This window comes from Mercenaria mercenaria, chromosome 17, assembly GCF_021730395.1.
Source record: "Mercenaria mercenaria strain notata chromosome 17, MADL_Memer_1, whole genome shotgun sequence".
Taxonomy (NCBI): Eukaryota; Metazoa; Mollusca; class Bivalvia; order Venerida; family Veneridae; genus Mercenaria; species Mercenaria mercenaria.
Window position 1 is genome coordinate 46893646 of NC_069377.1, and position 62758 is coordinate 46956403.

General features: G+C 33.6%; 2 protein-coding genes across 2 annotated transcripts in view; one reads left to right on the top strand and one right to left on the bottom strand.

Annotated features, from left to right (window-relative positions):
• Positions 1-9194: 9194 nt before the first annotated feature.
• On the bottom strand, positions 9195-46807 carry LOC123536640 (neuronal acetylcholine receptor subunit alpha-7-like). Its single transcript, XM_045319968.2, has 4 exons — positions 46669-46807; positions 43863-43996; positions 43041-43189; positions 9195-9733 (listed from the first exon to the last, which is right to left on the bottom strand). The coding sequence occupies exons 1-4, from the start codon at positions 46754-46756 to the stop codon at positions 9373-9375; spliced, it is 732 nt and encodes a 243-aa protein (XP_045175903.2). The 5' UTR covers positions 46757-46807; the 3' UTR covers positions 9195-9372.
• Positions 46808-58184: 11377 nt separating this feature from the next.
• LOC128545885 (neuronal acetylcholine receptor subunit alpha-10-like) overlaps positions 58185-62758 on the top strand; it is a 5865-nt gene continuing 1291 nt past the window's right edge. Inside the window, exons 1-3 of the mRNA XM_053528070.1 lie at positions 58185-58342; positions 60164-60317; positions 61685-61831. Of these exons, the coding sequence (XP_053384045.1) occupies positions 58282-58342; positions 60164-60317; positions 61685-61831 (362 nt within the window). The 5' untranslated portion in view covers positions 58185-58281. The remainder of the gene's footprint in view (positions 58343-60163; positions 60318-61684; positions 61832-62758) is intronic.

Below are 62758 nucleotides of genomic sequence, written 5' to 3' on the forward strand. Positions count from 1 at the left end.
GCTTTCGCAATATATTTTGCAGTTTTTCTTGTATGTTCCCTTAACAAATAACACAGTTTATACTCTGGTGTTTTCTGTATATACACACCGTCTGCTAATATGTTACCAAATATTTGCTGTCTAATTTGATCGTACTTCACACAGTCTATTAAAAAGTGCATTTCATGTTTCAACTTGATTATTCTCACAAAGTTTACATGTTCTTTCACTGACTTCCTCACCAGTGTAGCGTCCCGTTTCAATTCTCAGAGCTAAAATCCCACACCGAAACTGTGCCAACATCGAACGTTCGTTCTTTTCAAGGTTTAATAGTACATATTCTTCTGTTGAGAAACAAGACTTAAACATTAAATGAGCCATGCCATGGGAAAACCAACATAGTGGGTATGCGACCAGCATGGATCCAGACCAGCCTGCGCATTCGCGCAGTCTGGTCAGGATCCATGCTGTTCGCTAACAGTTTCTCCAATTCCAATAGGCTTTAAAAGCGAACAGCATGGAGCCTGACCAGACTGCGCGGATGCGCAGGCTGGTCTGGATCCATGCTGGTCGCAAAGCCAATATGTTGGTTTTCTCATGGCACGGCTCAAATACTTTTCACTTTTGCTTGTGTTGCTACCAATCACTGTGTGAAGTAATATCAAATTCTTATTACGTGGAGTCAATTTATTGCCTGAAATGCTCATCAATGTGAATATAAGTTACAGAAAGGGAGATATTACTTTCATTATTTAGGGAAAATAGCATTTTATTTCCTTAAGTACAGAAAAAATCAGGACGGGTTGTATGGCGGACAGAGAAACGAACGGGAGAATGTGTTTCCAATATATTTCCACCGTGCAACGGACGGGACAAATGTTTGGCGGTAATCGATAATTCAGTAGCACAAAGGTCGTACAATAAAACAATAGTATCTAGGGAGGTACTATATTGTATATAAAAACACAAGATGGAGGAAAAAGAAACTTATGGACAGTATCAAAATATGCACTGGAGGATAACCAAAAATATACCTTAAAATGTGATACTTTATATGACTATAAGCTAATTAAAATCTATGGATATTCCGCGTCAAGATATCGAGTTTATTTTTATATTTCGATCTTTTCATATCGTTCAGCACGACGCCATTTATATTGTATTATTTGTAGTGTTAGTTTTTCAGTTTGACCTTTTCGGCTTGGGTGGTTCCAATACTCCTGCTTTCATAGCTTTGGGTATTGTAAAATCACCCCTTGGATAGGCTGCCTACTTTTTAATTTTGTCTTTTGACAGTTTCTGTGATATGCAAGCTGCGTAACCTGCGTTGTTTTCTCGTTTAGAGCAAGCCTATTATTTTAACTGGGGCCCATACGAAGCTTGTCATTGAATTACACACTAGTCTATCATTGACAGTTCTATGTGCAACATATGAACACGTCTGCAGATGTCTCTTAATTCTTTCTGGTACTTGCAACATGTATAAATGTTGAGTTCTGCTCAACCCGGGACCAGAGGGCGTGGACGGCAGCATGCTTTTCCCCTACCGTCCATGAACCAAGCCTGCAGCATTTTCATTTATGTCGTGTTGGGCGACCAGTGTTTCCACCTTTTCCCTTGCCGTGTTTGTCACGAGATAAATGAGACTAAAGATGGAAACTTTTATGAAACATTGTCGACAAAGACAGCAAGACAGCACTTCATTAAACAGCTGTACCTCTATGGGATGTGGGCAAAGAGCGTAAAATGTACGAGCATATACCTGTTGACTTGTAATAACAATTGTTCAGCAAACGAAAAAAAGTAAGACATGCTTTATACAATAAGTCATTGCTTTATTTCATTGTCTTCAAAATTCTCCAATCCAACATTCAACTTTATAGTGTTCTTAAGTACATAAAACTAAAACTCTTTGTTGTGTTTACAGCTTGCTTCCATTACGCAACAACAATGTTATAAAATTTATCAGTCTTCAACATTTGTAGTTTAATGTAAATTTTATTTCATTTCCCCGCGAGAGAAAATTTTATGAATCTAGAAAGACTCAATCAGTGACCTCAAGTAACTTTAATAATAACTGTTCTTTTTCTGACATAATGCTCTTTATGATGTTGCATTCTACATGCATTTAAATTTACACGAATATAAATACTTAAAAGGAGTTGAAACATGGTCAAGGTCTAATAAAATTGGCTTTTTTATTTCATTCTCTTCAGTCAGAGTTTATGTTGGCAAATCGGGACAGCAGTAATTCCTATGGTTAGGCAATGCAATTGATTTTACCATAGAATTACATTCTAAGAAATGACCTTGACATACACTCCAACAATTGAGAGATGATCATGTTTGCATTACTAAACACGGTTCATGGAAAAAAAATTTGCTTATAGATCTAGACCCTTCTTCTTTCATAGAGGTTGTGGTCATCTTTTGGTTTGGGTCGTCAACTTTGCCAATATTGAAAGTTTCACATTCGCTTAAAGATTTCCCATAATTGTAATGGAAAAAGAGTTGTCATTTCTTCGATAACGAATAAATTGCAAATTTTATTCAGACAAATATAAGCAAAATACGTCATTTGACGTATTGTATGCAATGTGCTAAAACAATAGTTCTTGATCATACCCAGAAATCTAAACCAATTTGCTGGCTTATTGGCGAAATTGTCTCCCTTGAAAACAGGTTATCGGGTGTATCGCTTAGCCATTATCGGTCAATTTACGCCTATTGAAATATAGAAGGAGAAAAACTTTAACACATCAAATGACATCAAAAGCATCATCTGACAATATTTATTAAGTTATTGAAGTAATCTGCAATATTTGCATTTTCTTTCAATATAATTTTTAATAAAATAAAATATGACCTTCTTGCTTCCCGAAGCGTTTGAAATAAGTAACTAATTTTGATCCCGAGTCCCATTGATTTCTGTAGGAAATGACAGATTTTAAGCTTTACATGGTCTTTTAGAATGCTTTATTCTTATATTTATAATCATCTCACAACATTTATTAAGTAATTGAAGTAAACTAGAAAAGTTAATCTTTCTTTCAATGAGTTTATTTTTAAATTATTTTTATGTCTTCTTGCTTCCCTAAACGTTTGAATATCACTGATTTTACTAATTTGGAAAATTTTGCCCGTCACAGTATACGTGTACTGATGACATCGGATAAACTGAATTAGAGAATTTGTAATCTTGTGTGGTTTAGTGTTTTCAATTTCATTATTACCGTGGTAATTAATCTGTTAATGTCATTACTTTGCCAGATTAAATAAAAATAAAGTTATTTCAAATTATGTGTTTAAATAAAAATATTCCATTTTTTAATTCATTTAATACCATTTTCACAACTAGAATTATTTATTGCATTAAAACGTATTAACATAAAGTTGATTAACATATAGAACTACATGTTCATATTTAAACTTGAATATTGTACATGTAAATATAACAAGTCCTTTGGGTCGGGTGTAAATTTCATGTTTCTTGTTTCTAAGTATTATAATAGTCTTGTTAAAATTTCTTATCTTATCTTTTTGTAATGATTATATATGTATGATAAAGTCAAATAACGTGTTTGACAGTAAGTTAACCGAATGCTGACATATTTCTGTTTATTACCGTTACTAATTGAATTAGTGTCTGTTTGTCTGACATGCCCCGCGGCCTAAAGGGACAATTATCACGGCTCTTGCATAAACACTTTAAAGTTAAAATCTAAATTATGGATATGGAGTTATAAATTTTGATAATTTATCTTACAGTTCAAAATCCAAATTCACATTATTATAGTAAAATGCATTTATAGGCCACGGATCCATAATATTTAAAAAAAAAATTAAATTGAAAAGACACATTTTCAAGGAGACCCGAAATACACATATATTTCGCCCTCATAAAAATCTTTTAAAAATTAAAGGGACTATCCTCCAGATCGTTCGAGAACAAGAAAAAATACTTTTATAGATATCTGGAAATAAATGCTATATTTCTTAAGAATGCTTTAAAACTTAATTACTGACAAAGTTTAACTATATATTACGGAAATACATGAGAATTTGCTGTTTTTCTACTTTATATGATGAAAATCGAAAAGCGATTGTAACGCTTTACTCAAGGTAAACTGTCTCGATTATAAGAAAATCTATATTTTGAAGTCATAATTCACTTATTCCGCTATAGCGCTATTGGTTTCGACGGAATATTTTAGACACAAAAACACATCTTCTAGTATTAACAAACTTCAATTTGAGAGAATGATTATTTTTAGCCAAATCTGGAGGTCATTAAATACATATTTTAAAAATACGTTGAGTAATCGGAATTATATGCTTCCTGACAATTTTTAAACAAATTCCAGATTATCATTCAAAATCACCAATTTGAAGAAATAAGAATGTTATGTATATCAGGTAATAAACATGTACGTTGATCTAATTCCGTCTTTGTCAAATTTGGTTAAAAATGTTATTTTAAATTACATGTTTGAATAAAAATATTTAAATTTCAAAAATTATTTTTTAATTAATTAACTTTTAATTTATGATTCACATATATTTTGCCCTTAAAAGATATAACCAAAAGTTATAATACATATCTAAAATGGGAATATCCTGTCCGGCTCTCAATTTTGAAACAAAAACCCGATTATCATTAAAAATCATCAATTTGAGGAATACACTGCAAATTGCCTCGGGCAAGGTATAAACTCCGCTTGTGTAAAAAGTTTCACAATGTTGTCCCAATACCCCTAATTTACAAAACCAGTGTAAGGTCAAGATTATCAAGATAAGAGAGATTAACAAAAGTCGATACTCGCGTTAAGATGGTGTAAAGGGAAACAACCAAATTTAACCGATCTGGCTTAATAATCAAGGGACAATACTCTTCAAAACACGGTCTCATTTCTGGACATGGAACGGAATTTTTAATTGACACCATTTTAGATTTCAAAACCGTCTCCTGTTTTAAAATATAACCATAGAAATGTTTTTTTCTATCAGAATTTACTTCAGGTACGTTATATATCATATACATGCACTAGAGAATCAACCCTTAAGTGACTGTTTTTACAGAAAAAAATCAGATTTCATCAGGGTATTCTTCATTAATTTTGATCTTTGAAGTGGTTTCGTTGAATTTTTTTTATCAATGATCAACTACAGGCTCTGCTCAAATACGCATACTTTTCATGTCTAGTGATAAAGTTTGCATGCACGGTTTTGTGTAAATTGATACTGAGTCCTCTAACTAAAGTTTAAGCGGAGTTGTCCCCTATTTATACAAAAAAGGGCAAGAATCATTAGTTTCGTGTCAAAAGAATCTTTTTGAAAAAAAGTGATTTTGTGATTTTGTATTCAGATTGGGAACTTTGATGCAGTTAACTACACATACATGTGACATGATTAGTGCCTGTTTCAAGTTTGTACTTTAGTTACGGTGACTACAGTAGTGCACCAGAACTGCTTTAGAAATAGTTTCAGTTTCAGTTTATTGGCAATCAGCAATAGAGTTGCCTTTGGCCATTTACAAATAAAAAAAAACTTATGGCAAAGACAATCGTACACAAGAAAGTGAACATAGAGACAAAACAGAATAATTGTATTCGATCAGATGACAAGTAGATTTTCAAGAGTATTTATTCGTACACATAATGCTTCTTTAATAAATTTTGCAAGACCATACATACATTTTTTTACTACTGGATGACATTAATGCATTAAACTTTTGCACAGTAGGCCATGAGCATCGGCCCAGGTATTTGGATCTTATGCAATTGTAACGTGAACAACATAATATGAAATGATATTCTGACTCGATGACTTTTGATTGCATAATTTGCATAATCTGCTATTCCTTTCTACATTAACATATCTTCCTAATTCTATCTCAAAATTATGTGAACATAATCGTAAACTAGTCATTTGTTTTCTTAGGTTGTCATTTGATATGGCATCTAAATACTTTTCAAAACAAAATGCAGTTTTATATTTACAATATCTTTCTAATTTTGAAATGGCATTAACATTAACACTCCACTCTTGGACAAATTGATCCCTTATTCTTGTTTTTTAACGAATTGTAATAATTTACACTAGTATTAAAGAATAATCTGATATTCGAATATCTGAGGTGACCTATAATAGAATATATTTTACTAGCCCAGCAAGCTGTAGTCCCAGCAAGCTGTAGTAACATTATTACATAATTCATTATACATGCGGTAAATAGGTATTCCGTCATTTTTCATCATTTTAACCAGAACTTAACAGCTATTTCCTTACAAATAACTGAAAAAGATACACGTTCAAGTTCGCAATATACAGCATAGGTAGGGGTTTGCCTTTTAACACCCAGTATGTACTTACAAAAAACGAATGTGTAATTTATCTACCTCTTTGTAATTATAAGCACCCCATACCTCGCATCAATATGTTAAAATAGGAACACTCATAGAATCAAATAAAGATAACTTGGTTCTTATGTACCAGTGTATGTGAATTCCAAGATACAGTGAAACACCGCTCACTCGAGCATCGATGACTCGAGCACCCGGGCTCGCTCGAGCAATTCATGTGGTCCCGGCCGATTTCCTTCTATTTTCTATGTGAAATTACCATGGCTGGGTCGAGCATCGATAACTCGATCGCTCGAGCATGACACCTGGTCCCTGTGTATTAATTTACTCTTTGTTGCTTATGGCAAACTCGAGCAGAGGTGTCAAAAATTTTCACATCTTCGGCGGTCAGAATGTATCGGTTAATTTAAAACTTTCCCACGTCGTGAGAATTGCATGGTCTATTCCCCGACTATCTTAAATGTTTGTTTGTCGGTATATTTGATCTGATAATGAATTTAATTATTGATGAAAGGTGGAAGAAAAATTTTATTGATCAAAATTGTTATTAAATATTACTTTTTTCTGCGGGATCGAGAAGATAATTATGAGATCTTAATATTTTAATCAACAGTTGTTTGCATGCAAATACAGGAAATAAGATAGCCTTTTTATAAAATTGAGACGATAAAATGAGATCTTAATTTGGAGAAGAAAATTGCGAATTCGATTACAGTATTTCAAATAAAAAAAAAATGTCTTAGCTGTTTCTTACGATCTATCATAAATAACGTTTGTAATAAGTTTTTTTTAAATGTCACGAGTGTGTTATTATTACGCATCACCGTTTCCTCTGCAAATGGTCTCGATGACAATTCGTAAAACAAACTTCAACTTTCTTCGTATGTTGGTCAATGTTTGGGTCGCTCGAAACCATGGATAACTCGAGCATTTTGCTCATCCCCTTGCGACCTCGAGCGAGCGGTGTTTCACTGTATATAAAATTATCAACAATTTCAATTTTTTCATTATCTATATCAAAGTCAGGATAAACATTTTGTTTCCCTTTTTCATTTTACTAACATTGATTTTAAGCCCCATTTTACAGAATAATGATGTATGGCATCTATTTGTGACTGCAGACTATTTTGATCAGTAGTGAACAATACTATGACATCAGCAAATAAGATCATGTACATAGACAAAAGTTCAAACTCGTTTTCAGTTAATGCATCAAAATTCATATTTTCAGCAATATCATTTATAAAGACTATAAAGAGCAAGGGAGATAAGGGCTCATCCTGTTTCAAACCGATAGTTACATTGAAGAAATCAGAAATATTCATTCAATAGGTATGTCTATTTTTTCCCGTTTTTTTTCGCTGTTCAATAGGAATTTGTGCTGTATTATTTATAATGATAAAATGCATTATTATGTAGGTAAAAAAGTATGCGCAAAGGAAGACCGTGAAAGGACCGGTTTACAAAAATCATACAATCTCAGTTTTTCGTTCTGTCAAACGTCATCTTTCACATTTTGCACTTACATGAATAGCAAATAAGGAAATGTTACAACCAGCCATACAGCACATGGAAAAAGGGTCTGCGAAAATGTATACACGTGTACACCAAATGAGCACGTGTTTACTTATACACAAATGCAATAACCAGTAACAAAGGAAACAAACATACACGCACTGGACAATTTAAAGACTAGCTTACTTTCGTCACAACACTCTTTTACTCCTACAATGTTTCTCATTTACAAATCAGTGGAAAAAGACCTTTTACACACGAAACAGATACCACAGGAAGCCTACGTGCAGAAACGTGCTGAAATTTTAACTTAATTATATGGTTAATTATTAAGTTTGTTTTCTGCGTTGAGTAAAATGCGCTCTGTCATATCTTTGATACAGTTCGTTACTGTAATGTAATATGAAAGTTCATGTTTTTATTTCCTGTTTTACGGGAGATTTGAAAAAAAAGAGTAGTTGGGAGGGGAGTGGAAAAAAACAACAACACATTTTGAGCAGTACATCCACTGGATAATAAAGATATCTTTGTTTTTAGCACTTGCAGCCCCTAAATGAAACTAAATGCTAAATTGAGAGAAGATCTTATAATAATGCAACAGACCAAGTTTGTGGAGATCCAGGCAGCGGCTCATTAGAGGAATTCATTTAAATCTATTTCGATTGTAAGCTCTACCTCACTTGCCCCTAAAAGAGGCCAAGTGCCTCCATTTGAACAAGATATAATGACGCTACGGTTTGATGAATGTCCATCAAGCAGTTCATGAGAAGTTGTTCAAAGGTATTTTCATATTTAGCCCTTGCGGCCACTAAAATCGCATCCTGTTAACAGATAATTGAAGAGTAGTGGATAGGTAAAGAAAATTGATTTCAAGACACCAACAAAGCAAGTTAACACAAAACATTAATAATGTATATACAAAACTAAGCAAAATCTTCGAGGTGCCTCCATGGCCGAGTGGTTAAGGTCGCTAACTTCAAATCACTTGCCCCTCATCGATGGTTATAAGATACCAAAATAGCAAGTTAACACAAAACATTGTTTATAAACAAAACTAAGCAAAATCACCGAGAGGCCTCCATGGCCGAATGGTTAAGGGCGCTGACTTCGAATCACTTGCCCCTATAAGGTTCGAGCCTCACTCGGGGCGTTTTATTCTTCGTGCGAGGAAGCTATCCAACTGACTTATGGAAGGTCGGTGGTTCTACCCAGGTACCCGCCTGTGATGAAATAATGCACGGAGGGGCACCTGGGGACTTCCTCCACCATTAAAAAGCTGGAAAGTCGCCATATGACCTATAATTGTAAACCCAACAAAACAAACAAACGAACCACATCTTGCATTATGTACAAGTTTGGCAGGCACAACTATTTATTTATCATAATTGTGAAACAATGACAAGTCATGCAGCAGTTCGTTCATGAAACTGTTTAGACGCAGCAAACTTTACTTAACGTATATGCAGTCTCTTGATTTTGCTCTTATAAGCAAGTTTTTCTAAACGAAATTTCGCACCTAACGTAAACGCTTTATTGTTAGCGTATATTCAATTTCTGGATATACTTCTGTGTTGCAACACGAGAACGTCAATTCATTTCTTTCAGCTTTCGTGTCCACAATCTCCCAGAGACGGTTTGGAGTCATCTGCGAAAGGTTTTGGACAGTCTGAAAAGTGGAGTGTGTATCCAAAGTCTTGGAACTGTGGGCCCAAGACATGTACTTCAGGCTGCAGTTGACTTCGTTCTCCCTGTAAATGGATTCCATGTTGAAAGGACAGAGTGTCTTGGAGTGCCTTATCGGTACGAATGTGACGTTGCCATCATGGTAAACAATAACATTCAAGTCTCCTGCAGCGAAACCGGTAAACTGTTCAACACTGAAACGAAATATTAACACATATAGGGTTTGTTTTCATTCATCTGTAAGACAGTGTTTGGACGCATCGAACGCAACCAAGCTCAATAATTGCAGAATCGGTTTGTTAGTTAGAGGTAACAACTCAATGTGCAGCGTCCCCTACCCTCACCTAGCACCGGCTTAAGCTGATCGCTATTATACAATCATAATAACACTGGAACAATGAAAGTAATGGTCTTAACACTAGAAACTGTGTTTAGTTTCTTTAATTACATACCTGACCAAAACTACCTTCTTATATAAATATTGATTCAGTCATGCTCTACAAGTGCCTTTATTTCCAGATTTGCCAAACTACTTTCGCTTAAACATTTAGTTATTCTTATTAACCACTATATATGGCAAAATATTCACAGGTCGCTCGCCCGTTTATATAGGCGCATTTGTTAGATAAATTTACAGCCCCATATAATGGAAATACCTTTGACAAAAAAGAAAAACGGATTTAAACCAAACACTCAACCCACAGGCATGTTATTCGAATTACTATATATAATAAAATATGGAAATATACAATATCGGAATAAGTCAATAATATAGGTACAATATAACAAACACTGTCATGAATGGCATCTATTGAATGCATATTTATAATCACTTCTGCAGAAGGATTTGTCCCATAGAACTTCTGATAAATATTTATATAAATTCCACTTCAGTGTCTGGAAGCATTTGTGTAAAGTAATATTAAAATAATTTGATGAATGGGTCGGACATGAAATATTCCCTGTTAAACTTTGACGTCTAAGTATGACTTTGACTTTGGAGCTAGAGGAATTGGTCTTGCATGCGGGACATTATTTCATTATGGTGATAATTTCTTGAAGTGTAGCCTCGACTTTAAGAAAGGGGTCTTGGTCTTTTGTGCGTTACATTATTACATTATAGGGAATATTTATGAAAAGTTATATTGAAATCTCCTGATGAATTGTACAGCTATGGACCTCGATGCCAAACGGATCCTGTTAACCTTTGACCTCCAGTTGTAACATTGACCATTGTGGTGAGGGTATATGACTTGCGCGCGACTCATCGTCTCATTATAAGGAACATTTGTAGGGGCTATTTTTCATTGATGGATGACAATGTTATGAACCGGACACGCAGTCTATCTTAAGGACACGTTTTAGTATGACTGTAATACACGATAGGTATTGAAATTTTATTATCAATATATGTGCTTAGTAGTTAAATCCTCAATATATACAAATGTATGTGAATATAAGGGATCTGTTTTGAGTAATTTCAATATTTTCAATGGCTATAGTTAGAGTCAGTTGATTGAAAAAATAGGAATTCTTACAGTTACAGGATTTGGATAGAGAAAGCAACAGTAAGTTAACAGCCAGTTCTTTTATTGTTTTAACTTGTGATTTTTAAACTAGAGTAAAGGAGAGACTTTTTAAGAAAATCAAACTGGAAGGTAGAAATAACAGGAAACTTTTAATTAGGTCATGAATCATTTACCGCCTGTCAAATTTTGTCATTGGTTTTCACGATCTGCCAAAGTTAGTTTTATCTCTCAATTCTCCGTATGTGCAAATATCTTGGTAGTGCATTATAGTGTGTAACATAACAAATCAAAGCGCTGAAAGCACAGAAAGGTTGAAACCTTTCGATATGCTGTTAACAAATTATAATCTGAAGAAATACATGTTGTTCTGGTAAGAACTGTGTATGTAACCTTCACTTTTTCACAGGAGCTGGTATTAAAGGCATGAAGGTAGTTATTCGCCGGATATGCCACCGTGGTCTACTCGAATGTAGTCCATATTAATATATAGTGCAATTTTCCCGACTAGTAAAGGCTGTTTTCATGTCAAATATCAGCGTTATTGATGCTTAAGTGATTGTAAAGAAGAATGTCTGCTGATGTTTTTAAGCTACGTTATATGCTTCAAAAAGTTAGTCGAAGCTGTTTGGTAAAATGCAAGTAAAAGTATGTATCGGTGGGCCGATGGTCTAGTGGTAACACGCTTGACTGTCAATCCAGAGGTCCGGGGTTCGAATCACGGTCCAGGCACTGGAAATTTCTGAGATGCTCTTGAGTGTCTCCCACCTAACTAAGAGGCCTGTACTGGTTCTTCCCAGGAAAGACGGCTTCGCGTGTACCGGTGCTATACACAGGGCACGTTAAAGAACCAGACTGTCTATTCGCAAAGAGCTAGGCTAAGTTAGCCGGACAGGCCTGTATCTAAAAAATGATTTCTCTCTATCTGTTCTGGGGGCTTTATCTCACTCTGTCCCTTTGGTCAGATCGTTCTGTGTCTGTACTAGTATAGGATGAATTTCGCGCCCTGTGTGGCTGCGTTTGCTATATGTTAAGCGCCTTTGAAATCAAATCTTTTTCTACACAAAGAGCTAGGTTTAACATGTAATAAAGTAGTAAAAATACCCCCGATATCGATCTAGAATCTGAAAAATTGAGGGTAAGTCAAGGTCTGTGCGCCCTGAACAATGAGAAAATGGAGGGTAGGTCAACGCAGCCTGCAAACAAAGGCACTGGTGACGGACTCGCTTATGTACGACTTAATCAGTAGTAGACGATTTTTTCCAAACCATGTTTACTCAACAGTAACTACAAAATCATTGTGTGCATAAATGCGCTCCAGGTGTTCCCAAACTCCGCTTATCATTTAAGAAAGATAAAACAAACAAAAAGGTCATTGTGGTCCTAAAGCTCACCAGGGTATCAGACGCTATTCTCCAAGTAATCAGACAGTTCAACTCCAATATTATTTATATTTGCTATGTGTCAAGTTTTTTCTATAATTGTAAGTTGAAGCATATTTCCAAGAATTGCTAAATTGTTGTGATAAATTAGTAAATCAAAAGAATTATCAAGCGTAAATTAGAAGGATATGAAAATAATATTGTAGAATCAGACGACTACAGGCAATGCACATCGTACGGTACCAGAATGCACTTACTGCAGCCACAACACCCAGAAAAGTTCAACTCCAAGAATTCAACACCTCAAAAGTTCAACTCCAAGATCATTCTCCAAGTAATCAGATCTCCAAGATTATAAATTTGCTCAACTCCCAAGACTATCAATGTTTGCCAGAGCTAGGTTTCAAGTTTTTTTTTTGTACAGTTGCTAAATTGTGAGACTTAATAGGTAAATTAAACAAGGGTTATCAACTGTTCTAGCAGGGTTGGCATATAAGTGAGGACTGTTCAAGAAAGGTTCAGAATTCAAAAGCTATACATGTATACCATCTAGGTTGCACCTCTGCGTGTCGGTCTTTGGATTATAGTATGTTATAGCGTTTCGAAAACTAACGAACAAATCTACAGTTGGCAGCGGGCTACATCAACAACAAATAATATATATTCTTGACGTAATCAATACTACTTTCTATGTTCACCAGTCCATTGTACATATAATATTTGAGTAAATGGTTTTTTTGACAAATCGTTATGTATTAAATAAATAAAGCTACTTATTAAGAATAGTCATTGTGTTGACTTCCACAAAACAAAAACACAATTTTCAGATATATAGAAAATGTTTTGACAAAAAGGATCATGGGCCCCTTCTCTTATTCTTAACTATAAACTAGAATACATAATTTTAAAAGTATTTCCATGTAGCTAGGTTGAAAGTATCGAGTAGAATAGAAAAAAAATCTAATTTTTTTTCAAAATTCAACACGATATCATATAATACACCAACTGTCACAATTCTTGGAGCATGGGTTGTATAATTCTACACATTTCTGCGAAATCAACTTCTAGTTTAGCCGACCCTAGAAATACAATGTATTGATGTCACGGCTTAATCATGACATACATTACATACAAATACATTAAAAGTGTTGCAGTCCCACTTCTTTAATTCATGGGCTGTTGCCTTTAAACTCCGCTACCTTGTTAAAAAAGTTTCTACAAACGACCGGCCCTGCTAAAACAACAGTAGAAATCAGTGGGGTCTACCAAACTAGAAACTAGACCTATCTACCCCAAAATCCTGCTGTTTCGACTTCCGCACAGTTTGCAGATAAAAAAAGAACTGTACACATGGAAATCGTGTTATGAATGTTTTGACAATTAAGGAATACGGATCTTTACTCTGTTTTTTTTTCAGATGATATATATTGAACTTATACAGCTACAAGTCACTAAACAAAGCGCTGGCGGGGCACATGAATGGAATGTAGGGTTACATCGAGAGAAGACGCAAATGCCCTCTTGTGATGCTTTGATTCTATTTTTATCCCCCGACGAAAGTCGGAGGGATATAGTTTTGGCGTCGTCCGTCCGTCCGTCCGTCCGTCCGTCCTTCCGTCCGTCTTTCCGTCCGTCCGTCCGTCCGTCCGTCCTTCCGTCTTTCTGTCCGTCCGTCCGTCCGTCCGGAGCCATATCTAGGAAATGGTTGGGAATATTTATTTAAAACTTCATATACATGTTCACCACAATGAGTTCTTGCGGCCCGTCAAGTTTCAGTCAGATTGCCCAAGTAACACAAGAGTTATGGCCCTTAGAAGTTTCTAGTGTTAACTGTAATATAGGGTACTATAAATATGGCAATTTCTGCATCATAACTTTTGATATATTTGACCTAGAACTATGAAACTTAAACAGAATTTAGATCACCATAATGTGGTTGTGTACACACAATTTCATTTGGATTTATTTGTAAATTAAGAGTTATTGCCCTTTAATTGTATAAAAATCCACATATTTGTACATAACAAACTTACCATTAGGTACAATTTCATTATATTTCTTTCATTCTTTTCCATGAACATTTATTGTAAACATGTGAAGTTGTGTACCCACACCTGGTCACCCCCTTACCTTGATCACACATCTCCCCCCTTATCCCCCCCCCCCCCCCCCCCCCCCCCCCCACACACACACACACCCAAAAAAAAATTCATTCCTTATTTTAGATTTTTTTCAAACAAACTTCATATACATGTTCACCACTATGAGGTTATGGGGCCCATCAAGTTTCAGACAGATTGCCCAAGTAACACCAGAGTTATGGCCCTTAGAAGTTTCTAGTGTTAACTATATAGGGTACTATAGATCTATAGATATGCCAATTTCTGCATCATAACTTTTGACATATTTGACCTAGAACTATGAAACTTTAACAGAATTTAGAGCACTATAATGTGGTTGTGCACAGACAATTTTGTAAGGATTTCTTTTTGTAACTTCAGAGTTATTGCCCTTTAATTGTCTAAAAATCCACATATTTGTACATTACAAACTTACCATTTGGCAGAATTTTATTAAATTTCTTTCATTCTTTTCTGTGAACATTTATTATAAACATGTGAAGTTGCGCACCCACACCTGGTCACCCACTTGCCTTGGTCACACCCCCTCCCCCTCCCCCCTCCCCCTACCCCCAAAAAATTATTTTTTTTTCATTTCTTATTTTAGATTTTTTCAAACCTTCTAAGTTGTACCATTCCCCCACCTCACTTCCCCATCGAGTCATGCCCACCACTGATCATGCATTCTCTGCCCCCCCCCCCCACTCCAACTTCACCCTTTTACCTTTTTTTTTTAATTTTTAATTTTCAATCAATATTTATAATCAACATGTGAAATTTTGTTTCCTCTCCCATTCCCCTGCACCCCCACCCCCTAAAAAATAAATATATACATATATCTATATATAGATACATATATTTCCATTCCTTTTTTTTTTTTAAATGTTCAAACCTTCAACATGTTAAGTTGTGACTGCACAAACCTTGCCCTCAGCCATTTCAAGATATCTTACCTGTGTTCTCTTAAGGACATCTGATCTTTTAAGTTCAAATGTACATGTAAAACAGCAACACCTGGTGCCAAACCACTCAAAGACAATATTTCATTCCAGTTAAACTTCAAGCTCACATTTCAATTAACTGCATTTAATTTTAAAAGCTAAGCTTATTACAGTAAGCATATCCCATTCAAAATAAATTCTTAAGTCAGGATCAAAGTATCATACATTTATTATGTACTCTTTAATTAAACATTTGTTTTCTGTTAAATTGATTTTGACTAATGAAATTATTTGCTTCTTATTAACATCCTTAACTTTTTGCTGGATATATCTTTTTGCCATTCCTCACCACAAACCCTTTCGGCGGGGGATACCAATCCATCGAATTTGCTTGTTCTTAAATGAAATCAAACAGTTTCATTAATCGGGGACACATATGTAGGTCAACATCGAGAAACTTCACATCATGCAAACGCCCATATGTGATATTCTACATAACTAATCACTCGTTATGTACTGCTTTGACTCTATTTTGCTTAACGATCTATTTTAAAGACTGTAGTTTTCACTCTGTTTTATTAACGTTTCGGCTTTATGGCCTTTATCAAAATGACAAATTTCGAGTAAATTTCTACATCATGGCGTTCTTTCAATTCAACAACAATTGTAATACAAATCCGGAACTGGCGTAACGTTGTTAAACGTCATCGTCAAGTCCCGCTAAAATCGAGACACATTTATGATTTACAGGGAAAGCCAATATTTATCTTGTAGATAATAAAATAAGTCTATTTAATATTACATACTGAAACACATATGTAACATAAAAAACGATTGCATGCATAACTTCACATATGTAACGTAAATACTTATATTGCCACATTGAAGTAATGTAGCTATATTTACTTAAACATAGGAAATCTTAAACAAATATTTTGACTCAATTTTAAATCAATCGTGAAAAAATATTAAAAGATTAAATTAAATATAGGAAATAAATAATATGAATCCGTCATTATAAAAGCTGTACAAAAATAGGAAAAAGTTAAGAATAAAGGGAAGTAATTCAAAAATCTAATCTATTTTTAGACGAAATCAAACAGTTTCTTATATAGCAAACTCTTACGCAGTGATCTCCCTTGCCACTCGAATCACTGCGTATGAGTCGGGACAGGTAGGAAGAATCGCATGTATATACAAGTACAAAAAATGATTCAGATCATATGCTGTTTTATTACTGACGAGTGCAATATGTAATATTAAGGCTGAATTAGAGAAATCTTTATAATACGTTTCGAACTATTTTTATCGGCATATTTTCATGCGCTTCGGTCACATCCGGGGTTTTCTGAAATGTTTTAAAGGAATACACCTTCACTTTTCAAATTAGCCATGATCGATGGGTCAACAGACCTAAAAACATATTTTTCATGCGAAATGACGCATTCCTTAACCTTATTGTATTTACATATGTATGAAAATATCAACGGACTGTTGAACAATGTTCAGAGAACAGTTTATATCAATAAAAATATCTGTCGATTAGCCTGAAAAAACGGGTAAAAACCTTACGGCGGATCAGTGAAAACTGTCAGTATGATATTTTTGCAAGCTCTGAAATACGGTAATTATAGGTCTCAACCGCTTCGCGGTTTCAACCTAAAAATCATAGCAATTGTTATGCTAGAATTTGATTTGTTGAGCTCATTGATGTCACATAATAATTTCTATTGTTTAGTTAATTGTTTGTAATGAGGGCACCAAAAATATCGTTCTTATCACATAAGAATTTTTTACTTTCCCGCGTTTCGGAGTACAGCGGGAAAGTTTTGTCTTTGAGTTACGGTTTATTGAACCGCACTGACCAAGTATGTATAGATATTGACCAATGGGAATTTGTTTATTCCCAAACTGACCAATTAGAAATTAGCATAAGCTACAAGTAAGATGTGTTGTAGATATTTGTTAGTTCTAGCGTGCACTTATTTAGCACTGTATGATTTTCAAGTTTCTTAATATAAAAAGAAAGTTTATCTTTTTATAAGGATTTGAATAATTTTGGTTTTACATAAGAAACGTTGGTTCATAATTGAACTTTGAAAATAAGCACAAGTTATTATTAATATGTATTGTAGATATACTTCATTTAGCACATAAGTTAGTCAATATTTCTTGATAATAAGAAAGAAAGCTCTTTATAAGAAATTAAATTAATTTTTGTTTTTTTCACATAAAGAAATTTTGTGTTGCAATTAAATTAACGCTTTTTAATGTGTGAAGTCCACACACACCATTGAGGAAAGCACTGAATTGTTATTTTTAGACACAGATTTTCAGAGTCTCCTTCTTTGTTTTTTCCTGGACGTCTTGTTTTGATATGGAGAATTCCGATACGAAGTTTCAGTATATAATTGTAAGACAGAAGGTTTGATTATACAAGAATGGCATATGTAATGAAAGATAGGATAGTGTAATAACTGGATTTGCACAGTAACAAATTTTGTATTATAATACAAATCAGTATTTCATTTATAAGATACAATAAGAGAGTTATATATTATTAGTTGATAGTATTTGTTATGCAGTATGTCATTCATATCGTATCAGAATAAATGGTCCCGTAGCCAGAGTGCACAGCTACAAGGGCGAAATAGAGTTTGTGTTAAGTTTTATTTAGCTCTACGCTCTGACTTTTTCTCAATTTAAATGTGTTTCTAAGGAATTTTGCGGAATAAATTTATAGATACTTTGTAACGGAAACACAGGGTAAAACTTTAAACTACAAGATGTGATAAAAAAGCTGTAGTATATTTCATAAACTCTCGAAAACTTGATCATGTAAAACGTGCTCGCTATATGTATGGGCGCCGCGATGTTGTTTATTTGATTGAGTAAATTTGAAGTGAACAAATACAATCTTTGAGAAACGGTAGAAAGAGACTCCGATAGGAAAATGGCAGACAATAATAAGGAAAAAGAGTGTGGAAACGAGAATTCTAAAAAACGGGGTCGGAATGCAGTCAGCAGTGCAAGTGACCTTGACTCAAGTATGAGCACTCCTCCAAACAAAACGCGAAAAAAACCAGGGAAAAATACTGAGGAGGATTTGACCTCAATTCAAAAGCAGTTGTCAGACAAACGTTATGACAAAAAACGACGGAAATCTTCGAAATATGATTCGAGAAAACATCCAACAGATGAAAGATGACCTATTGAAATCTGTCGAAAAAAACCTGACATCCTAGAAAGTAAACTGTTCGAAAAAGAAAAGGAAAATGACGAGCTAAAAACAAAGGTAAAAAATTTACAAAAGAAAATGAAACAAAAGGATGATGAAAATCGTAAAATTAAAATTGAAATGCAAAATATTGACAATAACGCCATGAAGTATTTACACGAAATGGAGCAGTATAATAGATCAAACAACATAAGAATAAATGGCGTACCAGAAAATGGGAAAGAAACCGCAGAAAAAACGATAGAACAAGTAGTAGAAACTTTGAATGGAAAAATTCCAGATCTGAAAATAACCAACAAGGATATAGACATATAGCCCATCGGTTAGGTAAACCAGCAGTTCAGAAGAAAAGGCAAATTATTGTTAAATTTGTGTTGAGAATTGCCAAAAACAAAGTTATGCGAAATGTCCGAAATTTTAAAGGCACCAAGACGTTCCTGTCAGAGGATCTCACTCAATTAAATCAAAAAGTCCTAATCAGTCTCAGAAGTAAAAAAACCTGGTGAAATAAGATCAGCATGGTTTTGGAACGGGAAAATTCTGTATGAAGACAAAGAAGGTGACATCCACAGTATTAGATACAAAGATTACGAGTATTGGTTAAATCTCCCATTTTTAGAAGATGTCAATAAACTTGGTCCTCCAAAAGAAAGCAGTGCTAACTGTGATTAGTAACTATACTATAACAGTCTATCTGAACAAAATATATTTTGTTTTTGTTCTGGTTTCTGTCTATACAAATATAGTTTGTTGCTTTTTAGTTACCTACATATACATTAAAGTAATCTGCTAAGTGTACAGATAAAAAAGACATGCATATACTCTTAATATTAGTGTATATACAAAAATTCTCCTCTTTTCTTCATTTATTAAATAAATTTAGCAAGAGGTAACCCCATCAAGATGCCTAATTTTAGTGTTTGTACAACTCTAGACGTCAAAACATTTTTATATCTTATATTTTAATTTTATATATAGAATAATTAGTAAAATATTATGTAAAAAGTGAAAGACAGATATTAGAATCTGTCTAGATATTTAAGTTAGTAGTGTTTATCAAAAAGTACTGTTTGAATACTTCAGATTTGCTTTTCAATTGACTAATGTAAGTTTGTATTCAAAACATGCGTATAAGAGTATGTATATGAATAAGGTATAATGACTGATATAAAGCGATATATCTTTAAAAAAGGGTATATTTAAGATATTTGACAACAAATACATTTGATATATAAAATATTGACAAATGAAGCATATTTCATACGCAACAATTATTTTTTGACAGTAGGTTAATATCTCTTGAATTGTTAAGAGAAATATATTTTAAATGTGGTATATGTAAGAAATTGAATATACTTGGTGTACAATTGGAGTAACGTAGCACTCTGAAGTTCAACATTTATTGTCGACAGTACATAAATGCTTTTTGAATTGTTATGAGGAATAACATCTTAAAAGATATTTGACAATGAATATATATCTAGTATAAAATTTTAGTAATGTAGCATATTTGATGCTCAACAATTAATTCAAAGAATATTATCTTAAAGTGTTTCATGTAAGATAATCGACAAGAATACATTATGTTATACAATTAAGTAAAGGAACACATTGTATCATTATGACAGTACATTAACTTTTTCTGACCTGTTGTATGGAATATATTTTCAAAAATGGTATATGTAAGATATTTGTAAAGGAATATGCTTGGTATACATTCTGAAAGAGGTATATGTAAGATATTTTGACAATGAATATATTTGGTAAAACAATTCAAGTAATGTAGCATATTTGAGGCTCAACATTTATTTTGACAGTACATGAACACTTTTTTATTATAAAGGAATATATCTTAAAAGTGGTATATGTAAGATATTTGATGCTCATATTTTATTTTGACAGTATATTGACTTTTTTTCTGATTTGTTGTAAAAATATATCTTAAAAATGGTATATGAAGGATATCAGTAATGAAATATACTTGTTCTCGATTCCATTTTTAGAAAGCTGTAATATGATTTCATAATAGTACATAACTTAAAGTTTTTGAAACAAATTAATAGACTGTCTTTTGTAGATGTATTTGAAAATTACGATATACTGAATTTAGTATATCTATAACACATATAGTTGTTTCTAGTGGTTATGAATCATCTCTTAACAATAAGGAAACCAATTTTAACAAGAGCTGTCTCCAAAGGATGACACATGCCCCCGATGGCACTTTGAATGAATAGTTATGGCCGATGTTACAGTTTAGGACCTTTGACCTACGGACCTGGGTCTTGCGCGTGACACGTCGTCTTACTGTGCCACACATTCATGCGTAGTTATTTTAAAATCCATGCATGAATGACACAGATATGGACCGGACACGCCCATCAATGCACTATCATGAAAAATGACCTTTAACGTCTAAGTGTGACCTTGACCTTTGAGCTACGGACCTGGGTCTTGCGCGCGACACGTCGTATTACTGTGGTACACATTCATGCCAAGTTATTTGAAAATCCATCCATGGATGACAAAGATATGGACCGGACACGAAAATTGCGGACAGACAGACAGACGGACAGACGGTTCAAAAACTATATGCCTCCCTTCGGGGGCATAACAAAGTCTTTCAGTATATAACTGTGACTTCTATTTCCTAATATGTTCAAACAATTTAGTCTACTTTTTCTACCAACCTCACAAAAAGATCCATTTTTTTAGAAAGCTACAATATAATAATGCAATGTTTTTGAAACTAATAATAGACTATTGTTGGAGGATGTTATGAATCAGTATCAAGAAAAAAGTAAACAATATTAACTAAGTCTACCAATTATAACTATGAAGGGGTCTTTTTAGTTGTGTTTATATTTGAAAACAGACCACCTTTTGTATAACCTATGTTTATAGATAGGTGTCATATTAGTTAAGAACCAGTATTAATAATAAGATACCAAATAGCAACTAAATCTACCATTATAGGACGACTTTTAGATAGTATGATTAAATATATTGATAATAGAATGTGTCTTAAAACATTTATGTCACATATAGGTAGCTTATTAGTTATGATTCAGTATTAAATAGAAGGTTACCAGTTAAGTAAGGTTTTCAGATTGTAAGTCTACGACTTGAGTCTCGTGATTTAAAGATTAGTAAAAGTTTTAAACCACTTCATGAAAATCTATTGTATAGAAGTCGATAACATTATGTTATACCAAATTAGTAGTACAGTGTTGTTACTATTAGCTTATTAAGTTTTATTGAACAAAATAAGTAAGCAGTCCATATATATAGATATATATATATATATATAAAAATATAAATTTCCTCCTTCTCATCTCTTCTTTGTCATAAAATGATATCTTTAATGCAATCTGTGATGTTCTCGATAGAATCAAATGGCTGTTGTGATTTAATAAATTTCTCATGGAGGCTGTTAGTATATGCTCCTTTAATGTAAAAGGGTTAGGAAACTACAAAAAAGACAGCAAATTTTTCAATGGTTGAAGTGTAGAAAGTATTCTATTTGTCTCCTGCAAGAAACACATTCAACCCCCTTCAAAACTGATGCATGGAAACAGGAATGGGGTGGAAAAGCTATTTTTAGTGGAAATAGTAGTAACAGTGAGGGAGTGGCAATTCTTTTTAATAGTACATTTAATGGTAAGATACTATGCCATGAGGAAATAATTATTGGACGAGTGATATGTGTTAACATTGTTGTAAATGAAACAGAAATAGTCATTATTAATTTATATGGTCCAAACGAAGATAACCCAAAACTTTTTGAAAAAATTGAGTCCAAAATTCTAAAAATGGATGACATCAATTTACTAATCGGAGGAGACTTCAACACAGTTATCGAAATTAATAAAGATAAAAAGAATGGACAACTTGAAACACATAAAAATGCAGAAAACCCATAAATGAATTAATTGATGTAAGTAATCTGATTGATAGTTGGAGATTTTTTAATCCACATAAAACACAATTCACATGGCACTCAAATACAAAACCACGTATATTTAGCAGATTAGACTACTTTCTCATCTCTGATAACCTCGTTAACCTAATTAATAACTGTAATATCAAACCGGGTTATAAATCAGATCATTCATTGGTCGAAATCAGTATAAATTTCTTAGAAAGTAAAAGAGGACCAGGATATTTTAAAATAAATAATAGTCTACTCCTTGATAGTGAATATCAAAAAAAAATAAAAGAAAATATATGTTGCTTGACTGAAAATAATAAAGATGCTAATCCAAATACATTATGGGAACTTATAAAAGGGGGAATAAGAAATCAGACAATAAAATATGCAACTTATCAAAAACTTAAAGATAAAGAAAATGAGACAGCTTTAGTCAAAGAAATAGATACTCTAGAATCTAAATTGCATAGTGGCAGATCAGATAGCGATGAAATATCCACAGAAATTAAAAGAAAACAAGAAATATCTTTAAAAATGATGGTCGGCGAAATGTAATAAGGAAAGAAGTTCATGAATTTTTCATCTAACATTCATCTTTCATCTAACATTTTTCAAATTGCAAAACTAAACACCGCACTTTAACAATTTAAATGGTTCTCTTTCAATTTTTCGCAAAGGTTTCGTAGGGTTGCAATTTTGTTTCGTTTATCCTTAGACGAATAATTACAACAGTAGTTTGATAAAGATTCATGAAGCGGTTCATGAGAAGAGGTCATTAAACGTGTTTATATGTTTAGCTAAATTGGTCCCTATTCCCCTTGTAACAAAATAGCAGGAGACCTTACGGTATTGTTACACATCGAGTTTGATAAAATCCATTACATATTAGTGGTTAATGCGAAGAAAGGCATATCTACTTTTAGCTATAGAGGTCCCTAATAGGGCCCAAGTTCCTTTATAAATAAATTTGGAAGAGGAACTTATAATGATGCTCCAGACCAAGTATGACAAAGATCCACCAAGCTGTTCATGAGACGCTGTATAAAGGCATTTCTAGTTTTAGCTCTAGCAGCCCCTAAAAGGGGTCAAATGTCCCAGCTGAACAACGTTGGCTGCGGGCCTGATAAAGATGCTACAAATCAAGTTTGATTAGAATACATGAGAAAAAATCAATTAAAGTATTTTTTTATTTATTATTTTTATTTATTTCTAAAATAGGCCAACTGATCCCGCTTTAACAAATGCATATTCGCTATTCATGAATCTTTGGACAATGACGTCACACCTATAAAAAAAAGTGAAGGTCAAGCAAAACATACAATTGTAATTATTTCAATATTTCTGTTTCATAAGCAAAGTTTGACCGTAGTCATATCACATAGATAAACTGTTTGCAGCGTAACTTCATTTCAGTGTAATGAGATTCAGTCATTATATAGCATATATATAATGAAACAGATTTCAACTGAGTCCAATATTTGCATACCATACTAAAGAAAAATATTCATATATAATAAATCAGTTAAATAATTTATAACAAATATATCAAAGCAAACAAGTATTCATCTTAATATGCAATTTGAATAAGTCACAAAAGCAACACACCTTTTCATATACAGACGACAATTGTAACAAGGAAAATCTTTTAAAAAGCACCTCAACATAAAAAACTCTTATCACACCCTTATTCATGTGATACGCAGACCGTATTCAGCTCTTTCTTTAATTTGATATATGTTGGTATTTGAACAGGTTTTTATCATATTTATTAAACTTACTTATCATTTTGAGATATATCAATCTTCTTGCTAAATATACCGAGCCAAAGTTAGCTTTGAAACTGTGAACAGCGTCGTTTAGGATAAACGCTTTGTCTACATTTCACTCAGCGTAGCATAATCAACAGAGTGAAAGAAATTGACACTCTCGTCCAATCAGGCAGAGTGTTGCATAAATTTTCCATTTTGATAAATTATCTATAATGCGTTATCAAGTAGTTTGATTTGCAATCTGAAGTCACGTGGCATAGGTAACGAAAACGAATTTAGACGACGTCGCCGAAAAACAAGAACTTGAAAAGATATATGATAAAAGAATAAAGGAGCAATATTAAGAAGTAAAGCTATCAATATTGAAGGAAACGAAAAAAACAGTAAATATTTTGCAAGTCTGGAAAAGAAAAATGCAGAGAGAAAAACAATTTTTAAGCTAAAAATAGAAGGAAATGAGATAACAGACTCAAAAAGGATATTAGAAGAGGAAGATTTTTTTTATAAACTCTTACATAAGAAGAAGTATAATTTCTATGATAGCTCAGACTTCTTCAAACCAACGATTAAATTAAGTGACAATGATAAAACAGTGTGTGAAGGTATCCTGGCAGAGGAAGAATGTTACAATGCATTAAGTGAAATGAAAAATCAAAAAAGTCCAGGATCAGATGGCATTACGAGCGAATTCTACAAAACTTTCTGGAATGAACTTAAAAAACACTACATCAGTTCAATAAATTACTCTTACCATACGGGAAATTTAACAGTATTGCAGAAACAAGGGATAATCTCTCTATCACCAAAAACAGGAAAAGATTTATTAAACTTCTCAAACTGGCGACCAATAAGTTTGCTAAATGTGGATTACAAAATAGCAACAAAAGCAATTTCAATCAGATTAAAAAAGTTATTCAAACAATAATAAAAAGTACACAAACAGGTTTTATCAAAGGAAGGTATATAGGGGAAAATGTCAGATTAATATTTGAAATGCATTAAAAGCATGTTGGGTTAAACGTATAAATGAAAACAACAAAGGAGCATGGAAATTGTTTTATGAAAACATAATATGTAAAATGGGAGGATCTTTAATATTTGAAAGTAATCTTAACAAAAATGACATTGGAATGATATGCAAAGAAAATACTTTTTTAAAAGACATATTATTAGCATGGAAATCCATAAAAGATAATGAAAATGAAACAGAAGTAAGTCATCCAATCATATGGAACAACTCAGATATAAAAATAAAATAAAAAAAAAAAAACATTTTTCTATAAAGAGTGGTATGAAAAAGGCATTAAGTATATACAACACTTCTTTGACTATAGGTCAAAGAGTTTTTATTCCTTCCAAAATTTCAAGTATATTTATGATTTGGAAAATATAGATTATTTAAAGTATCATCAGCTAGTTAAATGCATACCACAAAATATAAAGGTAAAGATGAAAGAGAGTAACTTAGTATATGATAGAAATGAATCTTTACTTACAGCACTGTCTAAAACAAAAGCACCAAATAAGTTTTTGTATGAAATGCAAATGAAGAAAAAAGGAAAACAAAAATTAAAAAATGAAGCCAAATGGGAAGATGTTTTAGATAAAGAAGAAATAAAATGGAAAAATATATACCGACAAGTATTCAAATCAACCATAGACTCAAAACTGAGAAGTTTTCAATACAAATATATTCACCGTCTTATTTCCACTAATAAGCATCTATTAAAGGTAAAATTAAGCAATTCAAGTCTATGCGATTTTTGTAACATGTATGTAGAAAGTCAAGAGCATTTATTTTGGGAATGCCAATATGCTCAACACATGTGGAATAGATTAACTGATTTCCTAAGTGCCTTAAACATCTCAGCATACTTTAATCTAGAAATAATCAGTTTTGGTTATTTAGTAAGCGGACAAAATAGAAATGTAATAAACTTTCTGATCTTTTTAATGAAATCCTATATTTTTCAGGTGAAAAATAGAAAACTGTTACCTGTCTTTGACAATTTTATTTTATATTTGAAACTACGAATTAAAATAGAACAGGAAATAGCCATAATACATAACAAAATAGAACAACACAGGCAAAAATGGTCATTTTTTGATAGTATTGGAGAAATAATATGAGCTGTCTTAATAACATTTTGTATGAGCTAAAAAAGTGCATTTTTCCATCAATAACAGTATACAATTTCTATCGAGAACATCCAAATCTTCATTTTCTTTATTTTTTTTATTATTTTCCTATCTCTCCTTTAATCTATTGTTTTTTTTACCCTCCTCCTTTTCTATCACATTTTTCCAATAATATAGACATATAATAAAAATAAAATGAATATTAAAGATTAATTAAGAAAGTACTTTGTTTGTCAATATTGAAAAGAAATAAACTGTCACTAATGTATTTGTTGTAAATGTGCTGTATTTATTGGAAATAAAAATATATTACAAAAAAAAAAAGGTTTTATTTATAAGTAAAGAGAAGAATGAGTCCTTTCTGATGGGTGAAGAAAAATATTAGTGTGACTCTAAACGTTGTTTTTTGTTTTTTTTTTTGTAATCAACTGAATACCTTTTGGGTATTTGTTATTCACAGGAAATTCAAAAGGTATTACCACATTGAGGATCAAAGTGAAAGCTTTAGGTAGATGTATATAATATTTTAGCACATTGCATGTCGCATATGGATTTTAATATCTGATCTGTTGCAAGAGTTTGGTTTTAGGCAAAAGGAACAAGGGGAGAAAATTGAAATTTTATCAGGTAATTCATTTTGAATTAGTAATTATATCGTGTCATATCATTCTTCAAGGTCAGTTAGAAAATAATTGTAACAGTCAAGTCGTTAATGGTTGCCTATCTTTAAAAACGACAGGAGTTGTTTAAATACTTGTAGTTCGAAAGTATGTAAGCAGAAAGGTAGCTCCGGACATCATAGGCAAACCAGTGCAGCGTAGCCATCCATAATATGATATAAATGAAACGGACGTGTATTAATACTAAAAATTGATTGTTAATTCAAGAATTGCCATTGCAATTAGTTTAATCATATTCTATTGCATATAATTTTCTATTCTACATATATACATAAGATTCAAAATAAATAATCATATATTGAAATGAAAAAAGAAAAAAAAAGCAACAGCAAATGTGTTGGACTTAAGGTTATGCCAACATTATAAACAGTCCTCCCCACCTCGTCAGCATTATGTAGATTAAACCGATGACGGAATATGATCTTCAACTGAAAGATAGATAAAAAGAAACAAAAAGGGAAAAAACAATTGATTGGGTAATGGATGAAAGGGAAAGATATTGTTATGTGCTGCTCTGTTCTAAACAAAGTTCTGCCGACCGACCTCAACCATAAATATTAGGTTCTGTATTCTTTACGTATGTTTGTACTTCATTAAATACGGTTTGATTTTCTGCGTCGTTCAAGTTAGTTGCACCAAAAAGAAGTTTTTCAGAACTTAGTGGATGGAAAGTGAACAGCTGAAGCCTTTCATTTCTAAATCTGTTGCATTTGAAAAAGAAGTGCTCTGCATCTTCTAATCTTCTATTCCGTCGCCACACTGGCAGTTGGGATCTTCTCTTAAATGATTCGAAAAAAGGTCATTATTCAGCTACACATATTCCTAATTCTGGCATGATGAATTGTAAAAAATCTATCGCCGTGTAAGAAAAGAGTTGATACCTCGGGTGATTTTGATTTAAATGACGACATAGTTGGTGAATCGCGAATATTATTCTCAAGTTCATTCCATAGCGCAAGAGATGATGGAATAATAGATCTGGAGTACATTTCTGTACGTCTAGACAGAGTTACAAAATTGGTGTCGTTTCTTAAGTTATACGGGGTAGTCTCTCCAACTGAACTAGAGAATAGATCGTTTAAAAATTCAGGCAATAAGCCGTGCTTATCCTTAAAACTAATTGCCAATTTTTGTATTTTCTGCGGTCTGAAAGTGACACCCGGCCGATTTCATTCAATAACCTTTCAATTGATACGGAACGCGTGAGACCTGTAACTAGTCTAGCTGCTTCATATTGAATTTTATCCAGCGAGTCTTTTTCGTATTGTGTACAGCTGTCCCAGACAATTGACGCATATTCTAAAAAGGGTCTTTAATATTTTAACTGATGCATAGATCCGAGGACTTTAGACGCTGACGTTAAAATGTTATTGACATGTACATTTACAGTTAGAGTTATTCCTAGATGTTTATGATGATCAACGAAATTAAGGGTATTATTTTCCAAGGTAAGAGAGGGCAGTCTTGTATTACATAATGATAAAAACATCACTACGGTTTTCAATGGATTGAACTTAACTAGCCACTGTTTGGCCCGTGATGAAGTTTTTTCTAGGTCAGAGTTTAACGTTGTTTCCAGGAGAGTTATGTCGGTAGTAGATACTGCAAGGGAACTTTCATCCGCAAATAATCGAGTTGTACTTATTAATTAAGGACTCGGCGATATCATTCACGTAAATTAAAAATAATAAAGGACCGAACACTTACCCTTGAGGAACACCGGCTTTTACACTTTTTGTATTAGAATATGATTGTCCAACGAAAACTCATTGAGAACGGTCTTTTAAGTAGCAATTAATCCAATCTAGAATATTACCCGAAATACCATATTGTCTAAGTTTAAATGATAAACCCTTATGCCATACCCTGTAAAATGCTTTAGAGATGTCATAAAATACCATGTATGTCGGTTGTTTTTCGTCAAATGACTTACATATTTGGTTATAAATATCAATAAATTGATATACAGTTGAATGACCGGGGAGAAAACCAGATTGATATTTATATATTATATTGTTAGAATGGAGATGATTATAAATATTCTTGAATATAATTCTTTCCATAACTTCGCCAACACAACTGATTGTTCGCCCTTTTTAAAAATTGGCATGACATTTGCCTTTTTCCCCATAAACTAGGATATCTTTTTTTCTGATAGAGAGCGGCTAAATAAGATTTTTAATGGTTAGGATATAGTTTTCGATGTTTCTCTTAGCATTTTGTGGCTTATTTCATCTGGCCCACTCGCTTTATTTATAGCTAGATTAGATAAGATGTCTGTTACTTCTTGTTCTGTAATAATCACGTTGTTCAAAGATGTATCTGATTTTAAGTTAAAATCTGGAATACCAGCCTGCGAATCATCAAGTATCGGGATAGAAACAAAATAATCGTTTAAAACGTTCGCTTTATCTTCATCTGAGACGATGTATTGCAATTAGAACATCCATTATGTAAAGTGTATGGAATTAGTGGTCAGAAAATATTCTACTATGGTATTTGTCCGGAAAGTTGTTTTGTCATAATCGTAGACAAAATTTCTGTCACGGATACACGTTACGGCATGTGCATTTTTATGTCAAGAGAAGCGTAGATGAGTCGGATTTTATGCAGATGTGAGGCTCGGTAAAGGCAGTTCATAGAATAGTTTGGCAAAATTCATGCATTCCCCGAAAACTTCAACTCCAAATATTTTTTCATCAAATTAGGTAGAACATATTTTAGTAAAGAGTATTTATAGTAAAAAATAAACCAATTTGCAGGATAAAAATATATAATTAAGCATTTTGCCTTACTGAAGCCGATCAACTGTAAGGTCCTGTGCACAGTTAAACTCTGCTTTTTCTCAACATTTTTTCCACCTGCGAGAAAGGTAACATATATATACACCTGCATTTGTTGCCTAATTAGGAATAGTCACAACGTTAAAAGTAGACAAAACGCATTTCTTATATTTACATATATGAAGAGGAAATGTTTTATAAGCAATTGTATCATAACTCGGTGTTTTTTCTTAACAAATTTTGTGCAGGTAAATCGTATACACTGAGTGCAGGGTGCAGTAACTAAAAGTGTGCAGGTATTTAATACCCGCACGCTAGTTACCGCACTGTTGGATAGGAAAGTATGCCAGCGTGTCTGGAACAGTAGACAGCGAAGTCTATTTTATTGATTTTCTGCTCTCGCATTGATTTATTTTACCTGGGCTTTACACATTTGTAAAGCAAGGATTTTAAGTACACTGAACTGCTGTATATTGCAATGTGGAACGCCTACTGAACTACCATATATGGATGGCTATGATACAAAACAGAAAGAACATTAAAACTCTCGGGTAAGCGATTTATACTCAGGGGCTATGCCCCCTCGTACCCTCGAGTTTCAATGCTCTTTCTATTACATATAATCGTAATAAAATTTAACTTCTCCAGTTTATTACAGATATCCTAAAGTATATATAGAGTGCGTATAGGAGGGTCCTTTAAAACTACGTAGTCTTTTGTCATAACTTGAAAATTTGTCAGTGATAACGTATTAAGCTCATATTATCTCAAAAGTAACCTGATTTAAATGTACCAAATCTGAAAATGTTGCAATAACCTTGCATTATATTTATTAAAATGTATTAATCTTTTTTATTCAAGAGCAATCCAGTTGGCTTACGGAAGGTCAGTGGTTCTACCCAGGTGCCCGCTCGTGATGAAATAATGCACGGAGGGGCACCTGGGGTCTTCCTCCACCATCAAAGCTGGAAAGTCGCCATATGACCTATAATTGTGTCGGTGCGACGTTAAACCCAACAAAATGAATAAATTTTATTCAAGAGGTATCATTGCGACGTCTGCTTCCCCGCCGACGTCAGTGACATGTGCTTCCCGATCCAAGTTAGCGACGTCTATTTCCCAACCAACGTCAGCGACGTATGCTTCACGACCCACGGCAGAGACGTCTTTATGATTACGATATTACTCGGGATCAAGTTACTTTTTTTTCAAAATATATACATTGTGTATAAACATACTGCAAAACATTTTGATGAAACACCGAGTCATGATTTCTTGAATTAATTGAATAAAATATAAGATATGCATCTCTTTTAAAGTAAAAACATTTAACTGATGCATGTAAATACTTACAAGTTGTATCAAAATCACAAATGAAGCATTTTATTTAAGAATTATATGCTATATTTTTGTGCGTTTAAACGGGTATAAACCATATTTGGACTTCTTGCCAATCCACAAATCGCACTAGCGTATAAATCGTATAAACGCACAAAAATAGCATTCCGTTTTATATTTACATTTTTTACAGTAGCTTCCTACAAAAATAAGTGGTTTGCTTTCCATGAGTACCAGAAAATCAAATTATATATCAGGATATCAATCTTTTAAACATCTAAATAGAACAGCAAAAAGACTCGACCACGTTCAATTGCAATTCGCCTTCCAATAAAGATATAGTTCCTAATTTTATTCAAAAAAACTAAATAGGTCATTTTCCCAACAACTGATCAGGCAAACTCTTTGTATTCTATACACAACAATGTACACTTTTTCATGACTTACACTGACAGCTATTTTATAAGTTGTGCTCAGGCGCTATTAGAAAGTATACTTAAATTCCATTCAAGAAATTTTACGACTTTAAGAGACATTACCTCAGATATTTAGACAGTTGTTATATTCATCATTTCAATTAATCATTTTGAGAGTGTTTCTTATGCTTCACTCATTTTGAAGCATTTCTCTGACTGTTCAAGAATACTTTGCTGCAAATAGTGTACACAAAGGGTCACTGTCATCAAAATTATTGTAATTACAACATTTTAAGGTAGTTTAAAAGATTTTGTGTGTGTGAGGTGGGGCGGGGGCGGGGGCGGGGGCTCTCATTAACAATTATATCTACAATTACCACCTGCATTGAGTGCATTCATGAGTGAAAAATATTGATGGTAAAAGTTTGTACGGTTTTGTTTATATTATAAAGTACTTAATAAATTATTTCAGGCCAATTTTGATATGATTTTGGTAAGCTTATAATAATTCTTCTCCTTCTTCCGGTATCGATGCAGGGCCAAATGATTGATATTTTCGCATCGATTCTCTTTCACTCAGAATGTTTTCATGAGTTTTATACTCTTGGCTAGTCTTGGATTAAGACAAATACGCTCTTTCGAAGTGTTTAATTGGGGAAATCCCCAAATCCGAATGAAAAACTGTCAATTTGCCTCAGATATTTTTAGAAGGTCATTTTTCAAATATCAAATCTTTCTGTTTTACATGGAGGGGAGGAAAAAACATAAATTGGTGCTCTTAGCTAGAATTTCACACTGAAAAAAAATCTGTAAGACGATTTTTTTTTTGAACATCTTCACTTAAACTTTCTTCCCACAGATATTTATGTACACTAACTTGTAATTATTGATGTTTTTTACATTAAAGATTTCATAGCGCGTTTTCTGGTTATATAGAGAATATTAGGTTACTGTCTTATAAATTTAAATTTATTAAGTGAGTCGGAGAAAATATAAAAGTCGAGGCTCTGCCGAGACTTTTATTTTTTCGTAGACGAACTTAATAAATTTAAATTTATAAGACAGTAACCTAATGATCTATTTATCCTACCTTCTGATCTAAAATCATTCTTTAATTAAAATTAAAAATTTACCACCAACTAGATCTGAGTCTGTCTTGCACAGAAATTAATACGCCCCAACATTACACAAACAGGTCTTTAAAATAAAAATATTATAAAATAAGAGCCGAAAAGCAAAGGCTAATGTCCGACTTCTCTGTTCTGCTGAACATTAAAAAATAATTTTAATTGATTGGCTGCCAAGTGAAGTTTTGTCCGAAGTTCAGTTGAATGCCGGATTGCCCAAGCAAACGATTGGTTTAAACATATTTTATTTTGCAATATTTTTACAACATGATTACAAATATACAATAAAGGATTGGACAGGAAGCTTTATAAGCTTAAGGTTGTTCTCTCCCTTTTACAACAATGTGCATATATAGTTCATGGCAATAGAAACCTTCAAATGCATGGAAAAAAAATACAAACGTTTACTTAAAAAAATTACACAGGTGTAAAGTAACTATTTATAAAGTTATCCGTAGTAGGAGATACTGGTATAAAAAAAGAAAGAAAAAGGAACATAAATAGTAAGAAATTGACAACAAAACTAAAGGCAATTACATGATGGAGTTACTATCACTTAACACAGTTAAAAGGGTTTGATATGCTATTTTTCATATAAGCTATTTCTGATATGTTTACTTCTTGTAGATCAAAATCGTTTGGATTTAACAATGTAACACTGAACAGCAGTAAATATTTCTACGTTGGAATCATCTGATAGGGCAGGACTACCTTGTAAGATAACATTTAATGTTGGAGTACAAAACTGGGATATGATATCGAACAATTGTATTCTTAAGTGAGAATACCTCGGGCATATGAAAAAATAGTGATAAGGCGTTTCTACATCCCCGCAGTCACAATTTGGAGACTCAATAATGTTTTTAGCATAGAGCTCAGAAGATAGAGAGCTGCATTGCGTACGTAGCCTTGTATGAAGTATCTGAGATTTTCTTACTCCTGTCAGAAAGTACTTTGGAACAGTAGGAATGTCATTATTTAACATACGCTTAAAGGACGCTAGAGAACAAGCATTACGTATTTCGTCTAGAAGAGCGTTGAAGTCCCGTATGACTGATGGAAGGAAGGAATTGTAATAAAATGCAGTATGTGTGAATATAGTCTGAATATTTTCAGCATTTCTAAGAGGGTATCTGTGGTCTCTTCCTACATTAGATGGAACAAGGTCTAAAAGATAGGACGGTGTGAGGTTATTTTTCATTTTATAAAACAACACTAACTAATGTTTTTTCCTTCTGTTTGCAAAGGTTTCCAAGCCAACTTCAGATAAAAGTTTGTCAATAGAAACGAGTTTCGTTGTTCCAGTTACTATTCTTGCTGCTTCATGCTGAATTTTTTCAAGTTCCTGTTTTTCATTTTGAGTGCAATTGTCAAAAAGTACGTCACCATATTCAAGAATAGGTCTAATGAATGATTTGTAGATTACCTCAAGAGAATTTCTGTCTAGTTGAAATTTTAACTTTTTCATGACATTTATTCGCAGCCAGGCTTTCTTTGTTATGTACTCAATTTGTGTAGTCCACCTAAGATCATTTGATAGAAAAATACCTAAATGTTTATGATTATGGACTTCGTTTATTTGCTGACCCTGCATTAATAGTGGAGGATGATAGACTATTTTGTTTGCGGGATATCAATAACGACTCAGTTTTAGAAGAGTTAAAGTTCACTAGCCACCTTGATGCCCAGTTTGAAATTTTATTAAGATCTGAATTTAAGAAAACAGAAGCAGTATTTGGATTTTCAACTACAATTGAAAGGCTCGTATCATCTGCAAATAACCTTATATGAGCTTGAATATCTAGGACTATGTCATTGATGTAGATTAAAAATAAAAGGGGGCCAAGGATTGATCCATGGGGAACCCCTGCAGTGATTACTTTTTGAGATGATTTACAGCCAGGAAGTATAACACTTTGTTTCCTATTATGCAGATATGAGGAATACCAGGATAATAAGGACCCAGAGATTCCAATAGACTTAAGTTTATAAATGAGACCCTTGTGCCAAACACGGTCGAATGCCTTACTTATGTCACAAAATATAGCCATTATCTCTTTACCAGAATCAATAACTTGTGAAAATAAATTGTGGATATATGTAAGTTGGTTTACTGTACAGTCACCCGGAACAAAACCAGACTGCAGGGGAGAGAGGATGTTATGTTTATGAAGAAAATTGAAAGTATGTTTGACCACGATTTTTTCAAACACTTTATTGACAGTACTTATGAGAGAAATAGGACGGTAGTTATTTACAAGAGAGGGGTCTCCAGACTTAAAAATAGGTGTAACATTAGCGTTTTTCCAACTGTTTGGAACTGTAGAAATACGCAATGAGTAATTAAAGAGGCCACACAAGGGGCCGGATAGTTCTAGAGAAAGCTCACGAAGGATTATTTATACTATCAGGGCCTGCAGCTTTACCTAGTTGAAGAGATTGTAAAACAGATATTACTTCATCTGGGGAAATAGTAATACTAACAAGGAGGTCGTGATCAACAGCTTGTGGGTGTGGCAGCGGGGGTTCTGTGTTCTCATCTATACGTGTTTGACCAACAAAAAAGTCATTGAACAAGTTGGCTTTACCAGGCATATCTTCAATAATTTTATCATCATATGACAAGGGAGGAATAGAGGAGGATGAATATGGTTTTATGAAAGATTTCAAACAAGACCAACAAGTTTTGTTGGTTTGAGATTCTGATTTTAACTTTTTAGAAAGAAAATCCAACTGTTGACTCTTTGCAACACGGATTTTGTTAATCAGAAGATTGCGGAGGTTTCGAAATTTTTCCCAGTGATACGGAGTGTTTCTTTGTCTTGCCTTTCTATAGTAACGTTTACGTTTCCTAATTAGTAATCTGATTTCATTCGTGAACCAAGACGGTTCACCCTCTCTGATCAGTACTTTTCTGTTCGGGATACATATTTTGGCATTCTCAATAATTTTATTTGCAATGTTTTCCGTGTACTTATCAATATCCTCATGTTTGAGAGAGTCCCAGTCAAATGTTGATGTTATTTGCCTAAGTCTGTCGTAGTTACCCTTATCGAATATCCAAACGTGGCGGTAAAATGGTGGAAATTTTCCTTTTTAAGGTTTAAAAGTCCATAAACTGGGCAGTAGTATCTAACGTTTTGAGGAAGAAAAGGGTCACCAACGCCACTTATGTGTATTAAGTTTTTATTTGAGGTAAAAATTAGATCAATGATTGAGGATGATGTCTCAGTGAAATGGTAGGTGTATCAATTAACTGCGTCAAAGAGAACTGGTCACATATACTACTGACTTTTTGCTAGAAACCTGGTTGGCTATGTTAAGATTAAAGTCACCGGCAATAATGATGTTTTCAATACCTGTATCAAAAGCAAGATGAATAGAGTCTAATATCAAAGAGTGTTGAAAGGCATCAGTATTTGGTGGCCTATAAAATGTACCGAAAATAATATGTTTGTTAGAAACTACTATTTCAATCCAAAGACATTCCACACCGTTGATTTCAAGATCACGCCTTCTTCTATAGTATAGATACTGTTTTACATAAAGAATAACGCCTCCATATCCGCCTGCTCGGTCCTTTCTCTCAGGAAGTGAAAAAGACTCCAAAATTAATTCGTCGTTAGGAAAATCTCTATGTAACCATGTTTCTGAAAAAGCTAAGATATCGAAGTCCTTTAGCTCTGCATAAAGGGAATCTAACTTTAAAGCTATACTTTGAACATTTAAGTGGATAAAGGAGATGTGTTTGGAGAGATCAATATGCTCCGTAAAGGTCGATAGTGAGGATGATGACGATATGGAATCATTCGATCCAGGTCCTGGATTTAGATGTACATCACCTGATAAAAGTATAAGTGAATGAATATTCCAAATTTGGACGGATATAAACAGTATAGCAATAGAGCCAAAGAGCAAGGATGAGAAATATATGTTTTTAATCTGCTTTTGGCTGACTGGGTATCTGCGACTGTTCAACTGAACTTTAAGGTTGTGTAATGTTGTATAGGAGAAGCAAATGGCAGATACCTATCACAGCAAGAATAAAACAATAACCACACCAGAAAAATAAATCTGAATTTAACAGGCAGATAAATTCCTCTCATTGTGGTAGATGACTTACGTTTCATAATTACGTTACTGCAGAACACAGCAGAAGAAACAATAGGAAAGCCACCATGAAAGAGAAAGTCCTGGTAAAAACTTTAGGATAACATATCAACAGGTAGTACAATAAAAAACAATACTGAGTTGTTGTCAAAACAAAGGAGAAAAGAAACAAAAACAAAAAACAAGAGAAAAGTAAAATCATATTTGTAGAGAAGGAAGATAGATTATACTGGAATCAATGCAGTTGACTGATATTTTAAGGAATAGGATTAATTTTGTATAAATTAAGGATATGGTGTGAAATTCAGCCGCTCCAGGTCTATAATGCATGGTGTTTTATGATGTTTAAGTTTTAGTTATGAAGTAAAAGTAGTGAATAGAAAGTATTGCTCCTGTTCTGTTAGATCATATGATTAACGTTGATAATAAAAAAGAAATCGGCTTGAAACTGCAGAATTAGCAAAAAAATAAAAAAATAAAAGAAGACATACCATACATGACCTTGTAGTTTAAGCCTTACGCCATTTTTTGAGTTACAGAGAATATTACTTTATGTAATCTAAACTAAAATAAAATGACAAAAGTGAAATTCTAAATAGGAAGTAAAGTTTATATAGTTTTCTATAATAAGTAACAATTAAAGATAAAAAAGAAAACATCTTGAAACAAGATGTGCCATAACAGAAACATACACAACATATGGTCTTGTGAAATGTGCCGTTAGTCAACAATATGGGGTACAAGTAGTTTTTAGAATAACAATGGATATTAATTTTTGTAATCTAGTATTTATATGAACCTTGTTTTGTAAAGAAATATAATTTTAAGCGAACAAAATTTATTTTGATACAAGTATGGAGATTACTAAGAAGTACAGTTTCATACAATTAGCATCTGATGATAAAAGGAAAAAGAAGAAAAACATTGATACAGACTTAGCCATGAGAGAAACACAGTAGACCTGGCCTCTTGGGATACGCTGTAAAACAACATTTTTACTGTTTTTCCCCGAGTTTCAAAAAATATTAACCTATTGTAGTGCATCAGTTGCTAAAAACCATGATTTTGTAGTGAAATATAAAATTTTTGCAAGCAAGAACATTTTTTTTTACAAAAGTCAAGTACAGAAAAGAGAGTACGATAAACATTTGAGAATAATAAAACTTTTTTGAAAAACGGACTGAACCACATAACACAACATACATTGACTCGCGGGGTTAGCTATAAGATCACAATTTTAAGGTACCAATTTAGTTTTCTAAGTTACAGAAAATGTAACTTTTTGTAACCTAGAGATTGAAATCTTAATTTTATAATGAAATATAACTGTTGCGAACAAAAATACTTTGACAAAAGAAATCCAATTTATGACCACTAGATCCTTAAATGTTCACATAAAGAACAGGAATACTGGACAAAAAAGAATATACTAAAACACAAACAAACTTGCAGACGATAATACATATTTTACAGTATGTAAATGTTAACAGTTCACAAAAAACTATCGGTATTAATAATAAAAAACAACAGAAAAAAAAAACACTTCGATATAGCATGTTTCGCCTTACACGAAAATTGTACATTAGTACAATGCATGCGAACTATAAATAAGCAGGATAAATGTTCTATTTTTCCAAGTTACAAAGAATGTAACTTTTTGTAACCTAGATATTATTAAAAACCTAAATATTTTAATGAGATATAACTATTGCGAACAAAAAAAAAATACTTTGACGAAAGTGAAGAAATTTCTAGAAAGTACTGAAGTCTGCTTGAAACTTGTGACCAAGTCTTAATTGTGTAATGATATATACTTTGCGAACCAAATATATTTGGCAGATGGATAATATAAATGAAGTTTATACATAACACGTTAAGTTCTGATATTTATGAATAAAAGAAGTCCAAATTTTGACCACCAGATCCTTAAATGTTCTCTTAAAGAACAGGAATACTAGAGAAAAAACAAACAAACAAAAAAAAACAAAAAAAACATGCAAAACACAAATAAACATACAGACGTTAATGCATATTTTACAGTATGTGTATGTTAATAGTTCACGAAAAACTATCGGTTTTAATAAAAACAAAACTACAATAGCATATTTCGCCTTACACGAAAATTGAAAAGTTTTAATCACAATACAATCCATGCGGAACACAATATGATAATGACCATATCTACAAATAGCAGGATAACGCTACTATTGTTTCAAAGTTACAAAAAATGTAACTTTGTAAGAATGTAACTTTGTAACCTAGAGATTATTAGAACCTTAATTTTGTAGTGAAATATAACTATTGCGAACAAAAAATACTTGACAAAGTGACGAGATTACTTGGAGGTACTGTAAACTGCTTGAAACTTGTGACACAGTCTTAATTTTGTAACGAAAAAGAAACAACAAAAATCATAAGTGACAAAAGTGAGTTGTATGGATATTAAGTGGCATTTAAGGCATCGCCGCAGTCACGAATCAGTATCAGTTCATATTTTCAGGCCAAGTATTTTTCTCTTGAAAATAGCACTAAAGCCGTAACAGCCGGTCAAATTATCATCAACATAAGAAGCATATGATGATTTATAGTACATATGCCGCTTGTAAAATGTCTGAGTCTTGTTTAGACCGAAAGTTTACCCCAAAATATTAAAATCTTACATGCAATCAAACTCCAATATTAAAAATATTACAAAGACAAAATTTAGTTCATTTCAAAGTACAATATGTATACTGCAAACTCGTATGGATTTTTGTCAAAATTGTTCCTGGTTATTGCATAAGACACAAAAAGACAACCCCATGTAAATTTAATTTAAAATGTTGTTTGTACATGCATTATTGACCACAGGTAGCCAGGTAAACCTATACATAATCCTATAATATCACCTGTTTATATACATGTAAATTATGTGTGAACAGATAACACAAATTGGATAAATTGATGGTATTGGGATTTTTGTGTATAATTCAGTAATCAGGTAAAATTTCAAAATAATTTCTTTAGACTTTATTCTTCACAGTCTGCTTTACAATTGGCTGTAATTATCTTTTAAATATATTGAATATATATTGAGTTTGACTGCACATAAAATTGCAAAATTTTGTCATTTTGGCAAGAGAAAAATATCAAATAAAGGCATAATACAGGTAGTGAAATGCACATCCTTTTACTTGCATATGTTCACATAGATATTTAAAACATAATTATAACAAAATTACTGACTTTACTGTTACCATTTAGTCATCTTTTATTTTATGAAAATTTGCATGTAAATTTTTGGGTCAAATGGCCGCCACTGTGGGCGATGCCTTAACAACGCTTGCAGATAAGGTTTGTGATCAAGTAATCGTTACAGCGAATGTATGGAATTTCTTACCAAACTGGATAATGTAAATGAAATTTATACATTACACGTTAAGTTCTGGTAATTGTGAATTAAAAGTAGTCAAATTTTTGATCATTTGATCCTCAAATGTTCACATAGAGAACAGGAATACAGGAAAAATATATACAAAAAACACAAACTTACAGACGATAATGCATATTTTACGGTATTGTATGTTAATAGGTCACAGAAAAAAAACTATCGGTATTAATAAAAAAACAACAACCAAAAAAAAAAACAAAAAAAAAAACAAACTACGATATAGCATATTTCGCCTTGCACGAAAATTGATGAGATTTAGTCACAATACAATGCAGTGAAACACAATATAATAATGACCATAGCTATAAATAGTAGGATAACTGTACTATTGTTATAAAACGTGATCTCAGTGACTGTGACAAAACTTATCAGTACAGTTTGCACTTATAATTAGGACACTCTTGAACACTAACAAAAAATCAATGTTCGAATCTGACCTCACTACATGTGACACGATATACGTTTTGGTGCTTGTCCTTTACAAATATCATACCGTCGAAAGTCCAGCAGCTATCGATTTTGTTATTTCTTACTAGAAGTCGGGCAGTATAGAAAGCAAAGTTACGTTGCTTAGTGAGATCTTCATTGATGTATATGCCATTTAGCCCGTGTGATTTCAATCCTGTACGAGCCTAAAGAAGACGCTGGCGAGATCTGCACGACACAAATTTTACTATGATGGGTCTTGGGGTTCCTGTGTCACTACGTTTCCCTGCCCGGTGGGACCTGTCAATTTCATTGATGTTAATGTCAACATCAAGTTTTTTTGCACATGTCAAGAACTATTTGGTCGGTATTTTCACCTGGAGATTCTGGACACCCAGAAAGGCGAACATTATTTCATCTGCTATACTGTTCCGCTGATTCTGCAGTGGCTTTAAGCTGACTGACTGAGTATTTAAGGGACTCATTCTCTGATTTAAGACGAATGTTCTCAGACTCAAGGGATTTGACTTTGTTCTCAAGTCCAGTCAAAACACCATCTACAATCGCTGAAACTGAAGAACTTACAGCTTGTTTGACCATATCGATAATTTTATCTTTGAAAGAGGATTTAAGCACGTCCGCTATTTTCTCCAAATCTTCCTGGCCGAAGGAGACATTTGTTACTCCAGACTTTGATACTATGGTTTCGGAGTCCATTGTTTCTGCGAACAAACGTTTATTATCGCTATGTTCAAATGGTGAAGATAAATATCGTTTCTTCGCCTGGCCTGTGTTTGGCGTAGATTCAGAAGATGTCATATGTAACAAATTCACTATTTATAACTGTAGTAAATACGCTATTTGGTAACTTAACGATGGTCAGTAGTGGTCACTGGTGTGTAAACTGATCGGGCGGCTTTTTTAAACATCAGTCAAGATCAATTCCTTTTCATTATTGTCAAAAAAGTTCATCTATACTTATCAGCATATTCAGAAGTTCCATATGAAGTATTCCAGCACAAAACTATCCTCCAAAAGTCCAAAAAACTACATTACTTTACTTTTTTCAACAGAGCACAAAACAGAAACACTATCCGCCATGATCACGTGACCCGAGGAAAAAAAAAAAAAAAAAAAAAACAATTGACGAGACTTATATACACGCCATATCGCCGCTTGACAGAACAAATAGGCAAACCGTTTCCTCGATGATTTTATTCAATAACACTCCATTCAAGATGCAATATATTCCTAGATTGAAGTTTAGAAAGCTAAAATTCTGAACAAACGCTATAGGCTGATCACTACCAAATAGAATGTAAGCCTCCGCAGGTCTAGTCACAAGTAGTCCAAATATAAATAGTACTAATCTTTTTTCCTTTCCTAGTGCATTTTCTCGGCAGCAACGTGCTTACTTTTACCCTACCGCGTTTCAGTATGTATCACTTTGCATTCTATTGAAATCGGCATGTTCCTATCGCATGCTAGATAAAAATGGCGGCGTAAGAATTTAATGTCTCGAAAGGAGAAATTGAAAGAAGCGAAAAGTAGTATATTCAGCGGGTTGTATTTATCGAACTGTAGTTTTCTTATATAAAAGTTAACACCCCCTTTTAGTTTTTCTAAAGTAGCGGTCTAGTTCTTTATCTGAAAATCTGATATGCTAGAAAATGTCGAAAAACCGTTATGAAGTAAGTGGATTTTATATGAAATAAAGAACAGCTGAATTTAGTGGTGTTCAGCCTATACATAAGTCACTTTCCGTTTCTCCGAGCGTTTCCGTTATAAAAACTTTTTGTAGTAATTGCAAATACGGTATGCATACACTATACATTTGTGACATGGTCTCACGTACCTAATAAAAGCGCGTTTATGAAAATAATTACATAAATATGTCTTTTTAGCAGTTATTCTCAAAAACAAGATGGCGTCGTTTTAAAAAAAATCCAAAAAGTAGTCCGCCAAGCTTTATCTAGTCACTGACCAGATAAAGCAAAATTTATCTGACCCCTCGATTTTTGCCTTTATTTTGCATGAAGGTAGGATAAATAAGGAAACTAGTTGTGTTGTATTATGCACAACGGGAACAAAGTTGTAGAGCTAGACTGCGTATTTATTGAGCACCCCTTGCATAGATTGATTTACCTGTTCATAAGTAGGATATCCGGTTGCCAGACTAACTTGCTGGGGATGAACAGGGTTTTTTCATCACCGTATGATCCAAGGTCCCACTGCAATCTATTGTCATTCCAGGACATCCATTCCCATGTTTGAAGCGTCAGAACATTGTTCTCCTGCGAAACAGATTTAGGTTTTACACAGACCAAATTTGTCGACATATGTTTTCTGCCGTTTTTATTTGTTTGTTATTTAGTATCTCATGTATATTATTATATTACACACTTATCATATTGCATTTTGCTATTGAATAAGCTAGTTTAAAAATCGTAGGTTTAGCTATTATATTCTTTTGTTTTATTACTTATACGCTAGCAACTGTAGCAGATAAATTTTCTTTAAAAATTTAGGTGTGTCATTGCGTGTTTTAGTCGATTTTCCTTCCCATGTAGGCCTAACTAACGCATATTACTATTAACCGTGTCAACATGTTTTGTGAATAAACAAATTTCCTTTTTGTTCCTCTGTATGGTTGTAACACCTGGAAATATTGTGTGCCTGGAATTATACGAATCCATCACAAACTTTCTAAGATGATCAGGTATTGAGACAGGAGTTTCTAAACTCCTCCGAGAAAATTGTAATTTCATATCCTTGGTAATACAATAGTCATATTTTCCTTTCAGTCCTATTTTACTTTCGGTATCAATTTACTTCTTCAATTCAATTAACTTTTTAAGTTAAGTTACTTTCAGTCCTATTATTTCTGTCGTATTTTACTTTCAATGCTATATATAATATTAATATAGTACTAAACATTTAAATAGTTATATAAAATAAGTTAGTTACCAAGCTCTCAAATGCATTTACGAAGAGAGAATGATACACAACGACTGGTCCACCGCCTTTGCCAGCCGGAGCCAAATCCTTCTGGTAGTCACGAAGTAAAATTTTAAACAAGTCTTTTCTATCTAGAAAGGACCCTAAAATAGAAAGATATTTTAATAATACTTTTACGGCCACTTGTTTTGAAATTACTGTAAAAAACTAATGTTTCGATACTATCTTTCAGGAATGATCGCATTATCTGCATTTATTATTTTCTAAAAGAATATAACATATCGCAATCCTGTTCTGCTTAGAAGAGATTCGTTTCTCCGCAAGTAACTGGTGAAGTCGTGGGAATGGAATTATAAACGCCATGCCGTAGGCATGTAGGTTGTCGAGCCTGTCACTCAGAAATATTGTATTTTAGGCCGTCACAACATTTATGAAATATGAAAAAAATTCTTAAGGGGACGCATACTTTGAAATTAGAAAAAAGTGGGTGGGGTATTATAAAATTTACCTGCAAAAAAGTACAAGGTTTTGGTAAATGAAATGAATACTGTTTCAACTGTTATAAGTACACAAAGGATTGCTCACTAAAATAAAAATGAGAAAAACTGAAACAAGAAAGTTATTGTTGAATTACATAAGACTTCTTGTGTACATTCAAAGTAAACAATTAAGACTTTTTGGTGCGAAAATAATAGTGCTTCACTTTGTCCAAACATTTATCAATGTCCTACAGATTCTAATTTAAAGAAAGAATGTGAAATAAGTTCACTGTCTTGCTTTTCATTTGGCATATGTGAGCTAAAACACATTATTTAGTTTGTTTACAAAGTAGTGCATAAGAAAAGATACGGTGGTCAAGGAATGCCACATTACAAAACTAAAAGAGTATATTCCCCTTAATACATTAAACATTTATCGTTACAGAAGTCTAGTGGCTTACAATAAAGGCCTAGAAATGTTGCCATTATTAATTTTTAACTTGGTATTCATGAATTGCAATGCACTTAAATATCAAAACACATTCAACAAACTTTTGAAAATGTACTGTCTTAAAAATCCCTAAAATAAGGTATGAAATTTGGTTGAGAGGTCCAATCAATGTGTATATGTGCAAAAGCAACATTCTAATCTTGTTCACAAAAGTTACTAATACACAGCAGGAATGTCAATGATCAAAACTGGACGAATATACAGTTATCCTCATTTTAATGTCATTTATAATTTGTCCTTGAATTCTCCACCATACTTTTCATAACTCTGTTTGCACGAGTTGCACGAGAATGCTGTCATTCACGTAAAAAAATGGGGTCAAATAAGTTGTAAATGCAATATCATGTAAACGTAGTTAATGGATTATGCAGTTCAAGATAAACTTTATCTCATAACGTAACGAACATGTATAATGTTGTAACAACAACTTTACTTGCACTGATTTAAGTAGCAGTCGGTTTATAAGTGACTTTATTGATTCATTTTGTGTTTTGTTATTGTTGTCAAAAGTATAACGGAATTGCCTCACAACTGAAGCGGAAACCAGTTTGATGCGCAAAGTAGTCCACTGTAGGTAATATTTTTTGACAAATGTCCACAGAAATTAATAATTTTCTAATATTAAAGACGAATATCTGAATAGGATTCATTATTTGATAAAAAATCATAATCATCGACATGTTTTTTTTAAAAATCGTACACGTGCTGACACCTAAGTTGTCTCCCGTTGTTTATTAGATTTACCTTTCGTCCGGCGCAGTAATACATTTGCAGTGAATCGCCGAGAAGTCGTGGCAAAATTAAAAACCATGTAAACAAACTAAAATTAACCACCTTTTCAAGATGAATTTCAAGTGATCGACATTATGCATTTAACCCGCCTGATCTGTGTAGCATCTTAGATATCTGTTCTAAGGTATTCATTGTGTAGAATGTCATGTTATGCCCTTGCAATGCTAATCCCACTCTGATTTTTTTGTTTACATTTTTTATCAATGAGAAATATGGCGTCCATCCCGAGATGAACTGACGTGGCGTTAAATTTTTACATGTTTAAGCAAACCTGGTGTGTTAGAAAGAAAATCTCATCCCTTCAACATTATTTGGAACACTGTTATTGTAAAAAACCTGTTTTTTCCTTATACAAAAGCTTAATATTTTGTGTTGAATGTACTTTAACAAACACCTCTGTTTTCCTATTACATTCATAGTACCACATCCTTATCCACAAAATACTGAATATTACAGGTGTCCATCAGTATTATATCAGTTTAGGAATATGTTTTTTATTTTCCCACCATCGATTTCTTGAATATGCACCCCTTCCGCATTGCTGTATGAACTGTGAATGTAGCAATATGCGTCCCCTTAAAAAGGTCTCGCTCAAGTTGCTTTTTGTTATTATGATAAACTTAATGCCGTTTATTTTTCATGAATATTCAATATTCAGTAGAGTATTTTACAAAATGCTCATGTTCTTTCTCTATACTTTGAGATATATCCTAGAAATCCTTGATCAGAATACTAACCTACAGTAGCAGATGTCTGTTTATTTCTGTCGAAGATCGAAATGAGTTTTCATCTTTCCCCGAAACAAACAATTTTTATTGTTTTTCTCTTTATTTTAGAATTTTAAGAATTTCTGATTTTTTAATAATTGGTATGCTTTTACGTTCAAGTGTTAGTACCTGAGAATTTATAGTTGTTAATTTTACTGTTTTTTTTTCGGATATAATTAAGCGTATATTAAAATTTTGTATTGTACCAAATCTTGTTTATTTATTTATTTATTTATTTATTTATTTTTGTAATAAATGTACTTTACCTGTTACGAGTCCTACAGTAATAGTTAACAGTATTCCTGTAACTTTAAAATACATGTTTGTTCCTGCGTCAAGACTCACAAGATACATCTAACCGTTAAAAAAACGTTAAGGTTTTATTACGGAACTAAAGGCCAAAATATTTTTTTTATGGTTGTCAGTTCACTTTCAGTCAAACAATGTTAGAAAAAGCCAAATTACGTAGTGCATACTGAAATAATTTGAATAGAATGGCACCACCCAATATACGTTTCAGCTTTGTTATCACGACTGTGAAAATGTATTTTCACTGTCTTTGAATATTTAAGAATAACTAACACTAGAAACAATTATTTCATAATTGTTGATTTTTTTTTTCAAATTTCAGCTTTTTTTCCAGAAGTTGAAATACGTTATCCAGAGGTCCATCACTTTTAAATTGGCTGACGTGATAAGCCCCAAGTTTTTTGTGTTTTGAAATTATACTATCTGATTGTACACATCTGTTGTATGGCATCTTAGTAAACAAGGTCTTTGGCTATAAAGACTTGTAAACGCAACTGAATGTTAAAATAATTGTTAACCCGATAACCTTTAGTGTGTGCTTATGTTAGAGCATTACAAAGTAATTTAAACGCCCTTAAATATGTTTCTATCTCGCTGTTATCTTTCTCCTAAAAGATTATGTAAGGCCATTAAGATGATGTAGAAACTTTATTTTTGGCGTGATATTATGTTTTTCAATCTTTTGATCCCATTGAACTTTTAGTAATGTAAAATTATACTGATTTTTGTGCTACAACTATACCACTTTCATTGTTTGCTTTACGTATTTTATTATTTACTAACTTTTATTTACGTTTTACATTTTGAGCATTCATTTACGACGCTTGAACACATACATACGAGAGAATGAGCTGTTATTGAGAGATATTTTTGTGGTATGTGTTACTGCACATATAAGGACATACGATTAATTTGAAGATTGTGACACACTTCCCACAAAATGTCACAATAACCCAGAGACTTTAAAGCGGCTTCCGCTTACTGGATGAAGCACCATTGCGCCTACTGTCTTCAAATTTCGTAGGATGATTTCTTGTGGTCAGAAGATATATAAAAGATATTTTCAGGGTCAGTTGGTCTAAGGTCAGGGTCCATGACAATGGTTTGGACTCAATCTCAATTTCTAAAAAAGTAAGAGTAGTCTCCCTGGAAGTATTGAACACAGCAAATTCAGCCAGATCCACACATCGCAAAGTAGGCCAATCACGGACAGAAATTGTAGTGGTAAGATAGAAGACGGGTTCTTCAAATATCTATCAACAAGAATATTTTAATTATAGGAAAACATTACAAATGGGGACGGGGCAAAAAGCGGGAGAGGGAAGTGCAAGCAAAAGGGGCGAGGAGTAAAAAAGGAGGAGGCAGGGAGTGTGTTAGTCTGGCTACCGACTAGATAATCTTTGTTCTTTTTTAGAAAAAAATAATTCTTTTATATATTCTAACTTCATCAGTCTTGGCTCTGATTATCTACCTATGTTTTGAGAAGAAAAGGGACATAATTATACAAAATTTGAATAGCCTCAGGAGTTATCTCCTGTGAACAAAACATAGGGTCTGAAGTTCTGAACACGGACTAGGAGTGTGTGTGGAGGGAAGCAACATCACCAATATAGAAGACAATACACATTACACATAAAACGAAACAGACAAGAAGCAAGTTGAAAATTTGGGCAGCGCCTTAGAAGGTGAATCAACAGTCAACAATAAAGGAAACTGGGGGGTTTAAACGCTTTTTGTCATGCAAACCTCACACTTTTCCTGTCTTCCGCTCAATAACTATAAAGAACGCTTTGACTTACAATTATCAAATTTGAATTGCATGTAGCCAGTAGATGACCCATGTCATTTTAGGTCGTCAGTAGATTAAAGGTTAAGATCATAACAGACTCGTGACTGTAAATGGTTTTTTATCAGTATCTAGAGTACGCTGGAGAACGCTTTAGTGCCTGTAGTCAGTAAATGATTTCAGCTGTTGCCGAAGTTATTGTACCCCCCGACAACAAAGTTGTAAGGGGGGTATACTGGTTTCAGGTTGTCTGTCTGTCTGTCTGTCCGTCTGTCTGTCTGTCCGTCTGGTCGTCTGTCCGTCTGTCCGTAGACGCAATCTTGTGCGCACCATCTCTCCTTATCCCCTTGACAGAATTTAATGAAACTTCACACAAGTGATCAGTACCAACAGTAGTTGTGCATGGGGCATGTTAGGTTCTTTAAGAAAAAAAATTTGCAGAGTTATGGGACTTTGTTTTTTTGTTACTATACTATATACATAGACACAATCTTGTGCGCACCATCTCTCCTCATCCCCTTGACACAATTTAATGAAACTTCACACAACTGATCAGTAACAACAGTAGTTGTGCATGGGGCATGTTAGGTTCTTTCAGAAAAAAAATTTGCAGAGTTATGGGACTTTGTTTTTTTGTTACTTTACTATATACATAGACACAATCTTGTGCGCACCATCTCTCCTTATTCCCTTGACACAATTTAATGAAACTTCACACAACTGATCAGTAACAACAGTAGTTGTGCATGGGGCATGTTAGGTTCTTTCAGCGACAAAAATTGCAGAGTTATGGGACTTTGTTTCTTGTTAACATACTATGTACATACAGCCTGCATATGCAATCTTGTGCGTGCCTAATCTACCAAACCCTTGCACACAATTTAATGAAACTTCACACAAGTGATCAGTACCAACCCTAGTTGTGCATGGTGCATGTTACATTCTTTTAGATAAATATTCTGCACAGTTATGGGACTTTGTTTTTTGTTACTATACTGTATACATACAGTCCACATAATTATGCAGTCTTGTGTGTGTCAAATTCAGTGTACTGTGTCAGTGCATGCGGGGGGGGTACATTCATCACCTTTAGTGATAGCTCTAGTTAGGTCAAATGTCAAGAATACTATTTTGCAAGCGTGCATTGGTAGATTATCAGATTTGTATTGAGAAATATGCAAGCGTTCTATATCAAAGATTTTGCGCGAAATTAGCAGCGCAATATCAATCCGCGAAAAATCGAGTATGCAAAGCTATCGTTTTATTTCTACTTATGGAATGATTCAAATTTTGTTCGTTTGAAAATTAACGACGTAAAATGTACTATTTGATGCCACATTATCCATTTATGTGGTGTCATTAGTGACATGTACATGCTGATATTGAAAATGTTGACGGATGCTCACGGATGTTCCATTTCAAGTAATCTGAGTTGAAAATTCAGTATGTTATAATTTCAATTTCATTAATTCGATAGACTGTCATTTGTGATTTACTGATTAAGTGAATTTTGATGTAAGGGTTAACTTATTGTAAATGAGTTTACGTCGGATTATTTTTCCTTGTTATGTGCTATTATAATAAAATAATCATTACACTTGTCAATTTTTCATTCCATTCTGTCAAAACTTGGCAGACATAAAAGCAAAAAAAAAAAAAAAAAAAAAAAAAAAAAAAAAAAAAAAAAAAAAAAAAAAAAAAACAACTACAACAACACAGAAAAACAGAAGTGGCGTTAAAAAGGTGTTTTACAGCCAACCTGTCTGTCAAGACCATGCTTGAAAAATAAAAAAAGTGTGTCTGTATTGACAGATGCTCTCTTAACACTTGTAAATTACATTATTTATGGATAAATGGGAAGAGAAAAGAATGGCCTTTATAACAAGGTTTTATAGTAGTGGTCTTTTTTCGGAGGTGGTTTTTAACACAGATTTTATCTAGATTTCTCGGATATGGTCTTTAACACAGATTTAGTCTAGATTTCTTCTATTTTACTTTTAACAGTGTCTATGTTACTTTACACATACCTACTGCATAGAACTCACTAATTTGTTATGATTATTAACAAGTACTAGAAAATGAAACTTTAAATTTGTAAACTTCTGGCGTTTCCCAATTCAGAACGTAACCAACCCTAAAAAACAAGTCTTTGATAAAAAGCGTGTATAGCATGTAAATAGGCACCTTGCTCTGTTTTAAATTACAACAGGAAATGTCAGTGCGAATATATCTGTTTTCATCAAATAAACATTTGAACTACGGACATGTGCCATTTTAATGACAACCTGTTTACAGTGTTAAAATACAATGTATCAAAAGTAAATATGTTGATCATTATTAGGCGAGCAAGAAAAACAAGTACCATAACCATAGAATATTTGCTCTTGTCTGTTGTTAAAAAATTGATTAGTTCTAGTTCTGTTTCCGTAACTGATACAATATGTACATCATTGAAACAATGTACACTTACTTATCATTGGTATTACGAGGGGCGTTCAATATGTAATGTTACTCCGTATGTAGTTCCGTAACCGCTGGTTATTTTTAGATGCGGTTTTCGGCATGTTATAGAGCAATTTATTGGGAACACAATGTTATATAAATTTAAAAAATCGGCTGGTTCAGAATAAAAATATAATTATTTTAGTGAGGTGTACTCAGGTATACTGGACCATAATTATAATTTAGGTTTGTCCTGGGCATCCAGAGTCTCGGAAAAATAGAATAACTTCTAAAATCACAAAATTCTATAATTTTTCTACGAGGCGCAGCAATTTGTTATGAGTTTGCGTTTGTTTTAAAGTATTTATTGCATTTTTTATTTTGCAATATAACTTAAAAATCTAAACTCGAGGTAGATTCCATCTGGAATGGGTGTTGAGAGCGATTAATCAAAGTTGTAAGAACTAGTTTCGCAATCGAGAATTAAGATACTAGTATCAACTTGAAATACAAGAATTTTTTAAACGATGATTTTCGCGCCTGACAAAAATGCAGAGGCTTATTGTACTCACCTTATAATTTTTCGAGTAAAAATATACACACTCAATTTAAAACTGTTATAATTTTTTTTTATTTTAGTTTTCAAATGTTTTTGTGAAGATCATAATTTGTTTTATATGTTTAAACTGAAAATTGAACTAAAGTTCTAGTTGTTGAATAGTAGAATCAAAGATTTGCATATTACAATCTCAATACATGTATTTTGGACATAAAATTGTCTAGTATACCCGAGTATACCTCACTCTACTGATAATATTTTTACTTTGAATCTACCGATTTTTATAATTTATATTGCATTGTGTTGCAAATAAATTGCTCTATAATGTGCCGGAAACCGCATCTAAAAACAATAAGCGGTTACGGAATTACATACGGAGTAACATTATATATTGAACGCCCCTCGTAATTTTCTGGCCAAGAACAATTAATTTAACTCTCTCTGTATTGGGTTTTGTTGATAAAAAGCTTAGCCTTTCTGTATTCACAACATTATATTTCTTTGTTTCGTTTTTTCCCCCTGACTTATATTAAAAACTCAAAGAGCTATGGCTTCCACTAATCCGCCAACCGTGGGTTAACAGACTAGCTTTCTATCGATGCCATTTTATTCAACACATTTCTGTCCGCGATTGACGGCGAACTCAGTAGCTTCTCATCGAAACTGAATGAAACGTCCCACACGGTGAGACCAGCTGAATGACATAGTAACTATAGTTTCCATAACTCTTGCTATCATTTTGATGAAATTATGCACCTTTTGAACATAGACATTTTTCTTTTAACAACTTTCCTGCTATTGTATCTCAGTAACTAGTTATCACAACTGAATAAATCTTGACACACTTGTTTGCCATAATAATTACATAGGTTCCTAAACTGTTGCTGCTATCATTTCGATGGAGTTATGCCCCTTGTTGTATTGTTTTTGAAATTCGCAATTGTTAGCGAGATAGTATCTAAGTAACACATATCAGAACTGAATTAGTCTCCACATATCTCTTCGACATAGTAATACCTATTGAATGACATAGGTTTCACCACTCATGCAATCATTTTTTTATGAAATTATGTCATATACAGTACTTAGCCATATCTTCAACAAAATTCTTTTTGCTACTGTCAGCGAGTTAATATCTAAGTAACTACATATCAAACCTAAACGAGACTTCAAACATTCCTTTACCACAAAAATACCGACTGGTTGACATAGGTTTCATGGCTCTTGCATTCATTTTGATGAAACTATCCCTCTTTTTTGTTAGTTTCATAGTTACTAAACACCGAAGTCAATGATACATTGCACTTGTCTTCAAGTGTCATTAAAATTCCAAAAATATGACTTAATTTTCATAACTCTTACGTGATATTGATGAAGTTGTCGCCCTTTTTAATATAAACTAAATTGCAAGCTTCTGTTTGTTTTGTTTTTCTTGGATATAGTTTGTTATTCTTTGTTGAGAAGCAGAAGGGGTATTATACCTAAATGTTGTTCAAACATCTTTGTGTCCGTCCATCTTTCTTCCCCCATCCGATCTCACACCCCACTAATCCAAAGCAAATAATACTATTCACTTTTACTTTCAGATTCTTGTGTTTCTTAAAAATGTTTCTTATATCTCATATCCCGTTCCCCCTGCCCACAATACCACCCCGTCTCAAAAAAGGTACATAATTAAAAAAACAGACAGCGTAAATAGTTTCTTTTGTCTCTTAGTATCGTCCACCCCACTTGTATTGTTTTTGTCCATAGTAAGCATTCACACACTTGCCCTTTCCCGCATTACCTCTCCCAGACCAACTCACCCCTTCCCAACGTTGCCACCAAGGCCATTTAAATATCGATAGAGATTATTTGACAAACTTAACATCGGACTAATCGCTAAAGGAGCAAAGCTCAGCAATTGCATATTGCAAAGATTTTGATGCTACCGGAAACAAATTAGTTTAGAACTAAAGGATTTCTCTCTTCTCTTTAAAATCCACAAAAATATTAAAGAATAAAAAAGCATCAGTTTTCTGGCTTGAATAAAAGTATTTTTACGAAAACTGGATAAAAATAAGGGTCAACTGATATTTAAATTTAATGGATTATCATTCATGGATACTGTGGGCTCGACAGTGTGTACTACCGGCACATCAAATACAGCTTACAAAAATTCTTACATACATATGTATATGTGTATATTTTTGTACAATAAAAATAATGGGAACATTGTACTCATGAGAAAGTAAATGGAGATTAAATCATATTCAACTGTTCATTAAATAAATTCGTGACATACTCTTTGCTAAATAAGCATAACATCTCAATATTTTAGATAGGAAATATCTTGTTACGGAAAAGATGGATTAAACAGTAGTTCAACTGTTCAAGCATTGTGTTATTGAGGTCTTTAAATACATTAGTAACTATATATGGGCCGTGCCATACGAAAACCAACATAGTGGCTTTGCGACCAGCATGGATCCAGATCAGCCTGCGCATCCTCGCAGTCTGGTCAGGATCCATGCTGTTAGCTTTTAAAGCCTACTGCAATTAGAGAAACCGTTAGTGAACAGCATGGATCCTGACCAGACTGCGCGGATGCGCAGCCTAGTCTGGATCCATGCTAGTCACAAAGCCACTATGTTGGTTTTCCCTGGCGCGGCTCATATTTTAATTAAAAAAAGTTTAATTGTTGTTGATTCGTATTGAGAGATATAACTTTGTAAAGTGTTATCCTACAAAGTTTTACATCCTTCACATTTAGGAGCTTATCAAATATACGAGTAGTCGCCTGCTCCGGCTTGTGACTAATTACGCACACAACGAATGTGTTTGTGGTACTTAGCTGGTTGAGTCATGTTTTAGGCTAGCATTTCAGACCCAGAAAAAATACTTACTTTTCTTGCAAGTCAGTGACTACTAAGACTGCCTAAAATAACCGTTACATTCATTGTACATGTAAATGAAACTGGCATAGAGTCTCAAACCTTGCACTCATCATTATCTACAAGTTAATGTCTCAAGACTGATATGATACCAAAATTAAGCGACCAATGAAGTATTTATATGTCAACCAAATAACCAACGGGCGATGAACGGAAAGTAATGGAGAGTAACGGAAGTTTCCGACGATGGGTATTTTGTGATCTTTAAAACTTTAAGACCCACATTTCAAGAATACTAAAGACTTTAATAGATAAATAGCCTGTCATTTCTACATCAGCTTAAATGGAGATGCTAGATGAAAATATATATGAAGATCCTTATGGAAAATAAAATGCAGCCAAGAGAAATAAAAGGGAGTGTGTTTATGAGATGTAATGTAATGTGCAACACAATCACAGTCCACAACGATTTAAGCGGAGTTCTAATATATCCATATGGATTAAAAAGAAACAATCTGCCTATGTTTAGCCCTTATGAACCGAGCGTTAGCATCCGCATGTGTTACTCTAGTGTCATGACCTATTTATCACCCGGATGTTCATGTCTTTCCTTGAAAGTGATTATGATTTACAGGAAATCTCATTGGAACTCGATATGATCAACTGTTTGACCCGCCAAATATGTAACAGGATTCGCGGGAAATCTCACCGGAAACGCTTGATTTGATCTACTGTTTGTCCCGCCCAATATGTAACAGGATTTGCGGGAAATCTCACCGGAAACGCTTGATTTAGTTTATACTAATTTGTTTTAGCTCGATTGTGATGAAAGGTTCAAGCTTATTGTAACCACTCTCGAGTCCGCTTCCTGGAAAAACCAGTACTGGTGTCATATGAGAAGTCATGGTCGTGACCCCAGTGGGGCTCGAACCCACGACCCCTGGATTGAGCGGCCGACACCTTATCCACTAGACCACCGCTCCCCTTGATTTGATCTACTGTTTGACCCGCCCAATCCGTATAAGTCATCAAAAACTCTAGATTTGATCAAAACATCTATTTCTCATCAAAGACAAAAGAAAGACCTACCTTATTGAAACATTAACGAGATAAAAGGAAAGTAAGGGTGCAAATTGGCAACATTTACAGTTTTCAACCCCTTCCGCGACTATATATAGACGCGCTATTTGCAACTACACCTAAATAATGGCATATTTCTGTTAAGAAAAATACAAAAAAGACAGTCTAAAACTTATTTCAGGCCAATAGCAAAATGGCCAGCAACATAAGGGTAACACAATATTTCAATATTAACACTGATAACTAAAGGTTCGATATAGTAAAAACATTAAATAATCAAGAAGAAAGCTTGGTTCGAATATCAGTTTAGTGGAATGCCAGTCTCCACACATGTCTATAAAGTCCAAAGAATAATCAATGTACTGTCTCTTTTTCAAAGGAAGCAAAATATAACAGAAGGCCATAATGGTCCTATATCGCTCACCTTACACCGTGGCTCTTTGTGAAAAGTCACCGTTCATGATAACGTAGACCAGAACCTACCGTTTGTTCCATCATTTCCGTAACAAATTTTTGCTCTGATTACTTATTGCTTATGTAAGACAAAACCGCTGATAGATATGAGCCGCGCCATGAGAAAACCAACATAGTGGCTTTGCGAACAGCATGGATCCAGATCAGCCTGCGCATCCGCGCAGTCTGGGCAGGAGCCATGCTGTTCGCTTTCAAAGCATATTGCAAATAGAAAAACAGTTACCGAACAGCATGAATCCTGACCAAACTGCGCAGATGCGCAGGCTGGTCTGGATTCATGCTGGTCGCAAAGCCACTATGTTGGTTTTCTCATGGCGCAGCTCATATCATTTTAAAGATCTATGACGGTGGTAATAAAAACGTTTGAAATTTTCAAAATATCTTGATCAGTTTTTAATATTTCGTTAGGAGAGATTTTGGTGGAATATTTTCCATTGTGAAGTTCAGGTATTTTTGACATCATTTTCTGTTTTAAAAATAATTTTAACTTTGTGAATGGAATGGCGTTACACAAAATGTCACGAACAGTTAGCCTAATGTCGAATGAAATGATAAATCAGACTCGAATCGATTGAGTCTGTCAATGAGAGATTATGAAATGTGCAACACCTTTAACGCCCCCTAGCAACTAGTAAAATTAAATTTACTCAATGAATCCAAAAGGACAAAAAAAAAAAACAACATTTACGACACTCTAAAGTACGGGGTGTCATTTTACAGCCGCCGCATGGCACATGAAGTCTACTATTGTGATAGATATTCTTTTGCCTGCTGGCGGCAAGTGATTCTGCCTTTGCGACCAGTGCAGATCAAGATCAGCCTGCACTTCCGTCTGCACTGTCGCTATTCAGTCAGCAAATTTTCAGTGATCACCCCTTTCGAATAATAAATGGTATTGCCCAAAATGAAAGATGGACAACTCCGAATCTTTAAAAATTTAGTTAGGCATCAAATAGTTAATAAAACTCACCCTAAAGGAAAATTTCTGTTGAAAAAAGTATATAAGGAACGAATCCATTGCAAAAAAACCTTTCGGTGGATAAGGAACTGCTTATTCACCTACACACCCAAGCAACGTTATGTAAATTCTGTAAGGTCCATATACTGATCGAAGTGACTCAATATCCAAAGATGTAACAATACAATAATTTCAACATATGTTCGCTTATTTCGTAGATTAAAAACAGTATAATATGTGGGTTTTATCCAGGCAACGACTTGAAATTGAATACAGGTTTTAAAAGTCAAATTCTATTTTTGTAAGTTTTGATGCTAATAATAAGCTACCGTGAATATGTCTGCACAGGCCATTGTCAGAACGACAGCCGTTTCGTCTAATCCTATCCTAGAAATTTTATAAGTTATTTCGGGTTATTTTCATTTAATATTTTTAAATTATATGATATTATATAAAATCAATATATCTGTATGTAAAGTATATACTATTCAAGCTTTATCATTCACTTCAAACAGGAAGCATCTGTACAGATAAACCGATACAAACACTTCGTAGGACGGAGTGTTTACTGAGATATGAGTGATTGTCTCCTTATGTAAAATGCAAAGTAAAAACTGTTATCACTTGCGCTTGAAAATCTACAGCATTCTCTTGTTATTGTATTTTGTATTGTCCAATTCTCAGTAGTTTGAAGAAGAATACCCAGTTTATCAACTTGAATTTAGATTAGCTTAGAAACAGCCCGTGAGTTGCGTAGGACTAGACTCAACTTGTACGAAATACCAAATGCATTTTGTATGATAAAATATCGATTACCGGCCTTTCACACCAAGCCTGGTAGATGCCGGAGTGTTATTTTATACCTTAAAAGAATCAAAACCATGTTAAAAATGTGAAATAAAGATGAAAGTATCACAAACCGATTTCTGCGTCTGTTATGCCCTTTATTTGGTGTGAAAAAATACTTACAAGCCACTCGCATGAAACTTAACCGAGAAATCAATAGCAGAATCCAATTTGTCTGTCCGTGTGAGCGCACACCTCGTGACCCTTAGTTTGGGTTGCTATAAAACAAATATTGAATGAAATAAGATATAAAAAAACAATATCATAATGACAACACTGATCAAAGCCTGGGGTGTTTTTATGACCATTACACAGAACATACAGGAGAGTTGCTATGAAAGCTATTTTGTTAGAAAAAAATAGTATATGCAAATGCCGTTTCAACAAAGCATCATCATTACACAATTGCATTAAAACATAATTAAATTAACACTGATCCTTACATCGAATGTTCCCAAATATTAAACTGGTTCAGCCTAAATGTCATTTTGATAAAGTTCGTTGGACGAAGATCGTGTGTGTCATACCGCGTATCTCAGCATAAGAGGAATCATGTGGTCCATTTATATTTGTGTCGGAGTGCTCCTGATTGTTCTTTTGCGCCAAAGTGCAGGTAAATCTTTTCTAATTTTTATCAAATATTTTAATCACATTTACTTTAGGAATATTTGTGTCAGTACATATTATTATGCAGGTGGTTGTCTAATATTTAATAAATTAAGCAGATTGATGAATTTCTTAGAATTTTGAAAGTAGATCTAGTGAAATGGTGTATTTTAGACACAAACACTAAATAGGGAAATGGCGCGAAAACAACTGCAGACACAATATGGCAGATTCAAACAGTTCTCAGTACTTTTGCCCTGTAAAGCGTTTTCTCTTAAGATTTATGTCATGTTTGTTAAAATTACATGACAGGTTCATGTTTGGCATTTTGATAACATTTTCATCATGAAGTAATTGCAATTCAGAATTTATCATGGAAACTTTGGTCACTCACCACATCTACAACTTTAGGTTTCATTCTTGGTTTTTTGCAATTCAGAATTTATCATGGAAACTTTGGTCACTCACCACATCTACAACTTTAGGTTTCATTCTTGGTTTTTTGCAATTCAGAATTTATCATGGAAACTTTGGTCACTCACCACATCTACAACTTTAGGTTTCATTCTTGGTTGAATGTGTAGTGTGTTTGTTTGACTGCATCAAACACGACCCCTGGTATTCTTTTGTTTTTTATTCAGCACTGACACTGTTCTTCAAGAAAATATATGCTAAATACATTTAAAAAGGACCTTGGTGTGTGTTGCGGCCGATTAAAGTTTGTCTTTTTTTATACAAGATAAAGAATTAAAACTATTTAGTGTACGTCTTAAGGACATATAACTTAAACATATAGGACGGAAAAAAATCTGGCATTTGAACAAGGAGACAAGCATTTTGATAAAGTAAAATTATTCGTTTCCATGTGAAAATTAAAAGATATTCGGAAACCAAGAAAAACATGATTTTATGCAAATGTCTGTTTGCAGTCAGTTAAAAATAACAGACAATATTCTTTATCATATTTTAGAGTTATTCATTTCAAAGAACTATTAAGAGCCTCGCTTTGTCTGTTTATTAAACGTCTCACCCATTTACACATTTATATTTTAAACAAGTATAAAATCATAATAAAAAAAGCACATGACATAAAACCAGTATCGATTCATGTGCATGAACTTAGCCACAGCAGCCAGAGTAGCCAAGGTTAGGGTTAGGGTTTGGGTTAGGGTTAGTGTTAGGGTTGGTTTCTGGCTTCTCTGGCTGTTCTGGTTGCTCTGGCTAAATTACCACACCCGATTGATTCTGTGTATAATTACAACAGACTGTACAATAGTCGTACTGTAATATGTTACAATAATACAATTCCGTATTCCTAAAAATAGTTTGATAGTTTCCTAAAGCTGCAGTGTCTTTGACTGAAAATCATTCGAAGACATAATTAATTAGTGTATCAGAAAAAATGAAGTACATTGCAGCAGAGTTAATACATGAAGATAGTATAGGCGAATGGAAAAAGAATCATAGTTCTAAGGTCTACAGGGGATGTAAAGCGAACTATATTTTGAAGTTTAAAGATATCTTGTAGGATATCAAATTCTATGGTCAAAGCTTAAAATTTTGGGCAGTGAAATATTTTATTTTTGGAAAAGCTTTTATTTTGACAAAGATATTTTTAAAGTGTCCAGATGACTATAATCTACAATAGAAAATACTGTTTTGATTTTTTAAGGATAATTCAAAACTAGATATTTAGAAAATTAAAAATTTTAAAATAATGTATAACATAATTGGTTTGGTCCATGTCTTATAAGAATTCAACTGAATGGTGTTTAACTCCTTTCGCTTCCTAATGATTTCGCTAAATACTTTGATATTTTAAATACAGGACTGGAAACCTCAAAAACGGGGACATTAAAGGACAGAACTTTGTTGTATAAGGCACTTGCAGCCGACTATCAGAAAGACCTGATCCCAGATGGGCCGAACGGTGGACCTATTGTCGTATCTCACCACCTCTTCATACGGAGAGTTGCCGCTCTGGGCCCAGTTGTTCAAAACTTAAACAGGCGATTTAGCTAACAGTCGATTAACTTTTAGAGTTATATTTCGACATTTTAGAAAACTTTGAAAAACAAATGTATGAGCTAATGATTATGAACGCCAAAATGTCTTTACAGTAAAACTATAACATCGCACTAGTGTTTCCCACCAAGACTAGTATTTTGAATCAAAATTTAACAGGCGGTTAGTTTAACAGCTGGTTAAAGTTTCGAACAACCGGGCCCAGGTAAAACTGGCATTTATCATACTACATTACCTCTACATACAGGAGTTGCCACTCTGGTATAACTAACATGTTCATAAACATACAGATTGCAACTGTGATATAACTAGCATTTATCATTCTTCACGTCCTCAATATACAAAAAGTTGCCGCATCGGTATTACTAGCATTTATCATACTTCACTCTTCTAAATACGGAGAGTTGCCATTCTGGTATTACTAGCATTTATCGTAATTCACTTCCTGTACATACATAGAGTTGCCGTTCTGGTATACCGGCATTTATCGTACTACACTTCTTCTACATACAGAGTGGTGTCTCTTTGGTATAACCGGCTTTCATCGTACTTCACTTCCTCTACATACAGATAGCTGTCGCTCTTGTATAACCGGCTTTCATCGTACTTCACTTCCTCTACATACAGAGATATGTCGCTCTTGTATAACCGGCATTCATCGTACTTCAATTCCTCTAAATATAGAGAGCTGTCACACTTCCTCTACTATGGCATACATAAACTTGTCGCTCTTGTATAACCGGCATTCATCGTACTACACTTCTTCTACATACAGAGAGTAGTCTCTTTGGTATAACCGACATTTATCGTAATTCACTTCCTCTACATACAGAGAGCTGTCGCTCTTGTATAACCGGCACTCATCGTACTTCACTTCCTCTAAATACAGAGAGCTGTCGCACTTCCTCTACTAAGGCATACAGAGACTTGTCGCTCTTGCATAATCGGCATTCATGGTACTTCACTTCCTCAACATACAGAGTATTACAGACTATGTATAACCAGCTTTCATCCAACATCATTTCCTCTACATACACAGATATGTGGCCCAGTTTTAGTATAACCGTGTTTCATCGTACTTCGCTTCCTCTACATATAGAGAGTTGCCACTCTTGTTTAACCGACATGTATCGCACTTCGAAATTCACTTCTTCTACGCTCTTCATCGTACTTCACTTCCTCTACATACAGATAGTTTTCCACTCTGGTGTAACTGGCATTTAATGTATTTCACTTCCCTTTACACACGGGGAGATGCCGCTGTTTTATAGCTAGCCTTTACTGCACATTTACTAATTTAGTTTATCTTAGGACTTCAATTACAGGAAAACGGTGTGTTAACCCTGGAAACTTATGAGGATATGAGATGGACTGACCCTAGACTGAAGTGGGACCCTAAGAAGTATAATATTAACATGTTTAATCTGCCAAGCAGGTTAATTTGGCAGCCGGATGTCATGCTTGTGAACAGGTTGGTAAATGGTATATTTGTTCTCACAACTAGTACTAACATAATGTTTTTGTCCTTCAGTCAGTTTGATAGTGCTTTGACATTTTGAAATCATGTGAATAAACCTCGTTTTGTCTACTTCATATAATAGGTCTAATATAATAGTGGCACGATCTGGGGTGCTGTATTTGGCTCGAGTGGATTTTGCAAGATTTGATCTCACGAGACGCGCAAGCGCCGATTGTGATCCAACCTTGCAAAATCCACGAGAGTCGAATACAAATCCGAGATCTAGCAACTGTTAAAATGACCCTTAAAAATAATTAAATACCGCCACCTTTTTGTTGCATTTTTTGTAAATGTTAGTGAAGTTTTGATGTGCGCTATTTATAGAACTGTGTCAGGTCATGCATATTAAATGAAAGTAGTCCGGCAATATCCAGTACAAAAGGTACGATAAGGATTTTTTTTCTGTCTGTTCTGTGCTGGTGAAATACAAGCTGTATTTTTGACAGAATTAAAATCGGTATAAAAAAAAATTGCAAGATCAACATCGGGTCTGGGCATTAAGCTAATAATTTACCACCAAAATTATACTTCCCATCTGACTTCCAACATGTTTCTGTAAATGTATTGCTTTGGTGACATTCCATATACTATTGTGTATAACTGAGTAAATGTATTTGATAAAACATGGTTTCCAGAAAATTAAGTAGTCAGCAGAATCTTAGCAAACACATGCCTAAACACTAATTATATTTTTTTAAAGTGTGAACTGTGTCATTTATCACATATGGTATACATAGTCATAATATGATTACAACTAATCGATCCTGATACATACATATATGAATTTCCTGTACGTGCATGTTTTACTGTCACCTGGCAGGTCTGCCGTGCATTGATACATTTTTTGTGACGTCTTTGGCAAATATCGCCTATAACTCT

Bases quoted from the DNA above. Each gene is read 5' to 3' on its own strand.
- LOC123536640 (XM_045319968.2), bottom strand. From the start codon at position 46,756: ATGTATCTTGTGAGTCTTGACGCAGGAACAAACATGTATTTTAAAGTT. The intron at 43,190-43,862 runs GTAACTAACTTA...TCTGTTTCGCAG, and splicing joins TAAATGCATTTGAGAGCTTG to GAGAACAATGTTCTGACGCT. The intron at 9,734-43,040 runs GTAAATCAATCT...ATTTCGTTTCAG, and splicing joins GATATCCTACTTATGAACAG to TGTTGAACAGTTTACCGGTT.